The 72089-nt window shown below is 44.8% G+C and overlaps 1 protein-coding gene across 1 annotated transcript; it reads right to left on the bottom strand.

The window, feature by feature from the left end:
* Positions 1–13944: 13944 nt before the first annotated feature.
* On the bottom strand, positions 13945–42920 carry MED9 (mediator complex subunit 9). The gene is made up of 2 exons (XM_077449503.1): positions 42684–42920; positions 13945–14709 (listed from the first exon to the last, which is right to left on the bottom strand). Exons 1-2 carry the CDS (start codon positions 42809–42811, stop codon positions 14493–14495), a joined length of 345 nt encoding a protein of 114 aa, XP_077305629.1. The 5' UTR covers positions 42812–42920; the 3' UTR covers positions 13945–14492.
* Positions 42921–72089: the final 29169 nt, after the last annotated feature.

Below are 72089 nucleotides of genomic sequence, written 5' to 3'. Positions count from 1 at the left end.
TTATTTATTCATTTTTTTACTAGTAATGGTGGCGATCAATGACTTATAGCGGGACTGCGACATTGCGGCGGACAAATTGGACACTAAGTGACACTTTTTGGGGACCAGTGACACTAACACAGTAATAAAAAATATGCATTGTCACTGTACAAATGACACTAGCAGGGAAGGGGTTAACATCAGGGGCGATCAAAGGGTTAAATGTGTTCCTAGGGCATGCTTGCTAACTGTGGGTGAGGTGCTTGTACTAAGGGAAGGTGGAGATCCGTGTTCCTGCTTAGCAGAAACACAGGATTTCTGTCTTCCCTACTAACAGAAAGGTGATCTGGCTTGTTTACATAGGCAGACCGCCATTCTGCCTCGCTCGAGAATAATCAGAGGGCTCTGCTGATTGGCTCCCGTTGTGTCCAATCAAAGCGGGAGGGGGTCGCCAGCGATGCGCGTGCGCGCCCCAGACCTGGAGGTGCAGAATCCCGTGCCTGCCGTAAATGTATGTGGGGCGGTCAGCAAGGGGTTAAAAAATACATGCAGGTATGGATATTTTATGCCTAGTTGCATGGGTCTACCTTAGACCAATATAACTATGTACAGTAGATGCCATACCTGGCCAATGCCGCCTGGGAGCTGGAAATCACTGAATTAGGCAGTGATCTTCACTTGCTTCCAGGTCCCATGCTGAGTGTGAATTTTTTCAATGAATGTAAACTGTTCTCTGATTGCACAAAGTGAAAATCATGACTCCACCCTCCGAATCTCCACCTCATCCAATCAGAGAATGTTTTGCATTAATTGAGAGAACGCAAATCATTCTCTAAATGGCACCTGTGCCAAGTGGATGGTCTCCTTTGTTCACAATGCATCCGACCTCTGAGCACAGGACCTGGAAGCAAATGGAGATAGACACCCAAGATAGCAAAGATAAATTGCCACAAATTTGTTGCACATTTTCACTGGCAAGTTGTACACTTACAGAGCACTTGAAGCGCAAGTTCTTACCTTCAAATTTGTAGCAAGTTTGCCTGGCAGGTCTCTAGCAAGAGCAAAGTTGCAGTAGTGGGTCTACAGCAAGAGCTCTGCAAGTCACAGTGACCCCCTGTGGTGGGATGACTATTGCACAACATAACTTAACCAAAACTTGCAGCAGACTTGCAGAATGTTTGCAAGTCTAGCGATAGCTTAGACTTAGAAAGTCATTTTGAAACTTGTAGCTCAATTGCTTGCTATCTATAACAGCTACTCCAGAGATTTCCAGCTTTTTGGGGCATCAGCACTATAGGGCACTTTGATATATACATAGTTACATTGGCTGAATCAGGACCCTGTGCATGAAGCCTAACATGAAACGTGGTTTAAAATGTGGACTTAGCCCTTAAATTAACAGATATACAGTAAGGTGTGAAGAATGCTCCTTGCATTTGGGGTCTTTGGGAAGAATCACCACATTATAGATAGCTAAAAAGATCAATGGCATCAGTGGTTACTTACCTGAGAGGCAGAAATTGCTCATTGCTCAAGGAACCCTTAGTAACCTCTGGAGGAACCCTGGTTGGGAAATCCTGACATAGAGAGAAGTGAAAACAAACACATACAGTATCTCGCAAAAATGAATACTGTAGGCAAGACGCATTTGTCTTTGTACTCCTCACCTGGTTGCCGCCACACATGCTTGACACTACAGTGGTGTGAAAAAGTGTTTGCCCCCTTCCTCATTTCCTGTTCCTTTGCATGTTTGTCACACTTAAGTGTTTCGGAACATCAAACCAATTTAAACAATAGTCAAGGACAACACAAGTAAACACAAAATGCAATTTGTAAATGAAGGTGTTTATTATTAAAGGTGAAAAAAAATCCAAACCATCATGGCCCTGTGTGAAAAAGTGATTGCCCCCTTGTTAAAACATACTATAACTGTGGTTGTCCACACCTGAGTTCAATTTCTCTAGCCACACCCAGGCCTGATTATTGCCACACCTGTTCACAATCAAGGCATCACTTAAATAGGAGCTGCTTGACACAGTAAGGTCCACCAGAAGATCCTTAAAAGCTACACATCATGCCGAGACCCAAAGAAATTCAGGAACAATTGAGAAAGAAAGTAATTGAGATCTATCAGTCTGGAAAGGGTTATAAAGCCATTTCCAAAGCTTTGGGAATCCAGCGAACCACAGTGAGAGCCATTATCCACAAATGGCGAAGACATGGAACAGTGGTGAACCTTCCCAGGAGTGGCTGGCCGCCCAAAATTACCCCAAGAGCGCAGCGACGACTCATCCAAGAGGTCACAAAAGACCCCACAACAACGTCCAAGGAACTGCAGGCCTCACTTGCCTCAGTTAAGGCCAGCGTTCATGCCTCCACCATCAGGAAAAGACTGGGCAAAAATGGCCTGCATGGCAGAGTTCCAAGGAGAAAACCACTGCTGAGCAAAAAGAACATCAAAGCTCGTCTCAATTTCTCCACAACACATCTTGATGATCCCCAAGACTTTTGGGACAACATTCTGTGGACCGATGAGACAAAAGTGGAACTCTTTGGAAGGTGTGTGTCCAAGTATATCTGGCGTAGAAGGAACACTGCATTTCATAAAAAGAACATTATACCAACAGTAAAATATGGTGGTGGTAGTGTGATGGTCTGGGGCTGTTTTGCTGCTTCAGGACCTGGAAGACTTGCCGTGATAAAAGGAACTATGAATTCTGCTGTCTACCAAGAGATCCTGAAGGAGAATCTGTTCGTGTACTCAAGCTGAAACGAACTTGGGTTCTGCAGCAGGACAATGATCCTAAACACACCAGCAAGTCCACCACCGAATGGCTGAAGAAAAACAAAATGAAGACTTTGGAGTGGCCTAGCCAAAGTCCTGACCTGAATCCTATTGAGATGTTGTGGTATGACCTTAAAAAGGCCGTTCATGCTCGAAAACCCTCTAATGTAACTGAATTAGGACAATTCTGCAAAGATGAGTGGGCCAAAATTCCTCCAGGACGCTGTAAAAGCCTCATTGCACGTTATCGCAAACGCTTGGTTACAGTTATTGCTGCTAAGGGTGGCCCAACCAGTTATTAGGTTTAGGGGGCAATCACTTTTTCACACAGGGCCATGATGGTTTGGATTTTTTTTTCACCTTTAATAATAAACACCTTCATTTACAAATTGCATTTTGTGTTTACTTGTGTTGTCCTTGATTATTGTTTAAATTGGTTTGATGTTCCGAAACACTTAAGTGTGACAAACATGCAAAGGAACAGGAAATGAGGAAGGGGGCAAACACTTTTTCACACCACTGTATCTAAACCAAATAAGTTTATCTTGGTCTCATCAGATTACAGGACATGGTTCCAGTAATCCATGTCCTTGGTCTGCTTGTCGTCAGCAAACTGTTTGCGGGCTTTCTTGTGCATCATCTTAAGAGGAGGCCATGCAGACCAATTTCATGCAGTGTGTAGCGTATGGTCTTAGCACTGACAGGCTGACCCCCCACCCCTCCCCCCCCCCCCACCCCTTAAACCTCTGCAGCAATGCTGGCAGCACTCATACATCTATTTCCCAAAGACAACCTCTGGATATGACACTGAGCATGTGCACTCAACTTCTTTGGTTGATCATGGCGAGGCCTGTTCTGAGTGGAACCTGTCCTGTTAAACCCCCTGTATGGTCTCGGCCACCGTTCTGCAGCTCAGTTTCAGTGTCTTGGCAATCTTCTTATAGCCTAGGCCAGGGATGATGAACCTTGGCACCCCAGATGTTTTGGAACTACATTTCCCATGATGCGCAACAACACTGCAGAGTGCATGAGCAATGCATCATGAGAAATGTAGTTAAAAAACATCTGGGGTGCCAAGGTTTGCCATCACTGGCCTAGGCCATCTTTATGTAGAACAAAAATTATTTTTTTCAGATCCTCCGAGAGTTCTTTGCCATGAGGTTCCATGTTGAACTTCCAGTGACCAGTATGAGAGAGTGGGAGCGATAACACCAAATGTAACACACCTGCTCCCCAATCACACCTGAGACCTTGTAAAACGAACGAGTCACATGACACCGGGGAGGGAAATGGGTGATTGGGCCCAATTTGGACATTTTCACTTAGGGGTGTACTCACTTTTGTTGCCAGCGGTGTAGACTTTAATGGCTGTGTGTTGAGTTCTTTTGAAGGGACAGCAAATTGACAGTTATACAAGCTGTACACTCACTACTTTACATTGTAGCAAAGTGTCATTTCTTCAGTGTTGTTACATGAAAAGATAGAATAAAATATTTACAAAAATGTACTTACTTTTGTGAGATACTGTATAACTGGATCTACAATTTACCAACTACATGTTACAGTCTAGAGTTGCAGTGAAGGAGAATAGGACACCGGGGAATACATTTTAGCATAAGACAATGAAGCTGCTCTCCCATCACATCATTTTATGTATATCTTTCACCGGGTGGGTGTAGCTGCCTCCAACAAACATGTGCCATCATCAGTGGTGCTACCTCCACGTGGTGCTTTCTCCACCCTGACTTGTTATTATACTAATGTGACTATTAAAGCAGCAGGAGGCCTGTTACACCCACGGGTCATTTAACTATGTTATTTAATGGCTTTTATAAAGAGTGTTCTCTCTGTTCTACTTAATGTGAGGAATTAAACTGTAAGAGAAAAAAAAACATACCTTTGTGCCGCTGTGCCCGCGCCTTTACCCTTTCATCATGTCTCACGTGTCTGTATTGAGTCACTGCTCTGGTTTTTAAAGCTCAACTCGTGTTTAGAATTTTTTTATTTTTGTTTGCTTTGATTGCAATGCTCACCTCCCCACCAAAACTGTCCCCTGGAAGGTTGGGGGGCCAGAATTGGGATTTAGACCCCATTTCACATACTCCTCACAGGATCCCTCACCATCTCCCCAAGTTGCTGGAGGTGTGATCACGCCGTGGAGGACTTCTTCCACATCTTTTGGTCCTGCCCAGTCATTGCTCCATTGTGGATGGCATTGGTCGAAATTATAAGCAGGGTGGCTCAGATCCCATTCTCTCCTTCCTAAAAATGTGTTTTTTGGGCCTTGTGGGCTTAGCGTTCACAACAGGTAAGACGTTAATAGGTCTACTTCTCTTCTATGCCAGGAAAGCACTCATGCTTTATTGGAGGATGTCTACAGCCCCCACCATTGCCTACTGGAAACAACTGGCCAATACCAATCTTCCACTCTACAAGGACACTTAGGCACATAGGGTCTGCAACCACAAGTTTGATAAAATATGGGCAAGGTGGTTAAAGGATACCACTACAGCATAATTTCTACACTGGATTAGTGCCTGAGCACAGGGGGTAGGATTTAATTACTGTATCAATTCCTTCTTTCACCCTGGTCTTTAAGAGGGGGATCAATATCCATCCCCTCCCAAAGAGGAAGGACCTCCCAGATTCCCTGTGGTGTGAGAACCTCACAGGGGCAAGGCACTCTGGTCCACCTAGCCAAAAGGCCTCTTGGATCCCTCTCCTCATGTTCAGCTTAAGCCAATCACCCAGTGCTAGGTTAAGGGCTCTCCCAAAAAGAGAGATCCCCAGGACGGGGATGAAGGAACCTAAGTTCACACATCCTCCCTCAACCAACATCTCCATAAAGACATGGTTTGATGAGTTTAGCAAAGAGGAACTGGCGTATCCTCTTCTAAACCCCCACCTCAACCCTAATGAAAACACATTTGGAATGCACTAGGAACAAGCCAGATCTTCTCAACCAACAGCTCAATAAAGACATAGGAGTTGATTTACTAAAGGAAAATCCACTTTGCACTACAAGTGCACTTGGAACTGCAGTCGCTGTAGATCTGAGGGGGACATACAACGAAAATAAAAAAAATAGCATTTTTGCTTGCACATGATTGGATGATAGAAATCAGCAGAGCTTCCCCTCATTTCGATCTTCCTCTCAGATCTACAGTGACTGCACTTCCAAGTGCACTTGTAGTGCAAAGTGGATTTGCCTTTAGTAAACCCCCTCCTGTTTGATAAGTTTGGTGTAAAGGAACTTGAGTGTCCTGCACAAAGCCCTGACCTCAACCCTACTGAACACCTTTGGGATGCATTGGAAACCGTTGTGAGGCAAGTCTTTTCATCCAACATCAGTACCTGACCCCACAAATGTTCTTTTGACTAAATGGGCCCAAACTCTTGTGGAACAGCACCCCAGAATATTGGGGGCTGGTAAAGCCACAAAGCAGGTTATAACCCATGGTTTTGGGTCCAAGGCCATGCCTCCAAAACACGTCATTATAGCAACCCAGATGTACGGTCTCTCCCCCTGCTTTCCTGTGTCGAGGATGTCTCTTCAGTGCACGGTGCCAGCTGGACCTGGAGCATGCGCAGTGGATCGGGCATGGCAGAGCTGAGTCCCAGGGGTCTGCCAGAGCTGTCAGCTCCTTGGAGATCTGATGCTCCCAGACAGATCCTACAGTGGCAACCCAGGAGAGGAGCAGAGGCTTTTTACATGACTGTGAATGAACCACTAAAAGTGAGTGTATTGATTGGAGATATTAATCATTGTTCTTAATAAACAGTATCCCACTAGGGCGTATGTGCGCTTTCTCTGTTTATGAAGATTACCTTCGAAAAGTCAAGGTGACATCATCACTGTGCTGTACATAGTCTGTGCAGAGAGCAGACCTGTGGGAGGGACCCAGCAGGCCCCACCCACTACAAGCTGCCTGCAGAAAATGACAGGAGGGGGCGGAGTCAAGACCAGTCACCCTGAACAAGCAGAGAGCGCAGCAGTGACCAGTCTTTATTACAGGAAGTCTCACACTGGATAGCAGGGATCTGGAAGAAAGACACAAAGTGGCACAGTGGTGTAGTGGTTAGTACTCTCGTCCTAGCAGTGAAAAGGGTCACTGGTTCAAATCCCAACCATGACACTACCTGCCTGGAGTTTGCATGTTCTCCCTGTGCCTGCATGGGTTTCCTCCAGGTACTCTGGTTTCCTCCCACACTCCAAAGACATGCTGGTAGGTTAATGGCTTCTGTCTAAATTGGCCCTAGTATATGAATGTAAGTTAGGGACCTTAGATTGTAAGCCCCTTGAGGGTAGGGACTGATGTGAATGTACAATGTGTATATATATATATATATATATATATATATATATATATATATGTGTGTGTGTGTGTGTGTGTGTGTGTGTAAAGCACTGTGTAAATTGATGTAGCTATATAAGTACTGTATTTATCGGCGTATAACACGCACCCCAAGTTTAGGAGTGAATTTTAAGGAAAAAAACTTTTAGGAGGGAAATTTAAGGAAAAAAAACTTACATTTAAATGTCCATCAATGCAGCCTTATCAGTGTCCATCTGAAGCCTTGTCAGTGTCATTTGCAGCCTGTCCGTCATTGCAGCCTTGTCCATCATTGCAGCCTGTCCATCATTGCAGCCTTGTCCATCATTGCAGCCTTGTCCATCATTGCAGCCTTGTCCATCATTGCAGCCTTGTCCATCATTGCAGCCTGTCCATCATTGCAGCCTTGTCATGCAGCCTGTCCATCATTGCAGCCTTGTCATGCAGCCTGTCCATCATTGCAGCCTTGTCATGCAGCCTGTCCGTCATTGCAGCCTTGTCATGCAGCCTGTCTGTCATTGCAGCCTGTCCATCATTGCAGCCTTGTCATGCAGCCTGTCCGTCATTGCAGCCTGTCCATCATTGCAGCCTGTCCGTCATTGCAGCCTTGTCATGCAGCCTGTCCATCATTGCAGCCTTGTCATGCAGCCTGTCCATCATTGCAGCCTTGTCATGCAGCCTGTCCGTCATTGTAGCCTTGTCATGCAGCCTGTCCGTCATTGTAGCCTTGTCATGCAGCCTGTCCGTCATTGTAGCCTTGTCATGCAGCCTGTCCGTCATTGCAGCCTTGTGCATCGTTGTCCCCTCAGTGATGTCAGCTTTTATTTTTAAAAATGGCGCCACCGAGATGTCCTGTGTATCTCGGCCACCTTCGGCCGTACTCGGCGGCTTTCGCCCACTATCGGCCCTTCTCGGCGGTTTTCCGAAAGCCGCCCAGAAATCGCGGAGGATTGGCGTATAACACGCACCCGCGATTTCCCCCTGATTTTAAGGGGAAAAAAGTGTGTGTTATACGCCGATAAATACGGTACCTTAAATAAGAAATAACAAAATAAAAGCACATTGAGATTCACGGACTAATATACATGAACGGATTTAGACAATATTTGCTTATCCAGCACATGACGACAAAACACCGCTTTATAAAAAAAATATAAAAATAAAGAAATAAAATAAAACATTTTAAACACTTAGTGATTTTATTTTAAAATGTCCTGCCTTATCATTTGAGCTAGCATTTCAAATTAGCGACATCATGGCGTGGGCACTGCGATTTCAGAATACAGCTCGGCTACGCATAAATTGTCTTTTTACAAAACATAAAAACAAAGAAAGGTTAAAAGGTTATTTTTATTTTTCAGTAGGTTGAAGGGGAAGAAAAGCTGTAAACAAAGTGATTTCGATGCTCCTGTAAAGCAGATAGAATTGAGGTCAATCAGGCTGGTTGATGAGTGGGAGAAGAACAGAACGAGCCGAGCCAGACCGGAGGCTGAGGATGCAGGCCACGATCTATGGGATGGGGCTATGTTTAGAGATGTTGACGTCCCATCAATATCCCTCAGTCTGGAGTTTCCGCCTCTGTTCTGGGAGCCATCAAGCACTGGAGAGAGACGCCGAGTGCTCGAAAAGATTGCACGGTGACTAACACACAGAGAGCGAGAGCGTCTCAAGCCCATCCTGGATCTGCTCCAGATCTGCAGATTAGTCATTTGATCGCAGAGCCCAAAACAGAACCTCGGCTCCGGCCAAGCCAGCGCCACCGTGGTTGTCTCACAGCATGATAATGATATGGGTCAATGCCCATCTTTTAATCATACAGCACCTTCCAAAAACTTTCCTCCTCAAACATGTAAATTATAGAGGACTTCTATTTGATTAACGCAATCAATGACGTCTTCGAGGCAGGCCAAGCCTATCTAATAAGTGGTGCTGCCAGAAATTAATTACAAAAAAAAATTGAACAGATTACAGGTGCTTTAGATCAGCGTTTCTCAACTCCAGGCCTCGAGGCGCCCCAGCAGGTCATGTTTTCGGGCTTCCCATTATTTTGCACAGGTGATTTGATCCGTTTCACCGCCTTAGTAATTACCACAGCCGTTTCATCCGAGGGAAATCCTGAAAATGTGACCTGTTGGGGCGCCTTGAGGACTGGAGTTGAGAAACACTGCTTTAGATAACGGATAACACTGTTGTAACTGAGCTGGTCAGTCATTTAAAGTGAACCTGTCATCAAGCCACGAAGGGGTTGTAAACCTTTCCATATACCCAGTGAAGTTACTGGCCTCAGGTGATACACAGTATTTATTTTTATTAATTCTTTATTTAATGTTTTAAATTTTCAACAAGTCATACATAACCCCTACACTGCCCCCTAGTGGTTAACTCCTTCACTGCCAGTGTAATTTACACAGGAATCACTGCATTTAAATAGCACCGATTGCTGTATAAATGACAATGGTCCCACAAATGTGTCAAAAAAATGTAGACGAATACATATCGGCCTAAACTGAGGAAATTTTTTTTTATATATTTCTTCGGGATATTTATTATAGCAAAAAATATTGCATTTTTTTCAAAATTGTCGCTCTATTTTTGTTTATAGCGCAAAAAATAAAAATCGCAGAGGTGATCAAATACCACCAAAAGAAAGCTCTATTTGTGGGGAAAAAAATTTCGCCAATTTTGTTTGGGAGCCACGTCGCACGACCGCGCAATTGTCAGTTGAAACGACAGTGCCGAATCGCAAAAAGGGGCCTGGTCCTTTGGCTGCAAATTGGTCCGGGGCTTAAGTGGTTAAACAAATCATCCTACATACATCCTACCACCCCCATCAAATCATTCTCTGCAGCTATTACCTTTTGTACCACCCCCTCCCTTTAGAATGTAAGCTCTACGAGCAGGGCCCTCCTGTACCCTTTGTATTGAACTGTACTGTAATTGTGTTGTCCCCCCCTATACATTGTAAAGCGCTGCGTAAACTGTTGATAATAATATAATAATCCTACATAAGTTGTAACTGTTTATCTGCAATCTTCTCTTCTCTACATCTATTCAAAGTCCAGAATTTATAAAGTATGTCTGAGCTGTCAGAAAAAAAAATGGGGTGGAAAGCTCAACGAGGAGAGCTCTGAGAGCTGATTGGAGGGACGTGACACACTATGGTTGCCACCTCATCCCTTTAAACCCGAACACATATTAATTAAGCTGGTTCTGTGGCTGATTAAAGGTGGTAATTAACGGCTTGCCGACCGTCTCACGCCGATATACGTTGGTAGAAAAGCATTTACAGGCATATAAACATACCTGTAAGTTTCCCTTTAAGAACCAGTTTGCGGGCACCCGCTGCAAGCCCCGCAGATACCCGCGATCGTCTCACGGAGAGGAAGAACGGGAAATGCTGATGTAAACAAGCTTTTCCCCGTTCTGCCTAATGACACTGATCACCGCTCTCTGTAATCGGGAGCAATGATAAGTGTCATGTCACACACAGTCCCTCCTCAGTTAGAATCACTCCCTAGCACACACTTAACCCCTACAGTGCCAACTAGTGGTTAACCCCTTCACTGCAGTGACATTTACACAGTAATCAATGCATTTTTTTCCGCACTGATTGCTGTATAAATGTGAATGGTCCCAAAATAGCACCAAAAGTGGCAGATCTGTCTGCCATAATGGCACAGTAACAATAAAAATCACCGAGTGTCATTACTAGTAAAAATAAAAAAATTATAATTATTACTAAAAATGCCATAAAACTATCCCCTATTTTGTAGACGCTATAACTTTTGTGCAAACCAAATGCTTATTAGGATTTTTTTTTTACCGAAAAATATGTAGAATACATATCGGCCTAAACCGAGGAAAAAAAACAATTTTTATAGATTTTTTGGGGATATTTATTATAGCAAAAAGTAAAAAAATAGTATTTTTCAAAATTGACCCTTTTTTTGTTTATAGCACAAAAAATTAAAACCGCAGAGGTGATCAGATACCAGCAACAGACTGCTCTATTTGTGGGGGGGGGGGGGGGGGAATACATCAATTTTGTTTGGGAGCCACGTCGCACGACCGCGCAATTGTCAGTTAAAACGACACAGTGCCGAATTGCAAAAAGTGCTCTGGTCTTTTGCCAGCCAAATGGTCCAGGGCTTAAGTGGTTAAACTCACTTGCCTTATCTGCATTTAATTAGCCCCAGAACCTGTGTAATTCAAAGGTCTTCGGGTTTAAAGGGATGATGTGGTAACTCTATGACACCCCTCCCCCTTACACCCAGCACACAGGAACAGACCTGAGGCTGTCAATCGGCTGGAGGCCCCTCCCTTGTCACCATTTCTCTCTTGGTGTCAGGAAAACTTGTCAGAAGTAACTCATGCTGATAGAGGAAGGAAGCAGCAGACAGAAATTACACTCCGGCCTGGTTCACACCTATGCAGTTTGCTTTGATCCATTTCTGCAGTGCTTTTTATGGTGCATTTTGCACTTTTTATGCGTTAGGGAAGGTATTTTGGCCAATTTGTTGCTGGGCAGATTAAAAACACAAATCGTGGAAAAAAAAAAACCACAGTACATGTGTTTCTGCAGCTTCTCCAGTGAAGTCTATTAAACAAAAAAAAATAAAAATAAACTCCCTGACCTTTTCAAAAACTCAAACAGCTGAAGCTGGAAACCATGTTAGATGGACCATGGTACATTTCTGCAAAAAAGTACTAAAAACAGCATAGGTGTGAACCAAGCCTTAGTGCTCTAAACTGATACCAAGTACTCACCAATATGCTTTGTTCATATTTCATGTCTGAGGTTTACAACCAATTTATAAATTGGTTTACAACCAGATAGGTGTTGACAGCCATCCTGCATGCCGAGCCACTGTTTTCTGCATCTAAATCTGCCTTGGCAGGCTTTAAAAAGGTGAAATACAGACGCAGTGGCTGCACAGACACAAAATTTGATATCAAAAAATATAGCTGCGCTAAAACTTATAAAACAAAATTATAAAGTGACATAATTTTTCTAATTTACAAAAAATCCCAAAAACATGCAAATATAGTGCCAAAGTAATGATTTCCAGGCATATAAGCAGTCCAAAGAAAAGGAAAGATGGATAGGATGCTGAATCTTAGTCCATTTTCGGTGACTCTCAAAAACCACCCTTTACACACGTAGCAGGTGCACCCAGAGTAGAAAGAGATTATCCACCACCAAATTAGAGGAGGCTTACCAGCTGTCAAGATCTCTTTTTAAGGAGATCATACGGGCTTGTAAAATGTTACGTTCCTGGTCCCCACACTGGGCTCTGTTGGTAACACCAATCTATCTGCTCCCTCTTTATGGTATATCTCGTTCCACCACATTCATTTAGTACGGCAAAGAGAGAAGAAAAAAAGCTCCCATAGCATAATTCCGTAAAGATTTATTAAAATATAAAAAGTAAAGTAACAACTCACGGATTCCCAGCAGAGTATAAGCGTATAAAAAACGAGCCGGCCGGCTCTCTCTTGTTTGCACTGCCCGCCCTTCCGGATTAACGTGGAAATGCGGTGACGTCAGCACGCCGCTAACCCTATATCGTTTCGTCAAAAGTGACTTCTTCCTGGGTGATATTTGATATGCATGCAGGAGTGGGTGCACGGCCCCGAAAGTACACGGCCCTCGTAATTCTTAAAGTTGTACTTCAGGCACAAAAGAAATCTCATTTAAATACGTTCAATAGCCAATAGTTGCTGTCAGGACGAGCTCTGCATGGTTTACAGCCCCTCTCTTCAATGATCAGTGGGTGCCAATGGACACCCATTCACTGGCACACCCGCTCATCGGTTTCTGCTGTGCGGCATGTGACCCTATGCAGAAGAGCAGCTGTAGCAGTAAATCTGCTGTGGTGCAGTCTGCAAGTGGTTAAAGAGGGAGTCCACCTACAAAAAAAAAAATATTAAAAACCAGCAGCTACAAATACTGCAGCTGCTGACTTTTAATAAATGGACATTTACCTGCCCCAGGGTCCAGCGATGTCGGCCGCGGAAGCCGAGCAATCGCTCGGTTCTTGGCTGCTGCTGCCGCCGCCATTCTCGTTGAGGGAATCAGGAAGTGAAGCGTTGCGGCTTCACTTCCTGGTTCCCTACTGCGCATGTGCGAGTCGCACTGCACATTGTAAGTGGTCCCCGCTATCTCCTAGGACCTGTGTGTTTCCCGGGAGACAGCGGGGGGAGTGCGGGAAGGGGCGTGACTCCCGCGGGAGTCTATTCCCGGAAGTGGGTGCAGATACCTGTATTATACAGGTATCTGCACTCCGCTCCCCCCTGAAAAGTGACAATTGTGGCACTGGGGGGGGGGGTGGGAATTCAGTCAGCAGAAGTTCCACTTTTGGGTGGAACTCCGCTTTAAAGTAGGGGTCTACAAACATCCTCAACAAAGGGCCAGATTATGGTTCGTTCAGACTTTAGGGGGCGGTGGACTGTGGTCAATGGGAGAAGAAAATGCCCTAACATCAGTGGGAGTAAACAATTTCTGAGGCTTGGTGGGAGTAAGAAAATTACACAACTGCTGTCAGGAGGAGGTGGAATAGCTCCCCATTGTTGGGGGGACAGTGGGAACAATAGCGCCCCATCATTGGGGGGGGGCGTGGGAGCAATTGCGCCCCAACATTGGTGTCTGTGGAAGTAGAAGTGCCGATTGTTGGTGTCATTGGGAGGGAGGGTGCCCAAGGGCCGGATAAAGGCAAGCTAAGGGCCACATCTAGCCCCCAGACTGCGGTCTGGAGATCGCCAATTTAAAGCATGCCTAAACCCAAGAACAAAAAGATCCATGTTTCAGTATTAGGAACTTGCGAATGATGATGATAACAGTTAGGATCGGATATGCAATTATTTTATTAAAAGTGTATGTAAACCCAACAAAAGTACATTCGAGCACATGGGCTCCCTTTAGGCCTTTAAAAAAATAAAATTAACATCTTTGCCAAGTTACCTGCAATGTATAAGTATATAGGCTGACACAGACAGTTTAACACCCTTTAATTATCAGATTGGCAGGATTACCTAATAATAGCTTAAAGCATATGATCTGAATGACAACATAGAGTCTTTCCAGCTTGAAATAGAAAAAAAAAAAAAAAAACACAACTCCAGACACAAACTGTACAGGCACTTGCCCACGTGTATGCCACACAATCCATTAAAAAACACCCTTAATACAGGGAAATGTTCCCGCTCAAGGCTGGGAAGGTGAAGCGAAAGGCACACGTTGGGCATGATCTGTCAGGGTTATAGTCCTGTACAAGAGACATAGAAAAGGTCCGTGTACAATGGAATGATCTCCATTGGAGCCGGAGCCATTGTTCCCAGCAGCAGAGTCCGCTGTGTCAGCTTCCATGGTCTCTGCACCCTCAAAGCCTCTACATCTAATCCTTGGGGATCTCAAACATGCACAGGCTCTTGTACTTCTGCAGGAGCTCGTTCTTGGTCTGCACTTGCGCTCGCAGGCTTTGGAGGTGCTGCTGTTGCTGTTCGGGGGTCATGTCGATCCCTGGCATGTTATTGATCTGCTTCCTCATGGATTGGAACTTGTTCTTGAGTTCGTTCAGCTCGTGGCAGACATCTTGACTGTCTTTGTCCATGCTGAAAGAAAAGAAAAGGGTTTTTACAATAAAGGATGGATCGCTTCAGAGATGAAAGTACATCTAAAAACTTGAGGAGATACGGTCTCCGGCCCCCCCTCCCCCCATTCCCCAAGCACAGACCCCCTAGTACAGAATGCCCCTCCCCCAGCACAGACCGGTCCTCCACAGCAAAGACAGCCTCCCCAGCACAGACACCCTAGTACAGAATGCCCCTCCCCCAGCACAGACACCCTAGTACAGAATGCCCCTCCCCCAGCACAGACACCCTAGTACAGAATGCCCCTCCCCCAGCACAGACACCCTAGTACAGAATGCCCCTCCCCCAGCACAGACCGGTCCTCCACAGCAGACACCGTAGTACAGAATGCCCCTCCCCAGCACAGACACCCTGTACAGAATGCCCCTCCCCCAGCACAGACACCCTAGCACAGAATGCCCCTCCCCCAGCACAGACACCCTAGCACAGAATGCCCCTCCCCCAGCACAGACACCTTAGCACAGAATGCCCCTCCCCCAGCACAGACCCCTTAGCACAGAATGCTCCTCCCCCATCACAGACACCTTAGTGATTGTACTTACATTGGTGTCACTTTAGCAGTGCTAGCTATCATTGCATAAAAACACATGTATGGGTTTGCTGACATGCAAAGAGAGATGGTCGTGAGTGATGTCACGCTAAAGGCTCCGCCCCATACGCATTACGCCCTACTGACGGGAAGAGGCGTAGACTCCCACGGGAGTCTTATGCCCGGAAGTGGGTACAAATACCTGTCTTAGACAGGTATCTGCATCCCCCTCTCTCCTGAAAGATTCCAAATGTGACACCGAAGGGGGGGGGGGGGGCTTCCGAAAAGCGGAGGTTCAATTTTTGTGCGAACCTCCACTTTAACCTGTCCAGCCCAGAGGATCTCTTTGCCTTAGTCAACATCACAGAGACACTTTCCTGCATTCCTGTTAAAAGACTTGCTTGGCTGACATCCCTTCTGGCTCCAGATCCTGCTTGCTGTTTTACTACGCTCACCTCCGGCTTCCTGACGTTTGGCTTGTCTGACTATCTGTTCCGGTTCCTGAACTCTGGCTTTTTGACTACGGTTGTTCTATTTACTTTTATTATTAAACAAGTGTGATTTAACTCTACTTCTGTCTAGGTCTGATTTCATGGTTTCTGACAAGAGGGAGCTGAAGGTTCAGGTTACCAAACGTCAGCCTCAAACCTTAATGACTTGGAGAAGATCTGCAAAGAGGAGTGGGACAAAATCCCTCCTGAGATGTGTGCAAACTTGGTGGTCAACTACAAGATACGTCTGACCTCTGATTGCCAAGGGTGTTGCCACCAAGTACTAAGTCACGTTTGGTGACGGGGTCAATTACCTATTTCACTCATTAACCACCTCCCACCTAGCCACTGCACATATACGGCCGGGTGACCGCTTCCTCCTGAGTGGACGCTCAGGAACACCCTTCAGAAGGGGAGGGATCGCGCGCGCAGCGATCCCAATGCGCTTGTGTCACCCGGACACGGCGCATCTCAGATCGGCAAGAGGGCTCTATGATTGGCCCTCCTAATCACATGATGGCTGTGTCCAACCACAGCCATTGAGTGACGTAACTAGAGAGCCGATTGCTAGGCGATCAGAGAGTATGAGCGGTTTTTTTTTTGTTTGTTTTTTTACACACTGTTCATCAGCCCAGTGTCACCACACACATCCCCACACAGTAAAAAAACCTGTCCCCCACACGTCTCAGTAAAGTCATATATCCGTGATCACATAAAACAATTATACACTTAACTAGATTTTTTTTTTACCAAAGACATGTAGCAGAATACATTTTGGCTTAAATTTATGACAAAATTCGATTTTATTGGATTTCTTTTAAAATAGAAAATATTGCTTTTTTTTCACATTTTTGCTCTTTTTTCTGTTACGTCGCAAAAAATAAAAATAAAGAGTCATGAATAAATACCACCAAAATAAAGCTCTATTTGTGTGAGCAAAATGATAAAAATTTTATTTGGGTACAGTGTTGCATCACCGCGCAATTTGTCATTGAAAGTTCGAGAGCGCTGACAGCTGAAAATTGGCCTGGGAAGGAAAGGTGTGAAAGTGCCCGGTGTTGAAGTGGTTAAAATGCAAATCAATTTATTAATTTGAAATGCGTTTTACAGGATATTTTGGTTGTCATTCTGTCTCTCACTGTTAAAATAAACTCACCATTAAAATGATAGGCTGATCTTTTCTTTGTCAGTGGGCAAACATACAAAATCAGCAGGGGATCAAATACTTTTTTCCCTCACAGTATATACACATGTGATCCGATGCACGGCTGCCACCCTGTAGCAATCAAACTGATAAAGGACGGTGATAGAGCAGTTGAGCCAAAATGGACTGGTAAAAAAGTGGAAGTGGTTAACAGGGCTGGTCTTACCATAAACTAGGGGGGCAACGGATCGTCACCGATCCGTGATGCGAACGGATCACCCTGTTCGGATCGGCACATGCCGTGATTCGCGGAGCGCTCCGCAGCCTCGGCCTTAGGAAAGGCTACGGCTTGGGCCTAACTCCGGAGCGGCGGCCATCTTTGTACACCCGGCGGCCGTTTACAATGTGATCGCTCCACCAAATTTGACAGAGCGATCACTTGTAAACAAACCGGCGTCATGTCATGACACCAGTTCCTCTCTCCCCTCTGTGTACAAATCTGTACAGTGGGAGGGGAGAGACCGGATGGAAGCAGCGATGTGGGCTGGATCTGTAGTGCCCACAGCGCTGCTCTGTGACAATTGCAGTCACAGCCATCCCTCCATACAATGCCAATACTCTGCAATTACCTGACAAAACTCCGCCAATACCCTGCCATACCCAGCCAATATTACAGTGGGGGGGAGAAGACGTGGATATTACAGTGGGGGGGAGAAGACGTGGATATTACAGTGGGGGGGAGAAGACGTGGATATTACAGTGGGGGGGGAGAAGACGTGGATATTACAGTGGGGGGGGAGAAGACGTGGATATTACAGTGGGGGGGAGAAGACGTGGATATTACAGTGGGGGGGGAGAAGACGTGGATATTACAGTGGGGGGGGAGAAGACGTGGATATTACAGTGGGGGGAGAAGACGTGGATATTACAGTGAAAAAGGAGGGGAATTTTGGGACTTTAAATGAAGCACAAGTATGTGCCTCCATCCCGGTAATCGGTACGTAATAAAGGAAGTTTGGGACTTTAAAATGAAGCACTTGGATAATGGAGGTAGGTTTTAACCATATTAAAAAAAAAAAAAAATTTTTTATTTTTTATTGATTGTTCAGTAACAGATCATAAAAAATAATAAAGATCAAATTCATAAAGTATATAGGCGTAAGTACAGTAGAAGCATGATATATAGTATTCACATATAGCAGCACATAGTAGTAATAAATAAAATAAATGGGTAGTATGGCATGGTAGTGCCTATGACAGCAAAACCGACATCAGCAAGTACATCCACATAATAGATATGCATCCACTAGATGTAAAACAAAAATAAATTTAATATATAGTTAAAAAAGTAAATTCATAATAAAATAAATATAGTTCCGTATAAAATATAGCTGGGACATCATTTCAAAAGCTTGACGCGTTTCGTGGGTGTCTCCCCACTCATCAGGAGCTGATGCGACCAAAAAATTCCTATGGAATAGAATAAAAAATATTATAATATACTAACCATATAAATAAAAATAAATTAATGGGGATTTAATGCGTGTAAATGGTTGGCAAGGCAGACTCACCAAGGTGGGCCATGGGCAAGATCCCTCCCCGGGAACTGAGGCGGCATAGACATGGATGCGATATCAGGCAAAACCAAAAAGATACAGCAGTGTTGAAGAGTATCAGATATGGAGTGTGTGGCAATTGTTAGTATATTATATTATTTTTTATTCTATTCCATAGGAATTTTTTGGTCGCATCAGCTCCTGATGAGTGGGGAGACACCCACGAAACGCGTCAAGCTTTTAAAATGATGTCCCAGCTATATTTTATACGGAACTATATTTATTTTATTATGAATTTACTTTAACTATATATTAAATTTATTTTTGTTTTACATCTAGTGGATGCATATCTATTATGTGGATGTACTTGCTGATGTCAGTTTTGCTGTCATAGGCACTACCATGCCATACTACCCAATTATTTTATTTATTACTACTATGTGCTGCTATATGTGAATACTATATATCATGCTTCTACTGTACTTACGCCTATATACTTTATGAATCTGATCTTTATTATTTTTTATGATCTGTTACTGAACAATCAATAAAAAATAAATTATTTTTTTTTTAATATGGTTAAAACCTACCTCCATTATCCAAGTGCTTCATTTTAAAGTCCCAAACTTCCTTTATTACGTACCGATTACCGGGATGGAGGCACATACTTGTGCTTCATTTAAAGTCCCAAAATTCCCCTCCTTTTTTGCATATATATCGGGATGGAAGTACCTGGATATACGGGATTGATAGTGTCCCCCTATCTTCCCGGCGTGAGGTCCATTTATATGTTGCTGATGTCTTTAGATTTTTTATGTACCTACATACATTTATTCTATTCATGTTTATGTTGTACATTGACAGCATTACCGACACCGTATAAACGTCCCACCTGGATATTTAATTAATAGGGTCCAGTGCACACTCGCTGGCCGATTGTGGTTATTGTTATGTGTGGGGCGGCTGGGTATTTGGGTGTTGCTGGGGTCTTTTCTTCCTTGCGGGAACTGCGATGCGCCAGTTGGTCCTCCCCTCCTCCCCCTTCACATCTGATTGGGAGGTTCGGGTGGACTCTACTTTGCGCATCGGCGCCACACGTCCTACGTCGTGCAGGTGACGTCACCTTTGACGTCATCACGCCGACGTTTAGTGATTTCCGTCTCCGTGTCTCTATTGGGGGGATCTGGCGCGCCTGTCTCTGTTTTTTTATCCAGGTTAGGTGTGGCTCCTCCCCCTATGTTTCATGCATGTGGCGTTGGCGGCATATTTAAACCCCACTTGGAGATAGCTATGTGTGCGGCGGGTCTCTGCATGGAGTCTGCACACACTGGCCGTCTTGCCTGCTGGTGTTGTTTTTTAGGAGCGATGTTTAGGTGAAAAATCTCTTTTCTCCTTTTACTCACACTTCATCTCTGTTCTGATTGCACTTGACCCCGTCTATGCTCATGGTTACTACTTTTTGTCTCAAGCTACTATACTAGCTTTTATAAATATTACCATTACTATCATTAAAGTTTACTATAATATTATATATATATATAATTTTTTTTTTTTTTTTTCCCATACTGGTTGTGCAATCAGCATCAGCTGTTGATAGTTAAAGGGGCCTTTACAGAGCCGCCCTGACCGGTGTCTGCAGACCTTATTGGCAGGACGCCGGCTGGACAGATCTCTCATCCTAATATCTTGTCTGCTGGTGTTTTAGGAGTGATGTTTAGGTGAAAAATCCTTTTTTTTTTTTTCTCCTACTACTCACACCTTTTTTTGCTGACTGGTAATTCTGTCACTCTCCTTGTCTATCATGGTCTATGTACACCCCTTCATCAATTTTCTTCACTTTTTGTTAACCTGCACACTCATACTTTCTTTCACACTATTACATTATTTTTAATTTTGCACACCATTCACTGTTTACATTCATCTGCATATACTTACTACATAGTATATACTTGCCTTATGGCCAGCACTCTCTCTGTACCCTTTGAGGGTCACTATCAATCTCAAATTACTTTCGCATCACATTATTTTCATTAATCATACATACTATTAACATTTTGTTTTTAGATACCGTATGTTGTTTTCAACAATTGCCACACACTCCATATCTGATACTCTTCAACACTGCTGTATCTTTTTGGTTTTGCCTGATATCGCATCCATGTCTATGCCGCCTCAGTTCCCGGGGAGGGATCTTGCCCATGGCCCACCCTACGCCCACTGCCGCACACTGCACTTTCCATCCGGATTGGCGAGTCTGCCCTGGCCAACCATTTACACGCATTAAATCCCCATTAATTTATTTTTATTTATATGGTTAGTATATTATATTATTTTTTATTCTATTCCATAGGAATTTTTTGGTCGCATCAGCTCCTGATGAGTGGGGAGACACCCACGAAACGCGTCGAGCTTATGAAATGATGTCCCAGCTATATTTTATACGGAACTATATTTATTTTATTATGAATTAACTTTAACTATATATTAAATTTATTTTTGTTTTACATCTAGTGGATGCATATCTATTATGTGGATGTACTTGCTGATGTCGGTTTTGCTGTCATAGGCACTACCATGCCATACTACCCAATTATTTTATTTATTACTACTATGTGCTGCTATATGTGAATACTATATATCATGCTTCTACTGTACTTACGCCTATATACTTTATGAATTTGATCTTTATTATTTTTTATGATCTGTTACTTAGCAATCAATAAAAAAAATTTTTTTTTTTTTTTTTTAATATGGTTAAAACCTACCTCCATTATCCAAGTGCTTCATTTTAAAGTCCCAAACTTCCTTTATTACGTACTGGATATTACAGTGGGGGGAGAAGACGTGGATATTACAGTGGGGGGGGGAAGACGTGGATATTACAGTGGGGGAGATGACGTGGATATTACAGTGGGGGAGATGACGTGGATATTACAGTGGGGACTATATGGTGTTGGAATTTTCACAGGTTTTTGCAAATTCAATTATTATTTGCTGATCCGAAAAATGATCCGATCCGTGACTCTGATCCGAGGAACGATCCGATGTGTGAGTGTTTTGATCCATTGCACCCCTACCATCAACCAGTCATTACTCCAACAATATGCCAGTGACGATCCGATGCTTCAACACGTGGAGCGGGTAAGCACCGTCCATTGCACTTGGTTGCAGGGTGCTTGCAGAGTGCCCCCATTCACTTGCAAGCAAATGGGGTAAAATTCCAACCCTAAAACAAAAGCACCACAACTGTGTCATGTGTAAACCCCCGGTCACTATCTCTGCAGCCAAAGAGGGAAGTGGTTGGGAGCAGTAAAAATGCAGCTCAACCGCAAGGTTTTACCACCCCTAGCGTGAATGAGCCCTATAAGCCAATTAAGGCCTTTGTGCAAAAGTGTAACTCTATATCATTGTTTTCCAAATCTACAGTTTTTTTTTTTTGAGTAGGCTAGCTAAAGTCTATTGTGACACACCAGAGATTACACAGCAGACCTTCACACTTATCCATTACATTGTATATCACACACTGAATGTAAACAAAGATAGAAATCACATCCTTTAAAAACAGATATTTACCAGAAAACAAAGTATCCATTTATGGCGACTGCTGATCAAATACCGGGAAGAAGGTCTCTATAGATTAGTTGGATACCGCCTCGTATCGCGTGAATGCGGTTTGTTTTTGAAGTGAAAACTTTATCCTGCGCTGGCTGAATGTGAGATTAAGATACACATCTCTGGCCAGATGGAGGTGACCGTCTTTCATATGCATTCTTCTGGAGGCCTACGCACAGGAGCCCTTTCTCAAAAGGTCTTCATATTTATTACCTCCCTTATTAATATCATTTCAGTCACCTGTCCGAGTGCCACTAGACAACGTGCCGCTTTGCTGAGTTACTACAGGGCGGCTTGGAGAAGTCAGACCAGATAGAAAGGACTGGGTACCCTTTGGAAATGTTGGGGTTGTTATCCTAGAGCAGCAAACAAAACTCAAAAGCAAACATTATTAAATGCAGCTTAGATGTGGTGGCTGCATTTGTTTTCTTATTTAAACTTCCTTTCCTTTATTTTCACCTGGTAATGCTGCCAGTAAATCTGTTATTTTTTAAAAACTTCCTGCAAATGTATCAGTTAAAGTGGTTGTAAAAGGCAGAAGGTCTCCTTCAGATCCACACTATAGCCAAATTATGGCTACAGCGCAGATCTACTTTGCCGGGGGGCTGTCAATAGACGTCCTTTCTTTTGCACGCTCCCCATGCGCTGTAATCACAGAGTCAATGAGATCGGGTGATCACAGATCAGAGTAAGGTGCTGATCCCGGCCCCTTACCACATGATCAGCTGTCAACCGATGATAGCTGATCACGTGATGTAAACAGAAGATCGGTAATAGTTTTTTTTTCTCCGATCACCGGTGTCTTGTCTAATAACGTCCTCCATCGGATAGTGTCCGCTGTGTACTGCGCATGCGCAGTACACAGCAACACAGATTCCGAAAATTGCTGAGGATGAACGGCGCCTGCGCCGCGAGTCCAGGTTCTATCCCCACCATCCAAGTGGACATAGAGTAGGAATAAAAAAAGAGCCGAGCGCAGCAAGGCCGAGCCCGAAGCATGGCGAGCGACCCTCTAATATTCACAACCCCATGTCCGCTTGGATGGTGGCGCTACCACCTCCACTCACGGCGCAGGCGCCGTTCAGCTTCGGAAATTTTCCGAAGCTTCGTCTGGTCCGTACTGCGCATGCGCAGTACGGGGCGGACGCTATATGATGGCCCGACACTATACGGCAGAACACCGGCTTCAGTGCAAGGGACATCGGCCCCGAAGAGGAAGAGGCGAAGCTGCCTCATCTGTGCCCATCAATACCGCCTTCCAGTGCCACCTGCCAGTGCCCACACAGTGTCAGGAATCAGTGCATAAGTGGCAACAATCAGTGCCACCTATCGATGTCCACCAGTGGTGCCAATCTGTGCCTCATCAGTGCCCCCTAGCAGTGCCCATCACTGCCACCCATCCGTGCCCATCACTGCCAGCTATCAGTGCCACCCATCAGTGTCCACCAATGCCACCTCATCAGTGTCCACCAATGCCACCTCATCAGTGTCCACCAATGCCACCTCATCAGTGTCCACCAATGCCACCTCATCAGTGTCCACCAATGCCACCTCATCAATGCAGGCTCATCAGTGTACATAAATGAAGGAGAAAAATTACCCGTTTGCAAGATTTAGTAACAAAATATAAAACGGTTTTGTATTTTTATTTTTTAATTTCTGTCTTTTTAAAATTTTAACAAAAAATAAAAAAACACCCAGGTGATCAAATACCACCAGAAACCTCCATTTTCAGGAAACAAAAAGATAAAAATTTTATTTGAGTACAGTGTTGTATGACCGCGTCATTGTCGTTCAAAGAGTGACAGCGTTAAAAGCTGAAAATGGGTCTGGGCAGGAGGGGGGGTTTAGGTGCCCAGTAACCAAGTGGTTAAGAAAGGAATGCATTAAAATAATAAACCTTCAGTGTGCAGAAGCCCCCACTCAGCCCACCTAATACTTACCTGAACGCCATCTCGATTCAGCCATGTGCACAAGTGCTTTGGCCATCCAGGACTCTCCTTTTTCATTGGCTGAGACACAGCAGCGGGGGGCCATTGGCTCCTGCTGCTGTTAGCCAATGAGGAGAGAGAGGGTGCGGCGCTGAACAGGGGCTTCATGTCTGAATGGACAACAGAGCTGTGGCTCTGGTTCACCCATAGAAAGCCGTTTCCTGTGGGGGCATGCGACAGGAGGGAGGGGCCAGGAGCACGGAAGAGGGACCCGAGAAGTGGAGGATCCGGACTACTCTGTGCAAATCCACAAGCAACATGTTTGCTTTTTTTTCTTTAAAAATAGCAAAGACTAGTATCCCTTTTAAGAGTGTTGAGACAAACCCTTTACCACTGACAGGGGTGTTTACAATGATCAGCTTTTATGTATTATATGGAAAACCTTTATCCCAAAAGGAAAAACAAAAAATAAAAATAAAAAACAGCTGCTATAACCACATGCAGTCCAGTGCATTTTTCTCTGCATCAACACCGCATGGAAAGTAGGTTATATGGTTTCCAATGGCAAAGTTCACACCAGTGCAGTCAATTCCAGTGTCTTCCAGAAAAGAAAAAAAAAAGAAAGAAAAAAGTAGAACAGGAAAAGTGCAGTGGATTGTACTGGAACACGGTAAAAAGCATAAAAAATCGCAGCGGAATGCACCTAAACGCACCAAAAACGCACCGGAAGACACATCATTATTTAAGGTGAAGAAAAAAGGAGGGAGGAAAAAAAAGCACTGGAATGCATCAAAAACATGCATGCAGACAAGGATATGGAACGCACCTAGACTGTGTTTCTATGGTGTGAACTGGCCCTAAAAGTTGAATTTATAAACCCATAACAGAAAGGTCTCTAGCATCCAGTGGCGGCTGGTGCTATATTTTGAGGGGGCGGCAAACAATCCATCCACCCCCCCCCCCTCCCGGCCAGTCACCAGCCTCGCACTTACCCCATCCAGGTCATGGGCAGAACTTCCTCCAGGGGGCAGCTTCACCTGGCATCTCCTCCTCCTGTATTTCTTCTCCTCCAATACGAATGCTTCTCCTCTCAGCCAATCGGGTCTCAGGATCCACTTCCTGATTAGCTGGGAGAAGAATCAGGAGGACAATAGCGGATATTAATTCGCTATTGTCACACAAGTGGGTAGGCTCAGGGAGAAGTGCTCTGCACCCCAAGTCCACCCTTTTTGAAGCCGATTAGAGCCTCAGGCTCTAATCATGTTCTTCTAAAAAAAGAAAAAACACACACACACACACACACACACACACACACACACTGAAATCCAGGCTTCTGGCGCCCTGCATGTAGATTAGGGGGCCGGATGCATGAATTAGGGGGACGGCGCCCCAAATGGTTGGGCTACCACTGCCAGCGTCCCTTTTTTCACAGGAGGTAAAAGCAATACCGGCTTGGTCAAGAAACCCACCCCAAAATGAGGCTGATGGAACAGCAGAATATTGATTGGCTTATCTGTGTGCTCTCTCCTCCTCATCCTCTGTGTTAGGATGACAGCATTATACAAAGAAGTGGAGCTTGATTGGTTAGCAGTATTGCCCCTCTCACTCTGCAATACGAGGGATCACAAGAAGCCGATCTGCAGTATAGATACGTCAGGGGCTGACATCACATGTAGCAATCTAAAGCCTCATACACGATCAGATGTTCTGACAGGAATTGTGTGTCGAGACTGCTGGCGGAAAATCGTTTGTACGCTCTATCGGACAATTGTTATGGGATTTTCCAGAGACAAATGTTGGATGGCAGGCTTTAAAATTTTCCGGACAACGGTCTGTTGTCAGATTTTCCAATCAGGTTTACACAAGTCCGTCAGACAAAAGTCCAAAGTACAAACACGCATGCTCGAAATCAGTGCTCACAAAACACATTAGCAGAAGGTGCACAAAGGGTGGTGCTAAAGAGCTGAAAAGCCACGTAGTAAGTCACTATGTTTGTATGCAAGACAAGTTCACGGCCAACTCCCTTCGGACAAAAGTCTGGCGCTTTGTCTGCGGAAAATACAATCGTGTGTACGAGGCTTTGGGATGCCTGTGTGTCCTCACTATGAGCACATTAATGGGGCACCACTATTCATTAACCACTTCTGGACCACCGCACGCCGATATACGTCCTAACTTTGGAGGATATCATTGTTATGGCAGCAGCTAGCTGCTGGCGGGGGGCTGGAGGCCCGCTTCAAGATAAAAAAGTGGTCTCTGTGGCGGATTCACCGCAAGATCACTTTTATCGGCAGCGGGAGAGGAGCCCCCACCCCTCCCGCAGAGCTACGGAGGCGATCGGATGCTGCGCCTTCCTTGACATGGAGACGAGTGAGGGGGAAGATGGCCCCCACCCATCTCTATGACATTGCAGGGCAGAAGCGTCATCCTTGCGCTCAAAGCTCTTAAAAAAAAAAAAAAAAAAAAGTGCATTTTAGTGTAAATATGAGATTTGAGGAATTTTTGACCTCAGGTCACATATTTAAGAGGTCATGTCATGCTTTTTTTCTATTACAAGAGATGTTTATATTCCTTGTAATAGGAATAAAAGTGAGGGTCCGTTCACACAGGGGCGACCCGTCAGGCCACTTAGCCGCCTGACAAGTCGCGTCCCGCTCTATGCAATGGAACCGGTCTAATCGGAGCGACTCAAGTCGCTCCGACTTAGAAAAAAGTTCCTGTACGACTTTTGGGGCGACTTGCATTAACTTCTATACAGAAGTCATTTCACAAGCCGCCGCTAAAGTCGGATCCCGGTCGCCTGAGGCAGTCGCACTGCAAGTCGTGCTGCCTCAGTGTGAACGGGCTCTAACAATTTTATTTTTCTTTTTTTTTTAAACAGTGTAAAAAAAATAAAAAAAAAAAATAAAACTAAACAAGAAAAAAAATATATTTTTTTAAATGTGCCCTGTCCTGCCGAGCTCTCGTGCAAAAGCGAACGCATACGTGAGTAGCGCCCGCATATGAGGTATCGCCGCGATCGGCAGAGTGAGAGCAATAATTCTAGCCCCAGACCTCCTCTGTAAATCAAAACATGCAACCTGTAGAATTGTTTAAACGTGGCCTATGGGTAAAAGGGTAAAAGTTTATTGCCATTCCACGAGCGGGGGCAATTTTTAAGCGTGACATGTTGGGTATCAATTTGATTGGGCTAACATTACTGTTTTCTTATTTTTTTTATTTAAAAAAAAAAAAAAAGTGTGCTTGCAAGATTGCTGCACAAATACGGTGTGACAAAGTATTGCAATAACCGCCATTTTATTCTCTAGGATGTTAGAGAAAAAAAAAAATAAGTACCATGTTTAAGGGCTTCTAAGTAATTTTCTAGCAAAAAAAAATGTTTTTAACTTGTAAACAACACATCCAAAAAAGAGGCTCGGCCCTTAAGTGTGCATGTCTTGTGCAGAGGAAAATTCCATGATGGGTGTTCTTTCTCAGAACCTGATTTACCTTTGAAAACTCCAATTTAAATTCCAATAAGGGACAGATGAGAACCTTGTGCAATAAACATGCACGGTCACTGTAGCTCGGGTGATCATACTGATGCTTTGGGAACTGAATTGGGATTAACAAGTGTCACTGCTGCTTATACTATGCCCTGCTGACAGGTCCACTTGGGGGAAATAAATAAAACTGGAACACATTTGTCAGTTTTATCAAAGAATCGTAGGTCATTTCCTTCAATCTGCTTGGTCCCCGGAATAGGAGATTGATCAGGACCTGTGTACATAAAGTGGTAATCAATAAGAGGTACTTATTAGGCAGTTCTGACAAGGGCCCTTGTACTGTGGATTGCTCTGACTCATTGTAGGAAAAAAGGTCACACAATAGCACTTATGCCACATAAAAACTTCCAAAGCTGCTTATGGAAACTTTCCTCCATATACCACGTTGTAATGAGGATCCAGGAGAGTCTGAAGAGAGAGCATAACAAAAAAAAAACCCTACAATAAATATTAGAGGCCATGCAGAGCATGCACCATGCATTGATGAATGTCCACGGCAAAAAAAGACCCCTCTTACGGCTCTTTCACAGTAGTGGCTGAGGGGCAGTAAAACCCTGTACTTGAGCTGCATTTTTAGCATCCCCCCAACAGATCCCCCCCAACCTCTTTAGCGGCAAAGGCAGCGGCCAGATGTGCCACGACAGGAATTATTATACCCCAGTGGGTGTAGCATATGCCAAAAGCAACAAATTTGAATGAATGGGGCAACTCTGCTTATGTTTTACACACAAGTTCAGGTTTACTACTACGGGGTTCAAGGGATTAAAGCAGGCGCCTCCTCACTGCCTGTCAAAAGCTCTCTGAAGAGTGACCTGAATACAGATCATTCTTCACACACGTTTGTGTGATCAAGCCCTTCCAGCCTTTCTCAACACAGAGGAACCCTTGAAATAAGTTTCTGGTCTCAGGGAACCCCTGCTAAAAATGACATCTACAACTCATGATACATTAGTGTGATGGTCAATGGGAAGAGCGCTCGTTACACTTGTGGACATTGGGAAGAACTATACCCTTATGGATGGCTAAAAAGATCAATGGTGCAAGTGGGAACTTATCTGAGAAGCAGAAGTTTCTCATTACACAAGGAACCCCTAGCAAAATCTGGAGGAACCCTGGTTGAAAAACCCTGCCTTGTGGGACTTTAAAGTCATTGTAAAAGGCACAATGTTTTTTTACCTTCATGCATGAAAGGTAAAAAGCGTTCTGTGTGCAGCAGACCCAAAAACTTACCTGAGCCCCCTCTCGATCCAGCGATGTCCACGAGAGCCTTGCCTTTCCAGGGACTCGCACTCTTGATGAGCTTTTAGCTGCAGCAGGAGCCATTTACTCCTGCTGCTGTCAATCACAGCTAGTGAGCCAATCCGGAGACGAGAGGGTGGGACTGTGCCGTGGCGCCACGTGTGAATAGACACACACAGCTGTGGCTCTGGAGCACACCTGCTTGGGTGCCCCCATTGCAAGCTGCTTGCTGTGGGGTAACCCGACAAGAGGTAGGAGCCAGGAGAGCCCGCGGGGGACCTGAGCAGGATCTGGGCTGCTTTGTGCAAAACCACTGCACACAGCAGGTAAGTACAAGTTGGCTATATTAAAAAAAAAAAATACAACAAACAAACAAACAACACACACCATAAGGCTGTAATATCCCTTTAAGACGACAAGTCATTACACCCACCTTCCATGGTTTCATGAACTGAACAGCATTAAAGCGGGAGTCCACCGGGACTCCGCGTTTTTTTTTTTTTTTTAAAAGCCAGCAGCTACAAATACTGCAGCTGCTGACTTTTAAAATAGTGACACTTACCTGTCCAGCGCGCCTGCGATGTCGGCACCCGAAGCCGATCTCTAGATCGTCTCGAGTGCTGCCGCCGCCATCTTGGGTATGGGAATCAGGAAATAGAGCCTTTCGGCTTCATTTCCCGGTTCCCTACTGCGCATGCGCGAGTCGCGCTGTGCAATAAGGACGGTCCCCGCTGCCTCTGGGATCTGTGTGTTTCCCAGCAGGCAGCGGGGCACTTGCGGAAAGGGGCAGGCACTTGCGGAAAGGGGCGTAATCTACGCCCCTTTCCGCAGAGAGCTATCCCGGAAGTGGGTGCAGAATACCTGTACTGTACAGGTATCTGCACCCCCCTCCCCCCTGAAAGGTGCCAATTGTGGCGCCGGAGGGGGGGAGGGTTCCGATGAGCGGAGGTCCACTTTAGGGTGGACCTCTGCTTTAAGATTGTTAAAGCTGCTTGTCTCTATCCATTAGGGATCGCCAGCAATCTCGTTTCAACTTTTACTAATTTCGAGCAATAACGATGAAAATTTTACTTTGATCTACGTAGATGAGTAACAATTTATTGTCAATATCATTTTCATTTGCTTGTTTGAAGTCCCCACGCATGTGATGCGGGCTTTGACTTGATTTTGTGTTTGAAAGGAAAGTCGCAGCGGCTGAATTACTGATGGCGAAGAGGGGGGTGGTTGTGAACCTTCAATAAAAAAAAAAAAAAATAAAAAAAAAAAAAATCACCAAAATCAATCATCCAACTTCCTGGAGTAGCGATTGTCCTGGTGCGTCCAGGTAGTCCCTTCTGGCTGTATATTAGCTGTTGTCTACATTATTTTTCCCATCGCTGGAACGGAAAATATTGACAATAAAGAGACCAAAACAGCAATTCAGGAACCGCTCTTCCAGACGAGGGGACTAATTACACAATAGCCATTGGTTAACAATATTAACTCATTAAATCTGTGAAGTGGAAGAGTAAATACTAATACAGAATTGAGAAAACAGAGGTGTGTGTGTATTGAAGCCATCTGAAAATCTATACTCTTGAGCTAGGTGGGTGCACTGCAGGCACAATAAAGAAACCTCTCACCCAGACATCAACAAAGAAGCCATTTCATCTATGAAGCAAACACCCACCAAGTGCTTATTCTATCAGCACGACTAGGCAAACACTCAGTAACCAGTACGCTGGAATGGTTGGCTGGGGTTCATAACTTGGACCATCCATTCCAAACAAGGATTTCTCCAGAGGGGGTTCCTTGAGCTCTGGGATATTGACCTCCCAGCTGATGATGCCTGCATGGGGGTCTGGGTTCAATGCCACTTGCCATAGCCAGCAGCATGACACCAATGATCTTTTTTTAGTGGTCTGTAAGGGTGTCATCCTTCCCCCGCAGACCACCAATGCAAGGGGCATCCTTCCCCCGCAGACCACCAATGCAAGGGGCATCCTTCCCCCGCAGACCACCAATGCAAGGGGCATCCTTCCCCCGCAGACCACCAATGCAAGGGGCATCCTTCCCCCGCAGACCACCAATGCAAGGGGCATCCGTCCCCCGCAGACCACCAATGCAAGGGGCATCCTTCCCCCGCAGACCACCAATGCAAGGGGCATCCTTCCCCCGCAGACCACCAATGCAAGGGGCATCCTTCCCCCGCAGACCACCAATGCAAGGGGCATCCTTCCCCCGCAGACCACCAAAGTAAGGGGCATCCTTCCCCCGCAGACCACCAAAGTAAGGGGCATCCTTCCCCCACAGACCACCAAAGTAAGGGGCATCCTTCCCCCACAGACCACCAAAGTAAGGGGCATCCTTCCCCCACAGACCACCAAAGTAAGGGGCATCCTTCCCCCGCAGACCACCAATGCAAGGGGCATCCTTCCCCCGCAGACCACCAATGCAAGGGGCATCCGTCCCCCGCAGACCACCAATGCAAGGGGCATCCTTCCCCCGCAGACCACCAATGCAAGGGGCATCCTTACCCCGCAGACCACCAATGCAAGGGGCATCCTTCCCCCGCAGACCACCAAAGTAAGGGGCATCCTTCCCCCGCAGACCACCAAAGTAAGGGGCATCCTTCCCCCACAGACCACCAAAGTAAGGGGCATCCTTCCCCCACAGACCACCAAAGTAAGGGGCATCCTTCCCCCACAGACCACCAAAGTAAGGGGCATCCTTCCCCCGCAGACCACCAAAGTAAGGGGCATCCTTCCCCCGCAGACCACCAATGCAAGGGGCATCCTTCCCCCGCAGACCACCAATGCAAGGGGCATCCGTCCCCCGCAGACCACCAATGCAAGGGGCATCCTTCCCCCGCAGACCACCAATGCAAGGGGCATCCTTCCCCCGCAGACCACCAATGCAAGGGGCATCCTTACCCCGCAGACCACCAATGCAAGGGGCATCCTTACCCCGCAGACCACCAAAGTAAGGGGCATCCTTCCCCCGCAGACCACCAAAGTAAGGGGCATCCTTCCCCCACAGACCACCAAAGTAAGGGGCATCCTTCCCCCACAGACCACCAAAGTAAGGGGCATCCTTCCCCCACAGACCACCAAAGTAAGGGGCATCCTTCCCCCGCAGACCACCAATGCAAGGGGCATCCTTCCCCCGCAGACCACCAATGCAAGGGGCATCCGTCCCCCGCAGACCACCAATGCAAGGGGCATCCTTCCCCCGCAGACCACCAATGCAAGGGGCATCCTTACCCCGCAGACCACCAATGCAAGGGGCATCCTTCCCCCGCAGACCACCAAAGTAAGGGGCATCCTTCCCCCGCAGACCACCAAAGTAAGGGGCATCCTTCCCCCACAGACCACCAAAGTAAGGGGCATCCTTCCCCCACAGACCACCAAAGTAAGGGGCATCCTTCCCCCACAGACCACCAAAGTAAGGGGCATCCTTCCCCCGCAGACCACCAAAGTAAGGGGCATCCTTCCCCCGCAGACCACCAAAGTAAGGGGCATCCTTCCCCCGCAGACCACCAAAGTAAGGGGCATCCTTCCCCCGCAGACCACCAATGTAATGCTTGTTCTTCCCACTGACCAACAATGTAGGAGGAATTCTTCCTTATGACCGCCAAATTAATCTGAATGAATGCAAAACGTTCTCTGATGAATGAGATAGAAAGCATGATGTCACCACCCCGCCTCTTCGACTTCATCCGATAAAAAGAACACTTTGCATTAATTAGGGAAATGCAAAGAATGGTGCCCATGCCAAGCAGTTGACCTCCTGCGTTAAAGCATCTGGGCCATCAGTGGGCGCGGGACCTGGAGACTAGTGGAGATCCCTGGAGTAGCGGTGTCTACTTCAGCAATTACCAGCTTCCAGGGGCACCAGCAGGTAGGAGAGTATATATATTTATTATGTTACATTGATCCAAGCTGGATGTATAAAAAATTCATACCTGAAATTCTCCTTTAATGTTTTTTGGATGTTGCAGGTTTAGGTAAAATTATTCACTAAAGCGTTAAAGGCAACATTTTTTCATTAAAATAATAAACATGTTAAACTCACCTGCACAGAGCAGCACCTAATCTTCTCTTCTGGGGTCACCCGCAGGTGCTCTTGGCTCCTCTCCTGTCTGCCCCCCCCTAGTATGCACTTGCCATAGGGAGCAGAAGTGCTGGCTTGCTTCCAAACTGGGCTCTGTGTGTCCATAGACACACACATACACACAGTGCAGCCTGACCCTGCCCACCACTCACTCCTCAAGATTTGATTGACAGCAGCAGGAGTCAATGGCTCCCCCTGCTGTCTCTGTGCCTGAAAGGAGAGAGAAAAAGAGAGACGTGCTGTTGCTCTTGGGCACAACAATGGATCAAGATCTGGCTCAGGTAAGAATATAGGGGGAGCGCAGAGCTAATACTGGAAGGTTCTTTACCTTAATGCATAGAATGCATAGACGCTTCCTGAGGACGTTGATGACGAAACGTACGTCGAGGTGGTAACTGGTCACGTTTTTATGACGCTACTTCCGGTTTTCTGGTTGTCGGCTAGACGGTTGTCGGCTAGACAGCGGTATCCAATGGGAACGAACTACACGGTGAATTCCATCCGACAAGTGAGCAGCCCCAGTGCCGGGTCGGGCACACTATAATGCAAGGAGCCATTTGGCTACATATTTTTTAACACTTTTTAAATAAACAGTATTATACTATGGATGTATCTTGCTCTTTCTATATACCCCGCCTGAGCCTGTGAGGAGGAAGGTATCCCTATATCCCCATGCCATTTCCTATGTGAGCAGGCACAAACCTGTACAAGTGCTGTTTGATTATCTTTTTAAATAAAGTGGTCAAACGGATCTGGTAAGCAGATTGCATATTCAACCACTATTGGGTGTCGTTTGTTGAAATTTCTGGTGAAGTTTCACTCAACGCATTCAGAGGATTTTACCACACCTGGAAAGTTTTTGTGTTGGTGGATCCTGCAACACTTATTTTATTGTTTGTCACATGAATGGGACTTTTCTTTTGCGATACGCTTTTATTATTGTGGAATTTCAATAATTTTGGATTGGATTATACACTTATGACCACTGAGTGTTTATATAGATAGATAGATAGATACACACACACACATATATATATATATATATATACACACACACACACACACAAAAAAAAAAAAAATCATATTCATATATATTTGTCAGATGCACATATATGTTATGGAGGTTATCATGATGTGTTATCACTGATATTGCCTGTGATATTCTATATATATTTTTTATCTTGTTTGAGATAACTAGGACTATATCCAATTAAATTAATACCGTATATACTCGAGTATAGGCCGACCCGAATATAAGCCGAGGCCCCCAATTTACCCCCAAAAAAACTGGCAAACTTATTGACTCGTGTATAAGCCGAGGGTGAGACATGCCTGTCCATCCCTGTGTGTGTGTCCGTCCATCCCTGTGTGTCCGTCCATCCCTGTGTGTCCGTCCATCCATCCCTGTGTGTGTGTGTGTCCATCCATCCATCCATCCATCCCTGTGTGTGTGTGTGTCCATCCATCCATCCATCCATCCCTGTGTGTGTGTGTCTCCATCCATCCATCCATCCATCCCTGTGTGTGTGTGTCTCCATCCATCCATCCATCCATCCCTGTGTGTGTGTGTCTCCATCCATCCGTGTGTGTGTGTGTGTGTGTGTGTGTGTGTGTGTGTGTGTGTGTGTGTGTGTGTGTGTGTGTGTGTGTGTGTGTGTGTGTGTGTGTGTGTGTGTCCAGCCTACCTTTGTCCCGAGCCTCCGTCCCGTGCCTTGCCTCCTTGCCTCCGTGCCGTGCCGTGCCTTGCATCCGTCCCGTGTCGTGCCTTGCCTTGCCCCCGTCCCGTCCCGTCCCGTGCCGTGCCGTGCCTTGCCTTGCCTTGCCTCCGTCCCGTGCCCTCTTCGTCGGCGGCCATTGTAAAATTCAAAAGCTGCGCCGCCGCCTTCGCCTGTGATAGGCGGAACACTGAATTTCCCAGCAGCCTGTGTTCCGCCTATCACAGACGTCGTATCATCCTCGTCCGTAGTACGAGGATGATACGATGTCCGTGATAGGCGGAACACAGGCTGCTGGGAAATTCAGTGTTCCGCCTATCACAGGCGAAGGCGGAGCCGGAGGCGCGGCTTTTGAATAGAATGGCCGCTGTCTGTCTGCTCGACACGCTGATCGAGCGGGCAGACAGCGATGACTCGAGTATAAGCCGAGGGGGGCACTTTCAGCCTCAAAAAAGAGGCTGAAAATCTCGGCTTATACTCGAGTATATACGGTAATCTACTCTAGTGCCCCATTATCACTTTATTTACTTCACAAAGGAGTTTTTTTTACCCCTTTTTAAAGGGAGCAGCTTTTTTGATTCAATTATTTGTAGTTTCTTTGGCGCGGAGTTCTCCCAGTTGTTTTCCAATTGGTTTTTCATAGAATGCTTTAAAGTAAAAAAAAAAAAAATAAAAAAAAAAAAAAACCTTAAAAAGGAGTTTTAATATTAGTACACTTACCTGTCCAGGGTTCCCACAATGTCGGCACCCCAGCTGATTTTTGGATCAGCTCTCGGGTGCCGTCGCCGCCATTCATGGTAAGAGAGACCAGCAGTGAAGTCTTTCGGCTTCACAGCCGCTGCCCCACTGCATATGCGCAAAGCATGCGGTGCTTTTCAACAAGTTTGCTTTAATGACAAAATCATACAATTAACGTTTATGTGTTTATTTTAGCACTGATTGGCCCGAGGTGAAGTTACAGTTACTTTTAATTAAACATCACTGAACATTGAACAATAAATTAATTCATCTGTTTTTCTCGGTATCCATCTGATACATGGAATCCAAACAGCAGAACTGGACCAGGCTAATATTACCTCACTTTCTGCAGATCTGTTGGAATCTGGCCAAGCCCAGCAGCCTAGGATCATGTAAAGAGCTGCTATAGGCTTGTTATGTAATAAGCCTACAGACAGACAACCACTCCATTTAAAGCAGAACTAAAATTGGAAAAAAAAAAAATTTTTCCCCTCTTGGATAAAGTAAATACGAATAGTGTTTTTTCCTTTTCAACTCAGTGGGTTAGAACAAAAAAAACTGACAGCTCTGGTCGGAGCCGCTGTACTAATGATCTGACGTTAGTACAGCGATTTCCCCTGCTGTGCTGTTGTGTTCTGACAGGGAGGTGCCCCCCCACGCCAGAACACTCCAATCAGCGATCAGAGGCATTGGCTGAGAGCGCTGATTGGGAGCCAGTCAGCTGCTGGTTTTCCATTTTTTCTGTCCGACCGGCTGAGATACACACGGGCCGAAATCTGGCGGTTTTTATTAAACTGGCCAATGTCTCCTGACATTCGGCCTATGTGTATGGGGCTTAAGGGCGGGTTATAATTATAACCTCTGCTTATTTTATTTTTTGCCATTTGTGTCCCCATTTGGGAGATTTCCCTGACTGCCCCATAGCCAAAATTGGAAGTTAATGGAAATCCCTTTACAGTGAGGGAATCCCTGGCTGTCTCCTCTATTCCCCTCTACCCCTCTATTCTTGTCCTGGTGACAACCCAACATTTCAGATTTTCTTTTATCTTCACTCTCAGTGATAACAAAAATCAAGAAAAAGAGAGCACAAATCCCCCTAACAGAGACATAGACAGCAATAAAAAAACCTGACAGGGGCTCTAACCCCTCTTTGCTCCAAACACCCCCCCCCCCCCAGCTGTCACCACTATGGTGCAGGCAAAGCTATGCCCACAGGCTCTGTCTGGCCTTTAGGTCCTGGCAAAGCCTGTCGGCCCATTTGCGCATGCACAAATACAGGGAAGGTTTCAGACTTCCCTGCTAGTTGTCTCTGCATGTGCTGATGGTTGGGGAAACTGGCGTATGCCTAGATGTGCCACAGGGCTCTCTTAGGACTGCAGCGGCGCATGCACATGGGGGATTCACAGCTGGAAGCCTGGCAGACACCGGACCCTGCCGGAAAGAAATCTCCCGCGCGCATGTGAGGGAGAGACGATATCGCTGCTCCAGCAACTCACAGCGCCGGAGCCGCGATATCCGGAAGACACGCCAAGGGAACATGTCAGCTCCTTCGGCGTGTATCGGGTGAGATGTCGGGGGCTCGTTCTAAGGTAAGTATTTCATAATGAGCTGGTATGCGGTGCATACTAGCTCATTATGCCTTTTGCCTTGCAGGTGTGAAAAAAAATAAAAAAAAAATAAAAAAAAAACATGTCAGCGGGGTTACTACCACTTTAAGTCTTCTCCCACCCCCAGCTTGGACAGCAGTATTAAATTTTGTCGGCGGAAATATTTCCATTGCTGAAATTAACACTACTTAAGTCGACTAAAATAAGACAAACAATTCAGAGGACTAAGAAACAACTAAAACTAAAAGGGCACTTTAGTCAAAAGATGATGACTAAAATTGAAATTTGACGTCAAAAGTAACACTGTTTATCTATCGCGGATTCCAACTGTATTGAAACTCTACTGTACTGTCGGCCCTCATGTTGTAAAGCGCTGCGCAAACAGTTGGCGCTATAAAAATCCTGTATTATAATAATAATAATAATAATAACACCACAATGGCTAACGCTGGGTCTATAGTGCATGTTCAAACCTTAGGCTAGGCTCACACATGTTCCACTGCGGATTGCAGTCAGTTTTTAAAAGGAGTGCAGTTCAGCTTTGTTCAATGGTTCAGGTGCAAATTTGTTCTTTAATTCGCACCTAGACTGGACCTAAAATCTCACAGGGCTCTTTCAAAAAAGGACCACAGACGCCCAGGACATGTCTTAACCAGCTTCGTTGCAAGCTAGTCCGGTTCACATGTTATGCGAATCAAATGTGGTTCAAAACACATCCAATTCACATATATGAAAACCAAGCCTTAAAGTGATTGTAAAGGATTGTTTGTTTTTTTTAAATAGCAAACATGTTATACTTCCCTCCTCTGTGCAGTTGGTTTTTTACAGAGCGATCCCGCTCTTCTCGGGTCCCTCTTCTGTGCTCCTGGCCCCTTCCTCCTGTCAAGTGCTCCCAACAGCAAAACACCTTGCAGTGCCCATAGCACCCGAGCAGAGCTGCAGCTGTGTGTGTGTCCATTCAGATATGGAGCTGCCGTTCGGCTCCGCCCCATCTCTTTCCCGATTGGCAAACTGACCTTGATTGACAGACGTGGGAGCCAATCAGGAGAGAGTGTCTGGGACAGCCAAGGGACTTTTGGACATCATTGGACAGAGATGGGACGCTCAGGTAAGTATTAGGGGGTGCTGGGGAGGCTGCTGCTGCACATAAAAGACTTTTTATCTTAATGCATAGACTGTATTAAGAAAAAAAAAAACTTCTGTCTTTATAACTAATTTAATACCATAAAAATATGTCATTAGATTTTTACTCCAGGAGTATATAATGAATTTGGAAAATCTAGAGAAAAGCTTAAATAATGCATTCAAATTTAACTAAACACATTCGATTTTAGTCAATGAAAATATGACTAAAACGCCATTTTAGTCAAAAGACTATGACTAAAACTAAATTTGATGTCGAAACTAATACTGCTGGACAGTGGAGCTGCACGATTAAGCGCTAAAGAATCGAGGCCGCAATTCAACCCCCCCTCACAATCTTAAAACAGCATTTTCTCTATTCAGTGCAAAGAGTTCTCTGTTCACTGCTGACAAAAAAACAAAAACAGGCAGCCTGCCAAGTTTATCACAACATTGCTTAGGCACAGATAAAGAGAAACATTGTAACATTTAGTTCTTTTGGGAAAGAACTTCGGTCTGTTAATGAAGTCAGTTTAATCACTTAACCACTTGACCACTGGGCACTTAAACACCCTTAATAACCAGACCAATTTTCAGCTTTCGGTGCTCTCGCATTTTGAATGACAATTACTCAGTCATGCAACACTGGACCTATATGAAATTTTTGTCCTTTTTTTCACACAAATAGAGCTTTCTTTTGGTGGTATTTAATCACCGCTGGGTTTTTTATTTTTTGTGCTATAAAGGAAAAAATACCGAAAATTCTGTAAAAAAATGAATTTTTCTTTGTTTCTGTTAGAAAATTTAGCAGATTAGTAATTTTTTCTTCATAAATTTTGGCCAAAATTTATACTACTACATATCTTTGGTAAAAATAAGTACAAATTGGTGGATATTATTTGGTCTTTGTGAAAGTTATAGAGTCCACAAGCTATGGTGCCAATATCTGAAAATTGATCACACCTGAAGTACTGACGGCCTATTTCAATTCTTGAGACCCTAACATGCCAGAAAAGTACAAATACCCCCCAAATTACCCCTTTTTGGAAAGAAGACATTCCAAGGTATTTAGTAAGAGGCATGATGAGTTTTTTGAAGTTGTCATTTTTTCCCACAATTCTTTGCAAAATCAAGATTTTTTTTACTTTTTTTTTTTTTCACAAAATTGTCATATTATCAGGTTATTTCTCACACAGCATATGCATACCACAAATTACACCCCAAAACACATTCTGCTATTACTCCCGAGTATGGTGATACCACATGTGTGAGACTTTTACACAGTGTGGCCACATACAGAGGCCCAACATGCAGGGAGCGCCATCAGGTGTTCTGGAGCATCCAGGACAATTCTGACATTTCTCTCCATGTAAAAATCATCATTTATTTGCTAAAAAATTACATAGAACTCCAAAACATTATATATGTTTTTTTAGCAAACACCCTGGAGAATACAATGGTGGTCTTTGCAACTTTTTATCTCGCACGGTATTTGCGCAGTAATTTTTCGAATGCTTTTTTTTGGAAAAAAAAACAGTTTTGGGCTTAAAAAAAAAAAAAAAAACAGTAAAGTTAGCCCAATTTTTCCATAATGTGAAAGATGAAGTTACGCTGAGTAAATAGATACCTAATATGTCACTCTTCAAAATTGCACACGCTCGTGGAATGGCGCCAAACGTCGCTACTTAAAAATCCCCATAGGCGACAATTTAATTTTTTTTTTACTGGTTATATGTTTTGAGTTACAGAGGAGGTCTAGGGCTAGAATTATTGCTCTCGCTCTAACGTTCGCAGCGATACCTCACATGTGTGGTTTGAACACCGTTTTCATATGTGGGCGGGACTTACGTATGCGTTCGCTTCTGCATGCGAGCACATGGGGACAGGGGCGCTTTAAAAAAAAAACATTTTTTTTTATTGTTCATTTTACTTTATTTATTTTAGTTTGACATTTTTTTCCCCAAAAATAATTTTTTTGATCACTTTTATTCCTATTACAAGGAATGTAAACATCCCTTGTAATAGGAATATGGCATGACAGGTCCTCTTTACAGTGAGATGTGGGGTCAATAAGACCCCACATCTCACCTCTAAGCTGGGAAGCCTGAAAAAAAATAAAAAATAAAAAAAAAGATTGTCTTTGATCGTATTAGCGATTCGATAGAAGCACCGGAGGGCGGCGGGAGGGGGGGGGGATGTCTATGGCTGGGTATTGCAGGGTATCACCGACTATGGCTGGGTATCTCAGAGTATGGCGTTGCAGAGTATTGCATTGCAGGGTATTGGCGGGTGTTGCAGAGCATTGCAGAGTGTTGCAGAGTATTGGCGGGTGTTGCAGAGCATTGCAGAGTGTTGCAGGGTATTGGCGGGTGTTGCAGGGTATTGCAGAGTGTTGCAGGGTATTGCAGAGTGTTGCAGGGTATTGCAGAGCGTTGCAGAGTGTTGCAGGGTATTGCAGAGTGTTGCAGGGCATTGCAGAGTGTTGCAGGGCATTGCAGAGTGTTGCAGGGTATTGCAGAGTGTTGCAGGGCAATGCAGAGTGTTGCAGGGCAATGCAGAGTGTTGCAGGGCAATGCAGAGTAATGCAGAGTGTTGCAGGGCAATGCAGAGTGTTGCAGGGTATTGCAGAGTGTTGCAGGGCAATGCAGAGTGTTGCAGGGCAATGCAGAGTGTTGCAGGGCAATGCAGGGTAATGCAGAGTGCTGAAGGGTAATGCAGAGTGCTGCAGGGTAATGCAGAGTGCTGCAGGGTAATGCAGAGTGCTGCAGGGTAATGCAGAGTGCTGCAGGGTAATGCAGAGTAATGGGGGTATTGCAGAGTAATGCAGAGTAATGGCAGGGTATTGCAGAGTGTTGGCAGGGAATTGAGGGGTTAAATTTCGGTGCGCAGCGATGTGGGCACTGCAGATGCAGCCCACATCGCTGCTGACACCGATCTCTTCCCCCTCCGCTGTACCGATCGGTACAGAGAGGGGGAGGGAGGAACCGGCGTCATAACATGACGCCGGTTTGTTTACAAGTGATCACTCCGTCATTTGACGGAGCGATCACGTGGTAAACGGCCGCGCTGAGCGGCCGTTTACCGTGATTCGTGATGCGCCGGGTCCTGTGGACCCGGCGGTCATGGATGCTCTCGAGTGCGCGCCCCAGGGGGCGCGCGAGAGCAGAATTCTGGGAGGCCGTTAATTAACGGCCTCTCAGAGTTAAACAACCGCCCTGAAGCCGTTAATCGGCAATGGGCGGTTGTTAAGTGGTTAAAGCAAGTTCCACCCAAAAGTGGAACTTCCGCTTTAAGCACTCCTCGCCCCCTTACAAGCCACGTTTGGCATGTCATTTTTTTATTTTTATTTTTTTTTGGGGGGGGGGGGGGGTGCCTAGTTTTCTGTCCCACTTCCTCCTTCCGACTATGGGCCGCCTAGGCGACTCCCCCTTTCCCCCAGGCAATCTTGTGGGACACATCACAGGTCCCAGAAGATTGCCTGTCCACTTGGAGTGCGCACCGCGACTCTCGCATCTGCAGTACGTGCCCAACCGTTAAGCCGCAAGGTGTCATAGCCGGGTGTCCACAGATTCAATGGAGGCGCCGCAGAGAGGACCAAGGCTCCATGCGGCCCCAATCACTGGATCGGTAAGTGGCTGTTTATTAAAAGTCAGCAGCTACACTTTTTGTAGCTGCTGACTTAACAAAAAAAAAAAAAGCCTGGATCGCCGCTTTAAAGACTAAACCTTTTTCTCCCATTTGCTGCTAACAAGTTAAAAATCTGTATTTTTTGCGCACCATTCATAGTAAGGGAACCCAGCAGCAGCCAGTTGCCCCGGCGGCGGAAGAAAGAGGAGGTATCCGTCCCACCCCCCCGAAAGGTGCCAAATGTGGCACCGGAGGGGAAAAGGGAGGAGTCAGTTAAGCGGAGGTTGCACTTTTGGGTGGAACTCCGCTTTAACACCCACATATACATCTCCCTGGGACAGCCGATTTTCCTCTGCTGAGGAAGTGCGCTCCCTGCACACAGACCGACCTGTCAAAGGCGGCTCTCGGCCCAGACTAACGATCAGACGCCGGCGGCCAATCACATGACCACGGCAACCGGCCAATTACAGACACAGAAGTCACGACTGCCGATCCTTCAGTGTACAGAACTTTTTAAAGCGAGGCCGGGGCAGACGGGAAGGAAGGGGTTAATATAATACCACTTTTTTTTTGGGGGGGGGGGGGGGGGGAGTGCATTCCAATGAAATGGTGGCTGTAACGACACACACGTGTGATCGCGGCGCAACAATGCGATCGTCGCCTTCTTTTCCGGGCTGGAGATGGCAGATGTGCCGATGGAGAATGTAACTAGATAAATCTAAATAAAGTAAATGAAGAATGGAACTAAATAAATGTAAATAACGTAAATGAAGAATGGAACTAAATATAAACAAAGTAACCAATCCTCACTCATACATGAACACACAGGCCATCCCTTTGCAGAGGGTGGAGGACACGAATACTGTTTGGAGAAGTCCCCCTCCCCCCTCTATGGTCTCTACCTAGAGCTGTCAATCACGCTGAGCTCCCCTGGCGCATGCGCAGTTGCGACCCCGCGCCGCGCTCACGGCAGCCGAGTCCCCTCACCATTTGATAATGTCGTGCACCAGCGGCAGGAAGGTGTAATCTTCTTCTTCCTCCTCTTCGGCGGCCTCCTCCTCCTCTTCTTCCTCCTCGGGCTCGTCTCCCGCTCTCGCCGGGCCTCCCGTAGCCATAGCGCCCTCCCCTTCAGAACCTTGAGTCGCCCCGACAATCCGCCGGTGGCACCGGGGGTGGGTCGCTTTCACATTGACGTCACGGAGGCGCGACGGGCCCCTGTGGTGACGTCACTAGCGCGCGCTGCCAGCTGCTGCTTTTGTGTTGCTGAGGCAGTGATGTGTATGTGGGATTAGTGTTGCCATAGGGACAAAGCCTTGGCCTGCACTGATATAACGGCACAGTTTTGTTAATAAAAAATTGTCATTAACATATTGTTTTAATGGAGTTGTGTGTTCTGGAGGCACGAGGGATGGGGAGATTTGAGGTTTCATTCATAAGTGTTTCACAAACACGTAAAAAGCATGGTGCCATACATCATTAATGGGACACCAAACACGGCAAGCGGATGCGCATTACAAGGCAAAACAAATGCACAAAAAAAAACACTTGAAATTGAACGTGAAAAAAGATACAGATGTTCCCTTGGCTCGTTTACTGCAGTCCATTGAGATGACTGGTCTGGTCCATGCATGCAGCACAAAAATGCACAACAAAAAAAGTGCGTTTACAAGATGAACCCGATCTAAGGGCTCATTTATAGTGGGGGGGGGGGCGCTAAAACATTATCGCCCTTCTTAAGCTGAAAAGGCAGGGTACACATGTCACAAGCCACAATCATATGTGTGCGCAGGCCTGTGGGCACACCCTAATCACTCTGTGCGGTGCCCATTCCCACGATGGCATGGACTTCACCACCCAACCGCAGTGCTGCTGGCTTCCCTCCTCTCCCACCAACAGCTGTGGGCATAGCTCCCAACCGTTCTGGATTTCAAGGGACTGTCCCTGATTTTGAGGGACTGTCCCTGATTTGGAGCAATGTCCCTCTGTCCCTCATTCCCCCTCATTTTGGCCTGATCAATAGAGATGTGCATAAAATGCACTTTTTATCTATCAAAACGTTTTTTCCAGCGCTAAACCTTTCATCTGATTTCTAAATTGTTGCATTTGTAAATTCCAAGAGCCAATATAAAAGAATAGTAGTGGTAAAAAAAGCACTAGTGGGTTTAACAAATCTTGTTTTTTTTTGTACAATTCTCCTTTAAGGGGGTGTGGCAAGGGGGTGTGTCCTATGCCTGCATACTTTTGCTGATAGGTGTCCCTCATTCCCATCTCAAAAAGTTGGGAGGTGTGCACATGTCACAAGCCACAATCTTATGTGTGCGCAGGCCTGTGGGCACACCCTGATCACTCTGTGCGGTGCCCATTCCCCAGACGGCCTTCCCCACCCAACCGCGGTGCTCCTCTCCCACCAGCAGCTATGGGCATAGCTCCCAACTGTCCCTGATTTCGGGGGACTGTCCCTGATTTGGAGCAATGTCCTCTGTCCCTCATTCCTCCTCATTTGTCCCTCATTTTGGTCTGATCCCTATAGTAGTACACAAAAATTAACTTTTTATCTTTCAAAAATTGTTTCCCAGTGCTAAACCTTTCATCTTATTTCTAAATTGCTGCATTTGTACATTTTAAAAGCCAATATAAAGGAATAGGAGTGGTAAAAAAAAGCCCTTGTGGGTTTAATTAACCTTTTTTTTGGTTAATTCTCCTTTAGGGGTGTGTGGCCGGGGCGTGTCCTATGCCTACATACATTTGTTAGTAGATGTCCCTCATTCCCATCTCAAAATGTTGGGAGGTATGGCTGTGGGGGATGTTTCAGGATGGAGAGTGGGGGAAGGGGTTATTCAATGGGGTTGATTTACTAATAGACTGCGCACTTTGCAAAGTGCAGTTGCCCTGGAGCTTAGTAAATGAGGGAGAGCTCTGCTGATTTCCATCATCCAATCAGGTGCAAGCAAAAAAATGCATTTTTAAAATTTTCCTTGCATGTGATTGGGAAGCCTTTGCAAATTGAATCTTTTCCTCATTTACTAAGCTGTGGAGCAACTGCTCTTGTAGCGTGCACAGTCTATTTGCCTTTCGTAAATCAACCCCTAATGTGTCTGTAGCGCTGGCTCCTGACGAGCATGCACTATACATTTTTCAAAGTTAAACCTCCTGAAACCACAGTTGGGTTTTGGGGCTAATTTTACTAAATTTATGGTTTCAGTACCAGTCCAGCTGGGCTGCACTGGGTTCTCCTTGGCCGCAGGTGTTGCTGTCACCGCCGGCAAGAGTAAGAACGCAGTCTAGCTGGGTGTGTTGAGTGCCGCTGTTTTTTCAGAACCAGCCCAGTGGGAGTGTTCTCCTGCTGTGCATTCTGGGAGGTGGTATTTAAGGTACTAACATCGTGTGGTTCAGGGTTCCGGAGATTATATTCTGCCTTTTTCGTTCTGGTCCTCCTGACCAGCCCTCCTGTCCTGGGGTACGGAACCACGCATTTCAAGTCTCGGGGCTGGCTAGCCCGAGGCGACGCAACTGCAGGGACAGGCCTGAATGGATTTTGGGGCCTATTGATCCAAAGGTGGTCCAGTGCCGTTTCATCTAAGGGAGAGGCCCAGCAACTGGACAAAGCCCCAGGGGAGAACTCTTCAGGAGAAGGCCGTGCGCAAGGCTGGCTTCTCTGAAGAAGCCAGGAGGCTTAGCTGAAGGACACTACATGGATCTACACTCATAGGGTATCGTCGGATCGGCTGAGAGATACTGGTATCGTATGATAGCTCTTTAAATTTGTTAATTTGTAAATTTACATCCCTCAGTACGCTTAAGTCTGTGGCAGAGACTTTCTCAAGTATTCTACGCTAAAGTCTGTGGCAGAGACTTTACTTAACACCCTACCAGCTGCTAGGCCTAATGAGAGGAGGTCTATCTGGGGGTTGTAAAATCCAGCTGTGAAATGGTTGCTATTAACTTTCCATATTTTTGCAGTCCAAAGTACCTGAACTTATTCCTAACCCTCTACCCTAAACTGAGTGACTCTGTTTCTGCTTCAAATAAATAACCCAAAAGAAGATTCAGTGTCAGTTTCCAAATTTCTTTGGGCCATCTACCACGGGAAACCCTAGACGGAGAAGCAGTCAAGAAGGTAACGGTAAGCCCAATAAAGCCAGCATCTCCTTCGGGGGTCAGTGTTACATGTCATTTACTGACCCCGTCCGTTGTAAAGTGCAGTTGCTCCAGAGTAAATGAGCAGAAACTCTGCTGATTCCCATCATCCAATCATGTGCAAGCAAAAATGCTGTTTTTTTTTTTATTTTGCTTGCATGTAATTGGGTAGTCTTTGGAAAGTAATTCTTTAACTAATTTACTAAAATCTGGAGCAACTGCACTTGCAGAGAGCAACTACACTTTGCAAAGTGCACAGTCTAATTGCCTTTAGTAAATCAACCCCTCAGTGTTCATTCAGAACTGAAAGGGGTTGTAAAGTCTCATGGTTGTTCACTTTAATGCATCCTATACATTAAGGTAAAAAACGTTCTGTGCTGTAGCTGCCCCCCAGAGCCCCCCCCCCCCTTTTTCTTACCTGAACCTGATCGTTCCAGCTCCGTGCACGGGCCCTGCAGCTCCAGCCACTGTCTCCGTCCTCATTGGATAGATTGATAGCAAAAATCCAGTGACATGGGGGGCAGGGCCGAGTCCTGCTGTCTGTGTCAATGGACGTAGCAGCAGGACTCGTGAGCGCACCCACACCAGTGCCCCCAGGGAATGCGGGTCTCCGTGGGGGCACCCAATGAAGAGGGGGAGCCAGGAGCGCCGATGGGTCACCCCAGAAAAGGAGGATCACAGCTGCTCTGTGAAAAACCTTTGCACAAAGCAGGTAAGTTTAGGCGTGTTTGTTATATATATATATTTATATATATATTTTTTTTTAAACAAACCTTTACAAACACTTTAAGCATAGTAAACTGCATACCCCCGAACTTTTTTAGATAGTAACGAGGGAAACCTATTAGCAAAAGTATGTAGACATAGGACACACCCCCTGCTTCGCCCCCTTAAAGGGAAATTCTAAAAAAAAAAATGTGTTTTTTTTACCGCTACTATTCCTTTATACTGACTTTTTTAAATTTATAAATGCAACAATTTAGAAATTTGATGAAAGGTTCAACACTGGGAAACACTTTCTGAAAGATAAAAAGTGCATTTTATATACATCTGTATAGACCAAAATGAGGGATAAATGAGGAGGAAAGAGGGGCAGAGGGACATTGCTTCAAATCAGGGTCAATCCCTTGAAAACATGGACAGTTGGGAGGTATGAAACTGTGTTTACTATACTTCTGTTTGTGAATGAAGAGGAAGCCGCTCAGCACAGAGCACTTCCCATTCATTCACTGTCCCGTGCTTTGCTTCACAGCTGTAGTAAGAATGAAACCCCCCTCCCCCATCACGTTTCGCGGGCAAACAAATGGAGCTGCGTGCTGCCTGGCATTTATGGGGTTAAAGCAGGTGGTGAGGAGGCATCATGTCACCTCCTCACCGCCTGTCAAATGCCTCTCAAAAACTATCCACCACGTATCGATCCCTTTTCAGAGGTACTTTAATCTTACACTCCTGTCCCCAGTATTCTGTACATTAGATACTTCTGTCCTCTTTACTCTGTATATTACACACTCCTGTACCCTGTAGTCTGTACATTACATACTTCTGTCCCCTTTACTCTGTATATTACATACTCCTGTCCCCTGTATTCTGTACATTGCACACTCCTGTCCCCTGTACTCTGTACATGACACACTCCTGTCACCTGTATTCTGTACATGACACACTCCTGTCCCCTGTACTCTGTACATGACACACTCCTGTCCCCTGTACTCTGTACATGGCACACTCCTGTCCCCTGTATTCTGTACATTACACACTCCTGTCCCCTGTACTCTGTACATTACATAATTCTGTCCACTGTACTCTGTATATTACACACTCCTGTCCCCTGTACTCTGTACATTACATACTCCTGTCCCCTGTACTCTGTACATTACATACTCCTGTCCCCTGTACTCTGTACATTACATATTGCTGTCCCCTGTACTCTGTACATTACATACTTCTGTCCCCTGTACTCTATACATTACATACCCCTGTCCCCTGTACTGTATACATTACATACCCCTGTCCCCTGTACTCTGTACATTACACACTTCTGTCCCCTGTATTCTGTACATTACACACTTCTGTCCCCTGTACTCTGCTAATTCGCACAACATATGTTAACATGTGCATTCCTGCAAAGCCCCACAATGGAGAGGTGTGAACGGCCCCATAGCAGCACACTGTGTAGTCAATAGTCAGGTCCTTCCAGGTTTGCTGACAGAATGGCTCTCAATTGTCCCTTATTAGATCACATATAGGGCACAAAGAAAACAACTGTTTTCTATGTTCCACTTACACCACAACACTTCAGTGGAACAACACACTACAGTGTGAAAATTTGAATGGAAAGTAAGCATGTACATTCTCAATAAAGTTAAAACAAAAATGTAAACAGCATGATACACTTTATATAGATCTGATGTATAGACCTCTAGAAAAAATGCATTATTTAGTCAGCAGACGTGTTATACTGCAGTAAACTGTACATGCAACCACCAATTTATAGAATGCATTCATTTGAAAAACCTCCCTGGAAAATGGACATCTTGGGGCACACTTAAACAGAATGTTATAGTATGTCGCAAGTGTGAATGGGCCCTTAGTAAAAAGTATACAGGTAAAGGACACACCCTTTAAATGTTATATAGAGGATAAAGAATTGATACCTGTACCATGGGGAAATTATATGTGGACCATGAAGAATTGATAAAGAGACAATGAAGAATTGATACATGAACAATGAAGAACTGATAGGTGGATCATTAAACATTAATACATGGACCATGAAGTATTGATATGTGGGCTATGACAAATTGATACTTGAACCATAGAGAATTGATATGTGGATCATGAAGAATGGATACACTGTCCATGAAGAATTGCTCTATGGACAATGAAGAACTGATATGTAGACCATGAATCACTGAGATGTGGCCTAGGAAGTATTGACATGTGGACTATGAATTATTGATATGTGGACTATGAAGAATTGATATGTGGACCATGAAGATTGAATACATTTATCCATGAAGAACCAAATATGTGGACCAAGAAGAATTGATACATGGACCATGAATAATTAATATGTGGAACATGAACAAATGTGGAACAATATGTGTAACATGGATATGTTGTCCATTAAGAAATGATTTGTGGACCATTAGGAATTGACATGTGGACCACGTAGAAAATATTTTCTCCATGAATAACTGATACGTGGACCGCAAAGTATTGACACATGGACAATGAAGAACTGATGAGCCATGAAGAATTTATTGATTGACCATAAAGAATGGATACGTTGTCAGTCAAGAGTTGATACATGGACTATGAAGAATTGATATGTGCACCATACTGAATGGATACATTGTCCATGAAGATTGATAAATGGTCCTTGAAGAATTGATACGTGGGCCATGAATAATTGAGACATTTTCCATTAACAATTTTTAAGTGAACCGTGAAGAATTGCTTTGTGGACCATGAAGAATAGAAACCCTGTCCAGAAGGAATTGATATATTAACCATAAATAATTGATTTGTGAACCATGAACATCGGATACATTGTCCACGGGGAACTGATATGTGGACCAAGAAGAATTGGTACATGGACCATGAAGAATTAATATGTGGAACATGAACAATGGATACATTGTCCATTAAGAAATGATATGTGGACCATGTAGAATTGATGTTCTTCATGAAGAACTGATACGGTGATCTTAATCTTGGTATTGACACATGGATCAAAAATAAACTGATACGTTGGAACATGAAGAATTGATATGTGGACCATGAAGTGTTAATACATGGACGATGAAGAATTGATAATCAAAAAAGAATTGGTTGAACCTCAGTTACAATTCAGAACTCCTAGTTTTTAAAATTTTATAATAAACTATGAAAAATGACACAAGTCATATTGTAATTTAATGTTATTAAAATTTGCCTTGCCTTTTCAAACTGCAGCTCTGTGATTTTCTGTAAAATGCAATTCAATATGGCAACCTAGATGTGTTCTGTACACAGAATGTGTACAGACACCCCCAGAAACATAATTTCCTGCTTGTGTGATTGGCTCACTGATTTTCCCAGAAGTCTGCACTAAGCTACAAGTCAGATTTCAGGCATCTCCTGCAACAAAAAAATCATTTTTGGTGAGATACTTCTAATAAGAAACCACGTCTAAGGGGATACTGACCCTGCCACTTTCCTCATTAGAGCCCTGCAGGTACATCAGCTGGTTGATAATTATGAAACCACTCCCATTAGATTTACTTTCCACATGGGCACAGACAAACAGTGATTTCATCAGAATAACCAAAAGATAGGAGTCTGCAAAATAGTTTGTTTAAATTCTTGCAATGTGCAGATATCACTCAGAGGGAAATGTTTTTTTTTCTCTAAAGAAGTGGAGTTACTCTTTATTGATGTGAAAATAAAAATACCTTTCCTTTCCTTGCAACCAATTACTTTCTTTTCTAACAGGTGCTCTTAAATCCTCAGGGTCAGGTCTCAACTTCAAAGGTCTAAAGTTTACGTTTTTAAGCATTTTTTTTCTCCAGCATGTTTGAAAACAAGCAATGATCAGTAGTTCCTTTGTCTGATATTTGACATTCTGGTGTAACTCAGAGTCAGACCCCACGGTCACCATCTCCTGAGAACTCAATGTACATTTAAACGCAACCTGTAATTAGAGTTGGCCGTAAAAGGATATTGTCTGAGGCACTGAAAGGCCTTCTCTCCGAGGCTTCTGTTCCGCATCTAGTACAGGAGCACGGTATGGTTGCACACAAGATAGAGAACTCGCTGATCTCCTGAATTATCTCTACCTGCTTATTTTCATGGCATTTTCCTACAAATTATACCTTTTGCTGCTTTCAACTCTGTCGGGAATGCGGTCACGAAGGAAACTGTTAATTCAAAAAGGAAATTATTGTAAGTAATTAGACCTGGGACAGGGAGGTATTGAGAAAGGTTGTCCACACTCATAAAATAGCCATCTTAAAGCGACAGTTAAAAAAATTAATACAGAGCCACCCAGAAAAAAAAAAGATTTTTTATGCATAATATATTTTATTGATTTAAAATAAAAATGGGTGTTTCCGAGGGTGCGGCCAAAAGGGAACAGGGTATCACATATGGTGGATATGTCCAAAAGCTTGTAAATTCTGGATCTGAATCTAAAAATGTATCTATTCTCATGCGGGGACAAATCTGATTAATAGGCTCCTCGGACACCCTCCTGGGGGAGCCTTGAGATCTATCCAACACCTAATTTCTTTAATTTTTTTACAGCAGCCAGAATAACGATCGCAAGATCCAGGGCCGTCTTTAATACTGATTGGACCCTGGGCAAAACTTTTCTTGGGCCCCCTCCCCTCCATGCAGTTATGCTCTGCACCTGCTCTGAGACATACAATAATTAGCAGCTAGACTCAAAATCAGTTTACTGAATCAGATCAGGCATGAATGAATGAAATGAATGAATGAATGAATGAAATACTTGTATAGCGCACAATGCGAACTGAATCGCCTCTATCGGCATCTATTGCGATTGGTTGCCAGAGGTTACAGTGTATCATTACCGCTCACTGACTGGTTGCTAGAGGTTACAGCTCACTGATTAGTTGCTAGAGGTTAGAGCACATGATTTCTGCTTGTTGATTGGTTGTTAGAGATTACTGTGGATATGACCTCAGGGAGGCATGATATACATATCAATGCCACCGGCCTCCTCTATTTACATAAGAATGTTGCCGCTATTTGCATATGAATGCCGGTAATTGACATGTAAACACAGGGTCTGCAGGTAAGTCATCTGTACACAACAATAGGGCAGACCTGGGCAGCATTCGTAGCAGCAATTCACACTGAGATATTGGGGCACAGCACAGGACTAAAACCTCAAGGGACGAGGGAATTTAAAACAGGATAGTTGGCAAGTATGAGGCAGCTGCTTTGGGTCCCACAACAATGACAGGGCCCAGGGCAGCTGCCCCTTTTGCCCTGCCTTAAAAACGGCCCTGGCAAGATCCTGGAATTTCCCGGTGCTATTTTTGATCTCTTAAAGAACAAGTTGTCCTGAATAATGTTAAACAAACGTCTCTCTGCCATCTTGCAGGACAAGCTTCCCTGATTTGAAAAAACCCGGGACCCCTGAATCACATACTTGACGAGGTCAGCCTCGTCAGATCTGAGGCTGACCACTTAGTGCCTCATGAGAAGCTCTCTGTCTCTTTCCCCCTTTTTTTCCTCCTTTATCCCTTTCCTTCTCTTTTTCGTACTTATTAAACCTTCTGATAGTTTTGGGAGTGATGTAGGACCACTGGTCAACTGCCATTGGTCCCACACCTAGTTTGTGGGCTGTGTTTTCAAACATAATGACCAGCTATCGTGATTGATTCATGGCTGAGATGACCCCTCGTCTTAGATGGGGGTGCCTCCGGCCAGGCAGTTCCTCTTCCAGGGATGTATCTTCTGTTCTTCAGAATTATAGTCATAGCCCAAAATAGCATTATACTGGTTCCTTAAGGACCAATGCTGTAGGCCAATATTGTTGTCACTGCTCTATACTGTATTCTACAGCTTTATATCTGTATGGTAATCTTTTTGGATAGTATAGGGAAAGGTTAACACCCCTGTAATATTTGTTTTGCAGTCTATGTCCCTGTTCAGAAGATTTCACCTCACTTTCTGTCCCAATGACAATTGGATTTTGAACATTTTGGGTTGTTGCGGAAACAAGGATTAGAGATAAAGCTTCAGTGGAGACACCTTTTTCCCATAATAACTCTTATGGGAGTGAATTCCCTTTCCTAGGGGTAGATTTCCTCTCACTTCCTATTGTCTCCCTCCGTTTGTAAGTAGGAGTAGTTTTTACTTTGCCTACAGGGGACCAGGAGCATATGAGAAGACACAAGAACCAACCAGGGCAACATGGCGGGTGTGGACTGCTGCCTGGTGGCATTTTAAGCAGCTGGATCAGTGGTCACCAACACACTCTTTAGGGGGGAATCCTACCCTACCACACCTCCGCACCATCCCAGACCCCCAGGTATGGGCCAGATATGGCAATAAAACTCTAGGCCAAATTATGCCCCAGGGTACCCTACAACCATTCATAGACCTGACGGCCAAATACGACTTACCCAGATGGATGGAGTTCAGATATTTACAACTACAACATGCCGCCAGGGCCCAGTCCTGTGGACTCGATCGCCGCAGGGATACCCGAGTTCGCCTCAGGGAGAGGAAGAACGGGGAGATGCCGATGTAAACAGCATTTCCCCGTTCTGCTTAGCAACAAGTGACAATGATCTCTGCTCCCCGTGATTGGAGCAGAGATCAGTGATCTGTAAAACACAGCCACGCCCCCCACAGTTAGCAACATGCCCCTAGGACATACTTAGCCCCTACACTGCCACCTAGTGGTTAACCCCTTCACTGCTAGTGTCATTTACACAGGAATCAGTGCATTTGTATAGCACTGATTGCTGGATAAATGACAATGGTCCCAAAAATGTGTCAAAAATGTCCGATGTGTCCGCCATAATGTTGCAGTCATGATAAAAATCGCTGATCGCCGCCATTTAAAAAAATAAATAAAATATTAATAAAAATGCCATTTTGTAAACGCTATAACTTTTGTGCAAACCAATCAATAATCGCTTATTGCGATTTTTTTTTTACCAAAAATATGTAGAAGAATACATATCGGCCTAAAGTGAGGAAAAATATTTTTTTTTATATATATTTTTGGGGGATATTTATTATAGCAAAAAGTAAAAAATAATGTGTTTTTTTTTTCAAAATTGTCGCTCTTTTTTTGTTTATAGCGCAAAAAATAAAAACCGCAGGGTTGATCAAATACCACCAAAAGAAATCTCTATTTGTGGGAAAAAAAGGACGTCAATTTTGTTTGGGAGCCACGTCGCATGACCGTGCAATTGTCAGTTAAAGCGACGCAGTGCCGAATTGCAAGTGCTCTGGTCAGGAAGGGGGTAAATTCTTCCGGGGCTAAAATGGTTAATAGGGGATGCCAGTGGAAATACAATAAGGTGTGGGCCCCTTGGACCACCAACTAGTATCCTAAGGATGAATACCCATCTTAGAACAAGTAGTCTCGGTAGTTGTTTGGTTTGAAATTCCTGAGTTTCTTTTTTTCTGTTCCCACGGTTGTATGTCCTTAGTCCAAATTTTGAAATAAATAAATTATTCCACATTTATAATAATAGAAAAAGGTGTATTTATTTATTTTTTGCATGCAGGTCATTACATCCGTGAGTCATAGGGGCAAGGCACAGGCTCTTGCATTGTTTACCCCAGTCCCCAGGAGGTATGGACCTAAAACCTTGTACACACTGCTAATTTTTTTTTTCTGTTCAACCCAGTAGTGCTTAGCGAAAAAAAAACCTGACAGCTGTTAGTACAGTGATCTCCCCTGCTGTTCTATTGGGTTCTGACAGGAGGAGGGTTCTCGCCAGAACACTCTGGTCAGTAAACCTTTTTCGGTCATGCCCCTCGACAGAAGCCGTCCCAGTATTTGTCAGGCCGACTCTAGTATGACTCTAATGTTGGCTGGTTTCTATTGAACCGGCCGATGCCGCCTGTGTGGAGTAGGCTTAAGGTTATGGGGCTGGAGGAAGTAAACAATAGACTACAAGCGTAGTGACATCAATGGACTTGTGTTCCATTGAGATCTTGAAGTCCCTCCACATATGGAAAGGACAGAAAATGTGGAATTGATTCCGTCAAGAACGAGTTCTGTCCAGCTCAGAAGATTACTTTAAAAAAGAGCTGGATTCAGTCCTAAATGCACAAAATATAACTGGATATTAACATTTATAGGTAATAACACCAGGGATTGTTGATCCAAAAAATATCCAAAGGCCTTTTGGGGGATTAGGAAGGAACAAATTTGACCATGCTTCATATGTTTTTTTTTTCTTTCCTTCCTCTGGATCAGGGGTCTCCAAACGTCATAAACAAGAGGTCCATTTTACTGTCCTTCAGACTGAGGGGGGGTCATAGTGTGTTCAGTAGTAGAAAGGATAGTGCCCCATCATTGGTGTCAGTGGAAGGAATGATGCCTCATCATCAGTACACAATTAAGAGCGTGCCCTGTGCACATCTTGTGCTCGGGGACGCAGAAACACTTGTCATCAATTAGCTGCTTCTAATTTCTTGCCTGTTGATTCACCATCACCTCCATCATATCCCCTTGTACATCTATAAACAGAGAATGCTATTTTCGTGGCCTCTGCTGTCCTCTGATTCGTCCCCTCATTAAGCAAAAGAAATCCAATCCCTTCCCTGTGTTATTTTTAGGTCATTGATTCCATCTTGCAGACAAGACATCCACTCAATTCAATTTGCCCGCTTTAAGTCAGCCTTATTGCTTTTTTTTTTTTGCATACACGCGTTAAGAGTTTTTAACATTCAGTGACATGTGATAAGGGGCTGAAGCTGAACCGGTGACATAAAAGGCCCCTAAAGAATTAAATTAAATATAGACAGATGTACAAAAGCTGGGATTTAAATAGACTATTGATGTGGACTGAGCTATTTATATTACCAGCATTTGTGATCTAGTTCGTAACAGAGTTGCCTTGATTTTACAGTAAACACCAGGGCCAGGGGCATTGCAGGGCTCACTTATGATGTTTGCGTTAAACTGAGTTATAAATACATTTCACGGAACTTTATTTTTTTTATTAACAATACTGTATATGCTATGTACATGGGGGCAGACATATACATATGTAGGATGTGCTTTTAATATATATTTGCTTTCTGAGCTGGAAGATCATTGGCCATAGTTTTCAGTCCACAACTCCATAACAAATAGCAATGCCCTACCATACGGCCCCCTTCACACTAAGCTTCCCTTTAACCCCCAACACTAGCAATCACTGTAACTTTAACACTAACCCTCATGATAATTCTCTCTGTAACTCCAACCCTAACACTAGCCCTCCCTGTAACTCTAATGCCCCATACAAACGATCGGAAATTCGGCCAGCAAAAGTCGGATGTGAACTTTTGGTCAGAAATTCTGCCAGCCAAAGCTCCTGTCACTAAATAAAATGGTTCCCTTACATTCCTGTTTACACCTTGCTTTTGCTTTGCTTTGCTTCGGCTTTGCTTCAAAAATTATACCCCATGTAGCTTCAGTGGTGCTTCAAATCTTTTTAAAAGCCTCCACAGAAGTCTATGCCAAAGCTTGCTTGAAGCCCCACTAAAGCCCCACAGAAACCTCATCAAAGCCCCACAAAGCCTCACCAAAGCCCCACCAAAGACTCACTGAAGCCTCATGGAAGCACCACCAAAGCCTCATCGGAGCCCCATCGAAGCCTCATCGAAGCACCAAGCAAAAGCAAGGTGTAAACAGGACTGTAAGGGCTGGTTTACACTTGCTTCAAAACGTGGCTTCCAACAAGCTTTGGTAAAGCTCTCTAAATGTCAGTCAAAGCTTCTGTCACTAAATAAAATGGTTAGAGTCCTGTTTACACCTTGCTTGTGCTTGGTGTTTCGATAAAGCTTTGGTGGGTCTTCGATGAGGCTTTGGTGGAACTTCAATGGGGCTTCGGTAAGGCTTCGGGGGTTCGATGAGGCTTCAGTGGGGCTTCAAGTGAGCTTTGCCGTAGACTTCTATGGAGGCTTTGAAGACGCTTTGAAACATCACTGAAGCTACATGGGGTATAATTTTTAAAGCAAAGCCGAAGCATAGCAAAGCAAAAGCAAGATGAAAACAGGACTGTAAGCAAACCATTTTATTTAGTGACAGGAGCTTTGACTATCTTTCAGAGAGCTTTAACAAAGTTTGTCCGAAGTCTTGTTTTGAAGCAAGTGTAAACGAGTGTTAACCCTCATACTAACCCTCCCTGTAACCCTAACACTAGCCCTCCCTATAACCCCTCACTGTTAAGCCCCATACACACTATCAGTTTTTCTGCTGAGTTTTTCCTTCAGGTTTACCAAAACCATGTAGTGCAAGGGCCTGATTGTATACAAATTGAAACTCCTAAGGTTTGACCTCATATTATATGGTTTTGGTAAATCTGAAGGAAAAACTCAGCAGAAAAACTGATAGTGTGCATGGGGACTGACCCTAACACTAACAATCACTGGATCAATAACACTAAAGCCCCATACACACTATCAGATTTTCTGCTGATTTTTTGCTTCAGATTTACCAAAACCATATAATATGAGGTCAAACCTTAGGAGTTTCAATGTCTATGCAATCAGGCAGGCCCTTCTACTACATGGTTTTGGTAAATCTAAAGGAACAATTCAGAAGAAAATCTGATAGTGTTTATGGGGCTTTACTCTAATGCTATTCTTCTTTGTAATCCCAGCCCTAACACTATTCTTCCCTGTAAACCTAACGCTAACTCTCGTGCTAATCCTCTCTGTAACTCCAACAATGAGCCCTTTATTTAACCTTAACAATAACCCTCCCTATCACCATTTTTATAACCCTCACTAGCCTCATTTTAATCTCATCACTAAGTCTCTCATGACTCTACACCGACTCTAACCCTCCCTATAACATTAATGCTAATACTCACTTTGAACTTAAGAGTCACTAACCTTCTCTGTAACTCTAAGGCCGCGTACACACGGGCGGACTGTATGGCGTACTTAGTCCGTCATACAATCCGACGGACAGTCCGTCATACTTTCGACTGAACGGACTTGACCACACACGGATGCACAAACAGTCCGTCGAAAGCTTGTGCGATGACGTGTACAGCACGTACGACGGGACTAGAAATAGGAAGTCCAATACACAACAAAGCACCCTTCCGCCGTGTAAATCCTTTCTGGGCATGCGCCATTCTTAGTCCGTCGAACTAGCCTACTGACGAGCGGATTGTCCGCTGAAACCAAAGTACGAATTTCGAAAAATCCGAAATACTTAGTACGCCAGACTGCACGCTGAAAAAGTCAGCTGAAGCCCACACACAAGCGGACTGTCCGCTGAAATGTGTTTCGACGGACAGTCCGCCCGTGTGTACGCGGCATTATAATAACTCTCACTCGCCTCCCTTTTTTTTTAGTGACCATTGTTACTGGGACAGAACTTAAAGCGGGGTTCCACCCAAAAGTGAAACTTTTGCTCATTTCTTTCCGGGGACGGGTATCCTGTTTCCACTTCCGGGAACCACAGCCGCGGATATTGACGTCGGCTCCCTCCTCTCCCCCTTGTCGCCGGCCCAGTGGGAGAGAGGAGCGGAGCCTCGCACATGCGCAGCAGGGCTCCTGGCGTGAAGCCGTAAGGCTACACTGCTGGGTACCCTTACCCGCAATGGCAGAGGCAGCACCCGACAGCTGATGGAAACATCAGCTGCGGTGCCAACATCGCTGGACTCCAGGACAGGTAAGTGTCCGATTATTAAGTGGCAGCAGCTGCAGTATGTGTAGCTGCTGGTTTTTAATTTTTGCAGCGGTGGGCGGACCTCCGCTTTAGAGTGGAGTTCCAGGCATTTTATAAACTGGAACTCTGCTTTAAGGTAAAATTTCACATTTTGTCACCAAAACAGGAACAGAGGGGAAATTTTCCAATGATGATATTTATTCTTATGACAACTATCTAAGGGAGATTTTTTCTCACTTTCTGTTGTGTGTACAAGACAGGAAGTAAAGAAACATTTCCCAGATGAGACACAGATGGAAAAGCAAAATATAAGACAGGGTTTCTTACCATTCCCTACTATGAAAGGTCATGGCTTTAAATATAAGCATGTTAATACTGTTGCAAAAAAAGTGACTAGATCAGGATTTCTCAACTAGGGTTCAGCAGAACCCTAGAGTTCCTCCAGAGGATGCCAGGGGTTCATTAAAGCAGGGTTCCACCCAAAAATGGAACTTCCTCTTTAAGGGACAGTGACCCCTTGACATGCCACATTTGGCATGTCATTTTTTTTTGGGGGGGGGGGGGGATACTCTCTTTGTAGAGGCAGGGCCGTCTTTAATATTGATTGGACCCTGGGCAAAACTTTTCTTGGGACCCCCCTCCCCCCATGCAGCTTCACTCTCCACCTGCTCTGAGACATACAATAAATAGCAGCTAGAGTCAAATTCAGTTTACTGAATCAGATCAGGCACCTATTGCGATTGGTTGCCTGTGGTTACAGTGTATCATTACCGCTCACTGACTGGTTGCCAAAGGTACAGCACACATTACAGCTCACTGATTAGTTGCTAGAGGAACAGCACATGATTTCTGCTTGTTGATTGGTTGCTAGAGATGACTGTGAGGCATGATATACATGTCAATACCGCCGGCCACTGCGATTTACATATGAATGTCACCACGTTTTACATATGAATTTCGGTAATTTACATGTAAACACAGGGTCTGCATGTGAGTCTTCTGTACACCACAATAGGGCAGAGCTGGGCAGTATTAGTAGCAACAATTCACACTGAGTTATTGGGATGCAGCACAGGACTAAAACCTCAAGGGACAAGGGAATTTAAACGAGGATAGTTGGCAAGTATGAGGCAGCTGCTTAGGGCCCCACAACAATGACAGGGCCCAGGCAGCTGCCCCTTTTGCCCTGCCTTAAAAACGGCCCTGTGTAGAGGGTTCCAGCACCCACTTCCTTCTGGGGCACCTTGGCGCAGGAAGGAAGTTTATCTGTCCCACCTCCCTCTCGGCAATCATCTGGGACACGTCACAGGTCCCCTGCATCGCTGGACAATGGGACAGGTAAGTGTCCGATTATTAAAAGTCAACAGCTGCAGTATTTTTAGCTGCTGACTTTTAATTATTTTATTTTTTGCTGGAACTCCGCTTTAAGCAATGGACAATTTCTGCCACTCAGATAGGTAACCCCTGATACCTGTTAGGCAAAGGTTTTTTCCCAAGGACCACAAATATAAGGAGAATATTCCCCAGTGAGCATTACAATGTGAGCTGTAAATATGTGGAGCACTACCCCAGCGAGGGTCGCTGTTTTGTGCCCCAGGGTCTTTTCCCACTGTGCAGCAGCAGTCAAACTATCAGCAACTTTCACTCCACTGGCTCTAAAGAAACAGACTATGGGTTGCCTATTTAAAGTTTATTGCAGGTTAACTTGGATGGGGTTCAGGGAGCTGTGGGATACTACAGAACACTAAAACAGGAATGTGAGGACACACATCCCCTTGGCAGCAGCTCCTCAGAACAATCCCTTCATCAGTAGGACAGACAATGGACAGCACTGGGACACCATTAACAATGCCCCAGACAAGCCTTAAACTCAGGTTAGCGGGGGTTAACAACAGCAGCAGTCACTGAGATCCTTCTCCCTTAGGTCTATACTCACAGTGTCCCCAGGGCTTGGATGTCTCCCTCAGACTCCAGCAGACAGGCTCCTCTGTAAAGTTCCCAGATCAGAACCTTCAGTGATCCCCAAAGGACTTGTAGCAGGATTGCCCCCCCCACCCCAGCTAAGCACAGCTGGGACCTTGATGAGATAGGCAGAATCTTTAGCAGGATGGGCTCAAAACCCTTGTGGCTGGTAACCTCTCCTCCAGGGAAAAGAACCCTGGGCCTTCAAACAATTTACTCACTACCCATCCAGCATCTGGGCACACCTCCCCAGGGATTAGCTGGAGCTTCATAAATGTTCAGGCTGCTTTTTTGACTCTCCCACCCACTATATTCTGGAAATCTCCAGAAAACAGGGGAAAGCAATCAAACTTGCACCCGGCAGAGCCCAGAGCAGCCTAAAGCAATCACACATTGCTCTGCTGATTACAGGACAGCCACAGAACTAAATTTGCCTAACCAAACCTAGCAGCCTATCTGGGAGGGTTTTACATATAATAACTATTAGCAGGTGTTCCCTGAGTCTGGAAAATAATTTCTAAGGATCCTCCATGTTTAAAAGGTAGAGAAAGACTGTATTAGATTGTTGAGAGGAGGCTCTTGTGGATGGAGTTAAGAAATGTAGGCTTGCAGAATCACAGTTTCAAGTTTAGGTGTTCCCAATTCACCAGGCTACCCAACCCAAGTTATTTCAGGGAGAATATAAAAGCCTACAGTAGGCAGACAGGCTGCGCCCCTGGCTTTTATTTCAATAATCTCTTCTCTTTTTAGACTGCTGTTCCACTTTAATCTCCTCTTTCTCTGAAATGTACTCCCATGCCATAGATATTTATTCTACCGATAGGGCTATAGCCTGTTTGTCAGTGTTGGCTATGTTTGATGAGAGGATGTTTTGAGATGTTTTGATTATTTAGAGTCTGTTATAACTGGGTCAATGTAAGAGAAGAAAACTGATTAATGGATTCTGCACACCTGCGGCCTGAGATTGAGAGCCTCATTTCTCCTGCGCTCTTTCTGAAAGCGAGCCGTGGACAGAAAATAGACAGCATTATAGGCTGCTCACATCGTCAGCGGAGGGGGGCTCAGCTCCCCTCTGTTCTGATTATGAGCCTTTGTTTTGTCAAGCAGCTCTCGTCCTCAATATGGAAACTAGGCTAATGGTGTAGGCACGGCTGAAGAAGAGCCATAGGTAAAACTGTGTCAATTTTCTGTTAACTCTACAGTACATCAAATAGCAAAAAATGAATAGAAAAACATGGGCTTTTGTAGACAAACAAAGAAGACATGGATGGGTTTTTCCATAACTCTGGGCCTTTTGTAGGAAATTGAAAGAGGATCTGTCCATGTTATCTATATCAGCTAATAATTTATGAAACTTCCAAAATGTACCTAAAATCGAGTCTTTTTTGAAGGTAGAGGTTTCTACTAACATTACTGGGTGCTTGTAAGCAGGGGTTAGTACCCTTTTAGTGAGGTCCCGCTCCTGGGTGTAGTACGTGGATGGAGAATTATACCCATATTATTCTGGCATTGGAGGAGTTTTGATCAGTTCACTAATGGAATTAGGATACCCCTGATATACATATACAGACATACCCCACTTTTAAGTACACAATGGGGTTTATTTACTAAAGCTGCAAAATGCAAAACAGGCTCACTTCTGCATAGAAACCAATGAGCTTCTAACCCCAGCTTGTTCAATTAAGCTTTGGTATTAAAACCTGGAAGCTCATTGATTTATATGCAGAAGTGAGCCTGATTTTGCATTTTGCAGCTTTAGTAAATAAACCCCATTGTGTACTTAAAAGTGGGGTATGCCTGTAAGCCTGTATGTAGGTAGGTAGAGTTAATGCTGCCCTGGTTGGGAAGGGTATGGTTAACGGTGTTCCCGGGTTTTCTTTTGACAGGTTTTGTTGGGTCCAACCTACTGGTTCTGCATGACATAAAAGAAACAGGGGGTCTGCACCCAAGGGGCTCGGAGCTAGAAAGATGCGCTGCTCGTCACTGTTGCTAGAGTCTGGATCACCAGGGCCATGACAGGATTGTAATTCTCGCTATTAGAGTAGACTGCTGGGGCTTGCAGTTCTCCTAGAAGAAACCTCCTATGGACTTTACCAAGTGTGGATTTTCATCCTATGCAGGTATGCTGGGGCAGCCAAGCCTGAAGATAGGGACTAGGGATGTTAGGAAAAGACTGCACTTTAAGCTGAACTGTTAACTGTGAATGTCAACATGCTAAATTATTTAAGTGAAGCATTTGAAACTTTGCCTTTGCCTGGTCTAAAGTTACTAAAGCGGTGTAATGCAAGTTACCAGCACATATAATCTACAGCTGAGTTCACTACATACATTGGGGTATGAAGATACCGGTACAAGGGTTAATACAGTGTGAAGTACAAGCAAGTGGTTACCAAGGGTGGCAAAGGTTTCTCTAGCAGCCTGTCGTAAGCGTGTACATGTGGCAAGTGAGATAGCCTCTTACAGCGAGGGAGATGTTCCATCTCCCATAGCAAGGGAGCAGATGTGCACTGCTGGGACCCTCCTCCTGTACACAGGTATGGAAGAAGGTCCCTCCTAAATGCACAGGTAACAATGATGAGGTATATTACATCAAGAAAGTTTATTACAGTTCATTCATTTGTTCAAATAAAGGTACCCCATGTGTAGTTCAGTGACCCCAATCAAAGTGCCTAGCGCAGGGGTAGGCAACCCCTGGCACTGGTGCCGCAAGCGGCACTCGAAGCCTCTTTTTCCGCCATTCGAATCCCTCCCCAACAGCAAAGCAGTGCAGGGAAGTGTAAGTTTGACACTAATGCATTCCAATTTCAGAATTCTCCACACCGCACCTGCACTTAGGGGAAGGAACTGCGCCCCCACATATTTTAAAAGACGGGAAACATTGTTTGGTTCTCTAACTTTTCTGTAGTTGCGATTGTCAGCTTTTGTGATAGGGAAGAGATTGGATGCAGTTCGGCTGGGGGGGGGGCAGTCCCTGTTTCCAGAAGAAGGACTGTCATTGGCCACTGCTCAACCAAAACACCCGTCCACCATCTGGAGGAAGATGACTCGCTTGGTTGCCACTACCAATCTCAGAAAGAAGGGATTGCACTGTGATTGAGCAATCCCCAATCAGATGACAGTTTGTGGAATTACTGTTGAGCTTCTGGGAACTTTGTTGAAATTATTCCTGAACTGTTGCGTCACTTACTACTTACCCCTGCACTCCGTGTCCCTTTAAAGGGGTTGTAAAGGTTTGTTTTTTATTTTCTAAATAGGTTCCTATAAGCTAGTGCATTGTTGGTTTACTTACCTTTTTCTTCGATTTCCCTTATAAATGTTTTTTTTCTTTGTTTTCTTTGTCTGAATTTCTCACTTGCTGTTCCTCCTCAGTAATCTGTTCAGTGAGCTGTTCTGGCTGACTAACCACCAGCTCGGATGATGGTGAGAAGTTTACTGAGGAGAAACAGGAAGTGAGATATTCAGACAAAGAAAAAAAACATTTAGAAGGGAAATCGAAGGAAAAGTTAAGTGAACCAACAATGCACTAGCTTAGAGGAACCTATTTAGAAAATAAAAAACTAACCTTTACAACCCCTTTAAGCCTCAGACAGTTTTCAGCGCAATGAAAATCACACCCAACTTTTGCTCTGGCACAGAGCGCCGCACTTTTTCTAAGCTGCGGGGCCCAACTTATGATCCTGCACACAGGCCCACTGCTTTCAGAAAATGCCCGACATGAGCTCATCATTGTGCATCCATTCCAGATGCTTGTATGTGACATCACATACATCACATACATCACATAGCAGGGGCGGATCCAGGGGGGCAACAGGGCAATTTCCCCCACCGAGAATGCGGGTGGCTCCGCAGGTGATTGGGCGGGCGGCTCCGCGGGTGACAGCACTGGCGGCTCCATGGGTGACAGCACTGGCGGCTCCACGGGTGACAGCCCGCGGGCGTCATTGTGGGTGGCACCACGGGTGACAGCGCGGGAGGGTCAGGGGGGGCAGCTGGGCGGCTCAGTGTTTGAGCAGGGGAGCAGGGAGATGGCATCATCTCTCACTGCCCTGCATCTCTGCAGTTCCGCCCTCACTGTGCGGGAAGAGGTGGGCAGCAGAAAGATGACATTATCTCTCTGCTGCCTAATTTCATTCTGGGAACAATCCGCAATGTATGGCAGGCGACATGGCAAGTGACAATCCGCAATGTGTGGCAGGCGACATGGCAAGTGACAATCCCCAATGTGTGGCAGGCTACGTGGCAAGTGACAATCCGCAATGTGTGGCAGGCGACATGGCAAGTGACAATCCCCAATGTGTGGCAGGCTACGTGGCAAGTGACAATCCGCAAAGTGTAGCAGGCTACGTGGCAAGTGACAATCCGCAATGTGTGGCAGGCGACGTGGCAAGTGACAATCTGCAACGTGTGGCAAGTGACAATCCGTAATGTTTGGCTGGTGGCGTGGCAAGTGACAATCTGCCATGTGTGGCAGGCGACGTGGCAAGTGACAATCCGTAATGTGTGGCAAGTGACAATCCGTAATGTGTTGGAGGTGACGTGGCAAGTGACAATCCGCATTTGGTGACAAGTGACGTGGCAAGTGACAATGCGCAGTGTGTGGCAAATGACACCCTCAGGGCTCCCACTGATTCTGTATTATGGTGAGTTGAACCATTTATTTTTATATTACCATGTAATAATAGAAATAATGCGCTTCAATCATTCTAACACCATAACAACCGTGGTGCCGTGATGATTGAAGTGCCAACACCAGCCATTTCCCCGATAAATTGCCCCCAAAAAAACATATTTTCTAGCAGTGCCCCTCCCGAGTCTAGACTCTGGATCCGCCCCTGTCACGTAGAAGCATGTGGGCTGGATGTGAGAGTTGGATCAGCAGGATGAGTGTGCCAGGACAGGTAGATGTGTCTCATCTCTGCCTCCTTTCACCACTCTGCAGATCACGCATATCATGGATAAGAAGAGGGTACAGCGATGGAGCAGATGAGCAGGGGGGTACAGCTGTGGGGAAAATGAGAAGAAGGGGTTCAGAGGTGGGACAGAAGAGCAGGAGGTACAGTGGTGGAAGAGATGAGAAGGGGCTTCAGCAGTGGGACAGAAGAGCGGGGGGGGGGGGGGGTACAGTGATGGGCTAAATAATGAGAATGGGGCTACAGTGGTGGGACAGATGAGGAGTTTCAAGGGTTGGACTGAAAAGCAGAGGTGGTGGAGCAGTAGGGCAGATGTGAAAGGAGGTGTATTGGTGGGACAGATGAGCAGGGGGAATAGAGGTAGGATATTTGATAGAGACTTTGGGAAAACTAAAGGAGTTTAAGAAGGGCAAAGTAATTCTTGCAGGAGACTTGAACATTTGTATGGACCCCCAGGTAGATAGTACGTCAAGTGCACCGGAAATTGGAAGTAATAAATTAAGGAGGTTAAAAAAGAAACTCTATCAATGTCAACTGGTAGATGTTTGGAGAGCCCAACACCCTAGGATGAAGGATTACTCCTATTATTCTGTGGTGCACGGGAGATACTCTAGGATAGACTATTTCATGGTAGAATATAGACTGCTAGAAATAGTAATAAAGACATCAATTGGAATAAGGACTATATCAGACCATGCTCCAGTAATAATAGGATTAAGTTTTCCAGGGACTCAAGAAAAGATGAGCTCCTGGAGATTAAACAATTATCTGTTACAGGATAAAGAGGTAGAAGGGAAAATAATAGAAGAAATCAATCAATATTTTCAATTAAATGACTAGATGTATCAGAGGGTACGAAATGGGAGGCACACAAGGCGTACATCAAAGGAATCCTAAAATCTATAGGTGCTAAGAGAAAAAAGGAAAGGGCTAACAACATTCAAAAATTAGTGAAAGAGGTATATGACTTAGAACAGATGCATAAAAATAAATTAGATAGGGAGATACAACATGTCCTAGCATTAAAAAGAGAGAACCTGAACGATCTAAAGGAGCAAGAGACAAGTCAAGCAGGGCCGTCTTTAGCGCAGGGCAAACGGGGCACTTGCCCTGGGCCCAATGTTTGTAGGGAGTCCGCACTGCTACCCGCGAATTGGGGCCCCAATGAAGGTTTTGCAGAGTGCGCAGAGGACACGGGATGGGAGGCTGAATTCCCGCGCTAGCCAGCTGAGAGGGGGCGGGGCCCCGGAGCTCCACTGATGCTCTGACCCCGCCCCCGTACAGCCTGTATGCTCAGAACAGAGCGGCTGTAGTGAGAGCCAGTGATCGGAGTTGGAGCGTCAGTGGAGCTCCCGACCCCGCCCCCGGACCTCTGTATTCCCCAGCCAGTATAGAGGGGGCGGGGCCGGGAGCTCCACTGACGCTCCCACTCCGATCACTGGCTCTCACTACAGCCGCTCTGTTCCGAGCATACAGGCTGCACGGGGGCGGGGCCAGAGCATCAGTGGAGCTCCCGGCCCGCCCCTTCTCAGCTGGCTAGCGCGGGAATACAGCCTCCCGTGTCCTCTGTGCACTCTGCAAAACCTTCATTTTGGGCCCCAATTCACAGGTAACGGGGCCCCCCTACAAAGCATCAGTGGAGCTCCTGGCTGTTGTAGTGAGATCAGAGAATGGAAGCCCCGCCCACATACCTCTAAATGTATGTAGTGTGTTTGGCTGCTCAGGTATGTCCTTGCACCCATAAAATGCCTGACTGCTTAAACCCTGAACTGTGTTATTCAACTGTCAAGCTGTGCGTTGCTAAATGTTCTCTGACCATCACCTGTAGCATGTACGCAGTCTCTGATTGTCTCCTGCAGTATGTCCGCAGTCTTTGATTGTCTCCTGCAGTATGTCCGCAGTCTCTGATTGTCTCCTGCAGTATGTCCGCAGTCTCTGATTGTCTCCTGCAGTATGTCCGCAGTCTCTTATTGTCTCCTGCAGTATGTCCGCAGTCTCTGATTGTCTCCTGCAGTATGTCCGCGGTCTCTGATTGTCTCCTGCAGTATGTCCGCAGTCTCTGATTGTCTCCTGCAGTATGTCCGCAGTCTCTTATTGTTTCCTGCAGTATGTCCACAGTCTTTGATTGTATCCTGCAGTATGTCCGCAGTCTTTGATTGTCTCCTGCAGTATGTCTGCAGTCTCTTATTGTCTCCTGCAGTATGTCCGCAGTCTCTGATTGTCTCCTGCAGTATGTCCGCGGTCTCTGATTGTCTCCTGCAGTATGTTCGCAGTCTCTGATTGTCTCCTGTAGTATGTCCCCAGTTTCTGTCTCCTGCAGTATGTCGCCAGTCTCTGATTGTCTCCTGCAGTATGTCGCCAGTCTCTGATTGTCTCCTGCAGTATGTCCGTAGTCTCTGATTGTCTCCTGCCGTATGTCCGCAGTCTCTGATTGTCTCCTGTAGTATGTCCGCAGTCTCCGATTGTCTCCTGCAGTATGTCCGCAGTCTCCGATTGTCTCCTGCAGTATGTCCGCAATCTCCGATTGTCTCCTGCAGTATGTCCGCAGTCTCTGATTGTCTCCTGCAGTATGTTCGCAGTCTCTGATTGTCTCCTGCAGTATGTCTGCAGTCTCTGAACCTCTCCTGTAGTATGTCTGCACTCTCTGACACTCTCCTGTAGTATGTGTATTAATGTGCCCCTTTACTTGCTCAATTATTTAGAATTGCTCCACTGCTCAGTGAGAGGTAATGATGTGTATTAGCCTGTAGCAACCAATCAGCGAACAGTAGTGATCTGCTTTAATCTCTAGCAGCCAATCAGTAAGTGGTAATGATGTGCATTAACCTTTAGTAACCAATTGGCAAGCAGAAATTATGTGTTGTAACCTCTAGCAACCAGCCAGCGAGCAGTAAGGATAGGCTGTAACCTCTGGCAAACAATTGCAATCACTGCGTGATCTGCTGCAGTAAACTGATTTTGAGTCTACCTGCTATTTTTTGTATGTCTCAGAATGGAGGGGGGGCCCCAAGAAAATGTTTGCCCAGGGCCCAATCAAAATTAAAGACGGCCCTGAAGTCAAGGGTTGAATAGAGTGGCCAAGGATAGATGCAAATGGGGGAACAAGCCAGGAAAATACCTAGCAAGAATACTTAAAAGTAAAAAATCTAAAAAATTATATATAAAAAAAAAAAAATGAGAAAGGAAAAATAGTATATAAAACATCAGAAATTGCCAGGACATTCCATAGTTTCTATGGTGCGTTTTATTCTGTAAGACATGGGGGGGACACCGGAAGAAGAGTCAAAGAGGAAACTAAAAATAAAAGAATATCTGAGAGAAGCAAAATTACCAAAGGTTTCAAAAGAAAGATGTGCTGCCCTGGAAGATCCTATAACTCAAGAAGAAATTAGTTCAGTGATAAAAAATACAGGAAATGTGAAGAGTCCAGGAACGATGGGTTTAGAATTTTATATTATAAAAGATTTAAAGATTAACTGCTACCAAAATTAGAAATATATATGAATGCATTGGGGAATGGAGAAAAGGCATGAGACAAGAATCGCTATGAGCACACATCACGGTAATACTTAAAGAGCAAAAAGGCGCTACTCTGTGTTTTAGTTATAGGCCAATCTCGCTATTAGCAATATAAAATTATACGCAAAGATCTTATCTACAATATTAAAGGAACTGATGCCTGAGTGAATACATACAGACCATCTTATTCTGGAATAAGAACATTACTATTGCTCTACAAAGTGAGAGGTGGGAAATCCCCATCTCTATTCCTGTCGATAGATGCTAAAAATGCCTTTGACAGGGTAGACTGGGGATTTATGATGGAGAAAATGGAGCCCCTGGGAGTGGGGCCCAAGATGAGCACATGGATTCAAACGCTCTACGGTTGCCCCTCCACTATGATGAAGGTCAATGGGAGTCTGTCACTCCCCTTTGAAATGTTAAATGGAACTAGAAAAAGGATGTCTGCTTTCGCCTCTTTTGTTTGTACTATCATTAGAGCCCCTACTGGCTACCATCCATAGTAGTACAGATATAGGGGGAGTAAAGATTGGAGAAACAGAACACAATGTAGCTGCATATGCCGATGATGTGTTGTTTTATATTACTAATCCTAGAACGACATTACCAAATTTAGTAAAAGAATTAAAAAGATATGGAGAGTTGTCAAATTTAAAGATAAACACTGTAAAATCAGAAATACAAAATATAAGCTTGAGTAAAAAAGAAGTACTGGTGTTACAGGGAGAATTTCTGTTTAAATGGGGGACTATGGAGTTAAAATATCTGGGGATAAAAATAACACCTTTATTAAGGGATCTATATCAGACAAATTGTATTCCGTTACTTACTCAAACGCTCTATGGTTGCCCCTCCACTATAGTGAAGGTCAATGGGAGTCTGTCACTCCCCTTTGAAATGTTGAATGGAACTAGAAAAAGGATGTCTGCTTTCGCCTCTTTTGTTTGTACTATCATTAGAACCCCTACTGACTACCATCCATAGTAGTGCAGATATAGGGGGAGTAAAGATTGGAGAAACAGAACACAATGTAGCTGCATATGCCGATGATGTGTTGACTTATATTACTAATCCTAGAACGACATTACCAAATGTAATAAAAGAATTAAAAAGATATGGAGAGTTGTCAAATTTAAAGATAAATCCTGTAAAATCAGAAATACAAAATATAAGCTTGAGTAAAAAAGAAGTACTGGCGTTACAGGGAGAATTTCCATTTAAATGGGGGACTACAGAGTTAAAATATCTGGGGATAAAAATAACACCTTTATTAAGGGATCTATATCAGACAAATTGTATTCTGTTACTTAATGAAATTAAAGTAACGATAAAAAAAAAGTATTCGCGCGCATTATCTTGGGTCGGACAGATAACTATATTAAAGATGATAAGCATGTGGGGGGGGGGGGGGGGGGTAGCCGTACCAGACATTAAAGATACTATAATGCAAATATAGTGTCACGATTGAGTGGACTAATATTAAAAGTGAAAAGTACACTAAATGGTGCACAGTTGTAAAGGAGTATGTGGATTCCACCTAAATATAGGATTACAGAATTGAACATGCACAAATTAACCAGGAATATTTTTAGGGTATGGGATTTATTGCACAAATAGGTAAAGTGAGAATACAATTCACCTTTGATATCACTAGAGGGGTCTAAATTTTTTTGTGCTGGAAAGGCTGTGGCCAAAGGGGAACTATGTCCCATATTTGGTGGGAATGCCCAAAGGTTAGAGAATTCTGGCAGATAGTAAGAGAATATATAAAAGAGATCATGGGAGCGGAGATCCCAGAGGATCCATGAAGTTGTTTATTCCATATTACAGATATGGGAAAAGTTAAATATCAGCACTCATTACTTAATAAATAAATGCAGCAAAAGGCGTGATACCAAAAAAAAATGGCAAGGAAAAGAAAGACATTTGGTAAAGTAGTCGTTTAATAGTATTGAATACATACATAGTATGGAATATGTGAGTAGTAGAGATGAAGAACAAATGGGAAGATTTGAAAGTATATGGGAAAAGTTGGCTATTTTTAAGAATACAAGGAAATTTTCTGAGGGATGGATGGAGGACTAGAAAGAGATGGCTGGAGTGGGCCAAAGGGAATAGGAAGAGGAAGCGAATGCACAACGGGGATGGGGTTTGGGGAAGAGGGGGGTGGGTAAATGGATGGAATGCGATTATTTTGTAAAATATTTTTGTATATGGATAAATAAATAATAAAAAAATTGAAAAAAATGTAAAAAGACTGATTTCGGTAAATACAGGCCTGATGAAAATACTCCGGTCACTCTTTAGGCCCCCTTGAGACCTTTGTTGTCCTTTTCAGTGGGTTGCCAATTGAATGTGCGCTAACCTGCAGATATTATGTTAACTTACTGAATGTGGAATGAGCTCCCATTCTCAACAAGAGTTCTGCAGATGCTGTCACTCACCTGATAGGAGAATGAGATGACAAGGCTGGCCTCTCTTGTTTCTCCAGCCCAGGCCCCACTAAAGGTGGAATAGATGGTGCAGAGGGACAGGAGGAACATGCATGCCGGCAGGTGTTGATGATAGAACTTGCAATAGGAGATGCAGGCTGGAACAGTCTGACAGGACATCAGGTCAGGAACTGCAACCATACAGGAAGAGGCAGCTGAGGTTACAGAAGCACTCTACATACACTGCAAGTTCAGAGCATGAGGCTGGTCAGAACTTCCAGCAGACGGAAGACAGGAACACACTGTGATGATTGAAGCTGATATAGGCGACAGCCTTAGCAGGCACTCAAAGGTAACATGGAGCAAAATTAGAGACAGAAGCTAAGTCACAGGTCTAGCCGAGGTCAGCAACAGGTAGGTAACGCAGTACAGGGGCATAGACAAAAGCATAGTCAAGAGTAGTGCCAAGGTCAGGAACAGGTAGGCAGAAGAGCAATCAGGATGCAAGATCAGGTCAATAGCAAGCCAAGTCAGCAACGGAGGTTAAGCACAGGATACAAGCAGGACACAGGAACAGCTTAAGACCAGTCAGTACAAAACATGTTCATGAACATCCTTTAAATAACCCATCTGGCACCAATGGGAATTGTGCATGTGTGTGTGTGTGAGCGCGCCTGGTCATTGTTCTGTGGGAAATACTATGCTCATGTGCATCTATGCACACCAGACGTCTCACAGGAATTCCCTGACAGACCCCTAGGGTTCCACCAGAGGTTTTTAGGGGCTCCTTGAGCTGTGGCTGAACGTCCTCCCATTTGATGGTGCCTGCATAGTTCCGGAGTTGATGCCAGTTGGCAAAGTCAGCAGTGTGACACCAATAACCTTTTATGCTATCCACGAAGGTTGCATTCTGACCATCACTGAAAAGGAGGCTTTCTTACAACTGACCGCTAATGTAAGAGGTATTTTATACATTAGCTGCCCATAAATTGGTTTTATCAGGGGTTGCCCGAGACCTGAAAATGATATCAAGGTTTCCTCTGTGGTAGAGAGGTTG

The sequence above is a fragment of the Lithobates pipiens genome, unplaced genomic scaffold (assembly GCF_037356315.1).
Source record: "Lithobates pipiens isolate NorthernLeopardFrog02 unplaced genomic scaffold, aLitPip1_a1.2 Scaffold_22, whole genome shotgun sequence".
NCBI lineage: Eukaryota > Metazoa > Chordata > Amphibia > Anura > Ranidae > Lithobates > Lithobates pipiens.
The sequence above is the reverse complement of the archived record's forward strand: the minus strand, read 5'-3'. Positions and strand labels throughout refer to the sequence as shown.

Bases quoted from the DNA above. Each gene is read 5' to 3' on its own strand.
- MED9 (XM_077449503.1), bottom strand. From the start codon at position 42,811: ATGGCTACGGGAGGCCCGGCGAGAGCGGGAGACGAGCCCGAGGAGGAA. The intron at 14,710-42,683 runs GTGAGGGGACTC...CTTTTCTTTCAG, and splicing joins GTGCACGACATTATCAAATG to CATGGACAAAGACAGTCAAG.